Raw genomic sequence first — 72089 nt, 5'->3', positions numbered from 1 at the left:
TCAAAAGTATGCTAAATTGCAATTTTTTCACAAGAAGTATTTTTCCCTAAAAATAAGGTGTTTGGAACATGAGGATGATACATTTTAATTTTAATGTATAAATCAACACAAGATTTAAATGTACACACAAATTAATCTACATGTGGATTTTGTAAGCAAAGACATTAGGAAGTAACAAAACAGAGAATCGAAGCTGAGGTTTTTGTGATCTTATCAGTGATTGCATGAGCTCGTAGGTTGAAGAAAGCTGCAATCATGCTGGCTTACCACAATCCCTCAGGCTTTAGAGAAACTGCAAATATTTTCATGGTAAACAGAAATGACTAGCAGTTTGTTCTGCATCTGTTATGTGATTCAGTTCTTTCCAGCTAAATCTCACTTTGACAAAACCTAAGCTGCTTTGGGCCATATTTATTTGCTGTTTTGGTTTTAGGTTATTAGATCTGACTCCTATTTAGGAGCATTTGGCAAATCATGACCTCTGGTTTCTGTGCTTCATTCCAGGAAATGTCAACAAAGCATTGTGTTTTCTGCACTTGCTCGAGCTCTTGAAAATGGCGAACTGACAGATGAGAGCAAACCTCTCTACCAAATCCACCCTCCACTCAGCAACAGATGCTACGGCACGCTCGCTGATCCAGCCGTCCTGAAGTCTCGTAATTAATCTCCTATTACTCTCCTCGACTCTCCATCATGCAGGTAATCGTGCTTAAATGCCATCTTTGTGCAGGTATTTACACAAGCTACAATACGCCAACTAGAAATCTGCCTTAAAAGTCTAGTGCAAATAGTTTGTGTCCACACTGGATATGTTATGCATTCATGTAAAGACTGTGTAAAATGTATTTCCATTCATTTTCTTTCACTTGGTAAAACTTAGATTAGGGATCATCATTTAGTATAAACTAGTTGCTTATTACTTTAAGTTCCTTAAACTAACGTTTTACCCTTCACTCATGCAATGAAATGAAAGCCACAAATCTAACAAAGAAAAGCTTTTATTTAATTTGCAACAGATCGTATTGTTTATTGTTATTCCTGACAGGAGGGCTTCGCTGATAAAATCTTTATAATTTATTATCTATATATAAAAGTACTATATGCATTACTCATGTTAGTTGTGGGGGACGTCATGGGAAAAATACAATGCCAAAATTGTTGACTTGCATATATGTCATTTAAACTGAATCATTGATAAGACACGTGCATTTTTTAAAGATTAGATGATAATCTTGTTTTGAAAGCAAACAGGCACTTTCAATCTGGTATAGGTTTTTTTCTGTCCTTTTAAAAAATCTACACATGTGCTCACCAATTGCTTTATTTGTTGAGGCAATTGCTAAAGAATCAACAGCACAAACACGCTTTCGAATACTAATGCTTGACCTTTAAAGTCCAAATATTGTGTTTTTCACTGGCTACTGACTCCAAATTGAATAAATGATCTGCATAATACATTACAGCAGTAGCAATTAAAGACAAAACGTGCTCACTTTGACGACCGGCGACAGGAGACCCTGCAGGCTCACAGATGTTTGTGCATTTGGAGATTTTTATTGAAAGGGTTTGCCTGTAGAGAGACAAGCTCATGTCATGTTGTACTTCAGCCATGACTGCATATTGGAGCGGTAGCCGATGTAAGGTATCATACTGTCTCCTGTCTGGTTTGTTTGTCAGACAAAATTGCAGATCGTGCGTTATGATTGGTCAGATCGCCTGTCAATCAAACTTGCTGTGAAGGCTGAGTTGCACACACACATTACACACCTGACAGAGGACAATGGGATAACATTAAACCTGAACATTTATCTCCAGGCCAGATTAAGGATAAACTATTAACAATGGCCTGGTAGTTTGAGGCACTAAATGATTTACTTAATGGTATTTTACATGCTCCACTGACTCTTCTGTTGACTCTCTTCCAGCACACAAGTTTTTCTTTCTAAATACAACTCTAGTTTGTCTTTCTAAACCCAATGTTGTGCGCAGCTCATCAGCAAACAACTGCCACTCACTCGTTCATCTCTCCCAGATAAGCCGAGAGCCCTTGAATTAAGTCAGTCATTTAGTCGTAACAAATTAATTAAACGAATAATTAAACCATTAACATATTAAATATAGCAATTAGAAATCATGTTTTACATGAGCGAATCTGAGTGATTTTGATGCTGAGAGTGCACTACCCCAGCACACTGTGTAGTTAGCCTGTAGGATTCTTTATCAGCAAAAAAAAAAAAAAAAGACTCTCAGTGTCTCTCTCTTTTGTACACATATTTTTTCATCTCTGAATGATCTTATATAAGGATTTAGTCAGATTTGTTGAAAAACAAACCCGGACCACATCAATTCTGTTATCTAAACTTGCTTTTCATCCTGAAGAGGAGAAAACGTTTGCATGCACGTCTTGAATAATTGGAGATGATGGATGAACATTTTCTTACCCACAGAGACAAGATAGCTCTGAAAAAACAAACAAATACAGTGGCTTGTTTCCATGTTGAACATGATTTACATACACCAGATATGTGTAAAATTTCAGTGTTTTGTGTTTTTCACAATTATTTGTGAAAAGTGTTCTCTACTATGTATTGATTGATTGATTGATTGGTTGATTGGTTGATGATGAAATGTTGTCTTGGCAAATAGCTGAAATCAAATTAGTTTAAGTTTTAATGTTAATGTTAATTGTATTCTTTCTTTCTTTCTTTCTTTCTTTCATTCTTTTTTTTTTTTTTTTTTTTTTGGTTAAGCAAAATAACCTTGCACCTTTCTCAAAAAGCCACGTGATTTAATACATTATTTATCTCATTTGAACACTCAGTTAGTACCACTAGGGGAAGTAATTTGCAATTACAAGCATTTTGAATATCCTTTATATATATATATATATATATATATATATATATATATATATATATATATATATATATATATATATATATATATATATATATATATGTGTGTGTGTGTGTGTGTGTATGTATGTATGTATGTATGTATATATACAGTAGATTCATGGTTCCAGATTACTGAGGCTATAAAGGGACACACAATGTGAAATATTCTCTAGAGGACTTCACATGTATGTTCTGTGTCATTGGACAGTGGTAACTTTCTGTAATACAGCCGATCTCATTAATTCCCAGGTCTAATCTTCCGCTCTCCTGTGAATGTGCATGAGGCAGAGCATCTTATCAGCTGCCGAAGCGGCATCTTCTCTACAGGCTCCCAGCAGAGCCGGTGTCATCCTGGACCCGTACCAGCGCTAGAGCTCTCAACCAACAGCTGATGACATGGATTCGTTCAGGTCAGGCGTGTGTGCAAATAACACGTTGTCTTGCACATTGAGCTTCTCTCAGTTTCGGCATGAAATGGAAATTGCAATAATCTCTTCTCATATTTATTGTGGCATTCACTGTATGTGAAATGGATTCTTGAATGTAGAAAAAAATGTAGGATGAGACTTGAGTCCACTATTAGAAGTACACTTATTTTGATATGTTGACTAACATACTAAAGCACATTACTTGATTATAATAGTAACTTTAGTGTATTATTCAGTAATATGGTAACACTTTATTTTAAGGTGTCCTTGTTACACATTACATTATAATACTATCATAAATACTATTATAATAACAAACCCTAAGCCAAACCTGAATCCTAACCATGTAGTAAGTACATGTAATAAATTAATATGACTGAGTACTTGAATATATAATTACACTGTAACAAGGTCACCTTAAAATAAAGTGTAACCTTACAAATATAAATACATTTATAACATGTTTTAGTAGAAATTACATTGAAGTATATTTTAATTTACCATAAATGCTTGATGGCATTACATTTAAACCATATTTAGAAGTAAAAATTACATAACCACATGTCAAAGATAATAGAAGCAATTATTAAATTACATATGCAAATGCACTTGATTCCTACTTAAGTGGATCAAAAACATTCTGAAGTTAAGCTAAAATGGCATTTAATATAAATTTTCATTTAATTGCCATTAACATGCATTCCAGTGAAACATTACATTCAGTTCACTGGATGGGAGAATGTGTTTTAATATTGAACTGTTTACACACGGCCATACTGTAAGCGTTCTAGTTGTCCTGTCTTTATCCTCCGCACGTCCTTGCCATTTAGTGTCATTGCTCGTGTTCACCTAAATGCAAGCATCAAAGGACGCTCGGTGCACTTGAACCCATCCAAGAATAGCAATAGAAAAACATGTGAGGGGCACCAAACAATCTATTTAAGCGTTCAAGCCCCCGTTCCTCTCCATCCGCACACACACAGACACACGCGTTTGTTCAAAGGGAGTCAAGCAGGTGTGGTGTGGCTCCTCACCTTTTCATGTAAGTGGACTGCCAATGAGCTGCCTCGTTTGAGCGCTTTCTAAATAATGGAGGGTGCCAAGAAGCAGTCGCGCCGTGACTATCGAATGGGCCCCTGGAGGTGGACGGCCGAGTGTGTGTGTGATGGGAACGACCGTCCTCGGGCAGGGCGTATGGCTCATTGGTCTCTGCCGCACACACACACACACACACACACACACACACACGGGTAGAATTGACCAGTTAATTGTCTGTTTATCATTTCAGGAGGATCAGTGGAGGCCAAGGCCTCCTGTTGCCCTCTGTCTGTTTCTCTCTATTTTCTTTCTCCTTTTCTTTTTTTTCTCCTCTGCTGCTGCTCTGCCCTGTCTGTTCCTTCACCGCTTATCTCACTCAGCTGCTGGGTTATCGGTGTTATCGTGCTGAAATTATTGCTGACACCAGAAGTCTTTAGAAGCAGGGAGTTTGAGTGTTAAAGGGCTCGGTCACTCAAAAATAAACGTTTTGGCATCACTTACTCGGCCTCATGCTATTCCAAACCTGTATAGCATTCTTGTTTTCTTTCTGTAAAGCAAACGCTACATTTACAGAGGCTGCACATTATGAGCTGCCAATATATGGAAAAGAGCAGCTTAAAAGTCCTCCCTTTCATGAAATCAGTGAATCAGTGGGCAATCATATTCTTTTCAGATTTTTCCTTGTTCAAAGTACACGGTAACTGTGTTGCTGTCTTGGTGTATTTTTTTTTTTTTTTTTAGTTTCGAATAGGGTAACACTTTAGAATAGGTAACACTTATTAGTTGTTTATTAGCATGCATATTACTGGAATATTAGCCATGTATTAGCGCTAATTAAGAACATATGAATGCCTTATTCTACTTGACCTTATTCTACATCCCTAATCTTACCCAATACCTAAACATAACAACTACCTTACTAACCATTAATAAGCAGCATATTAAGAATTTATTGAGAGAAATGTTGTCGTTAATAGTTAACAAGTGTTACCTATTCTAAAGTGTTACCATACTTATAAAGCACATTTTCTGCATGACCACATGTTACGTATCTAATCCTAGCCAGACCTAAACTCAGCTAATGCTTTATTAACAGTGAGAATTGATCGTTTTTTAAATATTGTTGCCAAATTTGACAAGCATTTATGAAAAACTAAAATTTAATGCTACCATATTTGTAATTTGTTTGATACAGTGATATAAATTAACTCTAAATCAACATTCATTGTTGGCATTAGGGTTAGTTGCATGGATTTATGCATTATTTAATCTGATTAATATAATAATTCAATTTCACATGTAACATGGATACTGTACAATAATGTGTTTCCAAATATGCTTTTAAGATTTGTAACACTTTATTTTACACTCTCATTGTTACACGATACTTGCACAGTAATAAATTATGCATAAATACATCAAATTAAACCAAAATTCATCCTAATTATAACCATGTAATAAGTACATGTAGTTATTTTACATTACTCAGTATTCAAATGTGTAATTACACTGTAACAAGAGCATGACAAAATAAACCCAAGTGCTTGTTCAAAACAAGTGCTCTTAATTATTTCTTTATTTTTAAGTGTGCTAAGTGTATCTTCAAGCAGGCACAAGCACTGCACAGGTCTATAACACATCGTGGCTGTCAGTACTGTAACTGTTAACTCTGGGTCCTCTAATCCCAAACACATTACCTCTTTTTTCCAATCCCCCTCCTCAGATATGTGGCCTTTGATGCCGAATTGCTGTGTTAAGCAGTAATAGACACCCGAGAGAGGTGAGGAGAGGTCAAAACATCAAGTGGCTCAACAGCCACCACTGTAAAACTCACTGGACTACGAGAAAGATTTAAAAAGCCACGGTACAAACATCTCAAATTTGGATTAGTGAACACCCATCGATTTCAGACTAAATCACAAGAAGTTGCTCTGTAAGCTGTGGTTTTCTGTTTCATACACTGCAACATTAATAAATGGATTAAAAGTCAGAGAGAATCAAAGATGCAGTCGGCTGCTGCATTTGGTTGGGCGGAAAATGGCCATTCAAAACATTTTATGACCATAGATGTCCAGCTGCACTGATTTCATGATTGATTTGAATTAATTTTTTTATTATTTTTTAATTGAGAATTTAATTAAACAACAATGCAGGCATATATTGTACCTAAAACATGATGTTGCTGAAAAAAAGTCAGAATTTGAGAAATAAAAAAGTAAGTTTGACCTTCACTTTCTGCTAAATAAGGGGCATATATGCATGCTAAATGTGTCCAAAATAAGAAACCCATCCTGATGCGCTTGTAAATTTGCTTATACGTCACGACCGAATCTTGTGTGTTCTTAAAGGCTCTTTAAGACTCTGCTTGCTACAATCCTCTTTGTGTCTATATTTAGCGGTTATGAAATGGAAACAGAAGGCTACATGTACATCAAAGTGTCTAAGGACACAGCCTCCTCTCCGCAGCAGCACTGTGCTGAAAACCGCTCCATACTCAATAAAATCAAAAGGCTATTTTTTTCTCCACAAGATACACGGATGCATGAGAATGATCTTTCTCATTGATCCAGAAGGCCTCAATATTTTTAGAGCCATTGATTTTATGGTTGTGTGTATTCCAGGAAGCTCTTAAACAGAAGTGAGTGTGTTTCTGTACATGCAGTGCCTATGCGTCTGTTTGTTTGTGAATATCTTTGTGTTTGTGTGTCCAGGTGAAACATATAATCTTCTACCTTTCATAAAAGACTTGAAATCTCCTTCTTCCTTCTTGTTGTGTTGAAAAACTGGGAATAACTTTAGTTGACCCCTTTAGTTTCAATGCATTTTTCAAATCAACACTATAAGATTCATATAAAAACAGAAAATCTTTATTGCAACTTTGTCAGAGATTAAAACATGTGAGAGATGTTATATTTCCCATCTACTTCTATTATTTATATTGTGTTGAGGGGAAATTTGACCCAAAGGTTTTAATGTTAATCAGATGCACAGAAATCACTGAAATTGTAAAAATGTCATCTTTCTCTTTCTTTCTTTCTTTCTTTCTTTCTTTTCATTTGTCATGACTACTTGTAATCAATTGCACACCTACAAATAATATCTAACAGTATTTGTCCTTATTGTAAGTGTCACATCCACACAAGGAGAGGAGAAGACGGGTAAGTACTTTCGTGAAGCTTTATTAACATGGGATTTCAACAGAGCTGGTAAGTGTGGTCACAGACGGTGAATCTTCAAGCACTGATCAATAGGTGAGTACAAGTACCAAGCTAGGCCTGACAACAAAGAGTCACTTCCCTTAATCGCTGTATCTGAATCTCCACAGAGTCACAATACGGTCCACAAGAAGCAGGCAGAAGATCCACAAAGAGCGTCCATGTAATCTTGATTCCAGCCGGTGAGTGAATGAGTGAGGTGAGTATTTAAAGGTGTGGTGATTGCTGGTGCAGGTGCAGGTAATCAGTATTCAGGTGACGGTTCACGTGAGCGGTGCATGGGAGATTGAGTGGATGGTGACTGGCAATGGTGACTGGGGCTAAGGGAACGAGCTGAGGGTGTGACACTACCCCCCGCCCCACGGGTGACTCCAGGCATCCTAGAGCGGCGACGGGGACGACCACGACCTCTGGGAGCCGGGCGGTCCGGGTGTTGTCGGTGGAAATCTTCGAGGAGAGCCGGATCCAGGATGTCATTGCGTGGTATCCACGACCTCTCCTCGGGACCGAACCCCTCCCAATCTATGAGGTATTCCAGGTGGCCGTTCCGCCGCCGGGAGTCGAGGATCTCTTGGACCTGGTAGATGTTGTCTCCGAGGATTTCGGGTTGGTCTGGAGGGGGAGGCGGTTCTGGTTCTGTGGAGGAAGGAGAAACTGGATCAGTGTGACGTTTTAGCAGTGAGACGTGAAACGTGGGTGAGATCCGGTAGTGTGGTGGTAGGTCCAGGCGGTAGGTGACGGGATTTATCTGAGAATGGATGGTGAACGGCCCTATGTAGCGGGGACTCAGCTTTCTGCAGGGCAGTCGGAGGCGGATATCCCGAGTGGAGAGCCAAACCTTGTCTCCAGGTAGATAGACGGGATTAGGCGATCTGCGTCGGTTAGCGGTCTCTGTATGCCTCCGAACTGCCCGCTGGAGATGGACGTGAGCTGAGTCCCACACCCTCTCGCTCTCCTGGAACCAGTGATCTACCGCGGGCACTTCAGAGACTTCTCCTGACCAGGGAAACAGCGGTGGTTGATAGCCTAAAACACATTGAAAAGGGGTTAAGCCTGTAGTGGTTTGGCGAAGGGAGTTTTGGGCATACTCAGCCCACGGCAGATACTGGCTCCAGGTATCCTGGTGTTGGGAGCAGTAAGTACGGAGGTACCGTGAGATCTCTTGAATCTTCCGCTCGGTCTGGCCGTTGGTCTGAGGGTGATATCCAGAAGATAAACTGACGGATGTTCCGAGGAGTTGGAAGAACGCTCGCCAGACCCTGGAGATAAACTGAGGTCCTCTGTCCGAGACAATGTCCTCTGGAGTGCCATAATTCCGGAACACGTTGGTGAAGAGGGCTTCGGCGGTCTCGAACGCTGTGGGAAGACCCTTTAATGGGATTAGTTTGCAGAATTTAGAAAAACGATCAACAACAACTAGAATGGTAGTGTACCCCCTTGAGGGGGGAAGGTCAGTGGCGAAATCCACCCCTAGATGGGTCCAGGGTCGGCGAGGAATGGGTAGTGGTTGTAATTTACCCACGGGAAGTTGACGAGGTGTGGTGGTAACGGCGCAGACCGAGCATCCGAGGATGTACCGGGTAACGTCACGAACCATGTTAGGCCACCAGTACTTCTGCTGGATGAGCGAGAGGGTTCGCCTGCTGCCAGGGTGTCCTGAGCCAGGTGACGTGTGCGTACTTTCCAGTAGGGGGAGTCGCTGGTTGGTGGGCACGTACATTAGACCCGTGGGTACCTCCGGAGGTGCAGGCTCCTCGAGGGTGGCGGCTCGAATTTCCTCGTCGATCTGCCAGAGGATAGGCGCGAGGAAAACGGAGGGTGGTAGAATTGAATCAGGCTTGTTGGTGTCTGGATCTGGTGAGTACATACGGGACAGAGCATCTGCTTTAGTGTTCTTGTGACCGGGTTGATACGTGATCTGGAAATTAAAGCGAGCAAAGAAGAGTGACCACCGAGCCTGACGAGCATTGAGTCTTTTGGCATTCTGCAGATATTGGAGATTTTTGTGGTCGGTGACAACAGTGAATGGGAACTGAGCTCCCTCTAGCCAGTGCCGCCACTCCTCAAGGGCAAGTTTAATGGCCAACAACTCACGGTCTCCGATTCCATAATTGCATTCGGCAGGAGAGAGTTTTTTAGAGAAGTACGCACACGGATGGAGTGAGCAAGGTTCACCAGACCTTTGAGACAACACGGCTCCAATGCCGTGATTGGCCGCATCAACCTCTACGACGAACGGCTTGGACGGGTCAGGATGTCGAAGAATGGGTGCCGAGGTGAAGAGGTGTTTTAGATGGCTGAAGGCCTCTCGAGCTTGGGGTGTCCAGCGCAGCCGGCGTTGACCTCCTTTTAGAAGGGATGTTAGAGGGGCCGAGTGCAGGCTGTAGTTCTTGATAAAGCGCCGATAGAAATTGGCAAAGCCAAGGAAACGCTGGAGTTCTTTCACCGTTGTGGGCTCCACCCAGTTGGCCACAGCATCTACCTTGGCTGACTCCATCTGAACTCCCTCCGCAGAGATCACGTATCCGAGGAAGGAGACGGTAGTGCAGTGGAACTCACACTTCTCAGCTTTTAGGTAGAGGTGGTGGTCTCGGAGTCGTTGTAAGACGTGGTGGACATGAGTTTGGTGTTCTTCTCTGTTCCGGGAGTAGATCAGGATATCGTCTATGTAGACAATGACGAATTGGTGGAGATAATCACGGAATATTTCGTTCATGAAACTCTGGAAGATGGATGGACTGTTAGCAAGCCCATAGGGCATGACCTGATATTCGTAGTGCCCGGCAGGGGTGATGAAAGCAGTCTTCCACTCGTCTCCCTCTCGGATACGGATCAGATTGTAGGCACTGCGGAGGTCGAGTTTGGTGAACACCTTGGCTTCACGCAGTTCCTCCAGAGCCGCCGGAACGAGTGGTAATGGGTAGGCGAACTTGACGGTGGCGTCATTTAGCACTCGATAGTCGATGCATGGTCGAAGTCCGCCATCTTTTTTGGGGACGAAGAAGAAACTGGACGCAGCTGGAGATGTGGACGGTCTGATGAACCCCTGATCGAGAGCCTCCTGGATGTATTCCTCCATCGCCACCTGCTCAGGACGGGAGAGTGGATATATTTTCCCATGTGGTAGCTTGGCACCTGGCAGCAGGTCGATACAACAGTCCCAGGGCCGATGTGGTGGTAAGCGGGTGGCTTGTTCCTTGCTGAACACATCGGAGTAGGAGGAGTAAAGGGCAGGTCTTCCTATGGAGGTGGAGTGCAATTGAAGGTGCGGTGGCTCGGACTGTGAACTCTGGATAGGTGAACGGTGAATGTGACTCTGGCATCTCGGATCCCATGCCTGGATCTCCCCTGTGCTCCAGTTGATTTGTGGGTTATGTTGGGCCAGCCACGGCCTACCCAGGACGACGTCAACGGTAGCGCGAGGAAGTACGAGGAGGGCCAGTTGTTCCCGGTGTCCGTGGGGCAGAACGAGTTCCAGCTCGTGTGTCCTTTTAGTTATTTTGCCTCCCCCTAACGGTGATCCTTGGATGGTAGTGATACGGTAGGTGGTCTCATTCTGGGTGATGGGTATACGGTGCTTGGTTACGAAGTGAGATGAGATGAAGTTGCTTGCGGCTCCGGAATCCACCAGGACATGGATGGAAAGATTACGTGAGTTAATTGTTATCTGGGCTTTGATATGAGGTATGTGAGATACAAATGGGGTAATGGAAACTGTACTCACCATTGGGCGAGGCGGACGGACTGGGCAGGCGTGGATCAGGTGAGTGGCCTCGCCACAGTATAAACACAGCCGCAGCTGGATGCGGCGTCTCCGTTCAGAGGCATCTAGGCGGTAGGAGTCGGTGATCATGGGCTCCTCCTGGTTTCGTTGAGGCGAGGGCGTTCTGGCTGATGGAGAGATGGTATATGAAGCCGGGGAGGCACAAGCCGAGAGGTGCTGAGCAACATTTATAGTTTTTCTGATGAATGTCTCGAGATTGACATTATCGTCGTAAATGACCATTTGCTTTCTGATCTGGGGCTTTAAACCTTTACGGTATGCAGCTAGCAGGGCAGTTTGGTTCCAACCACTGGTGGCGGCTAATGTCCGGAAACGGAGAGTGTAGTCGTGAACTTCCGTGGCTCCCTGGCAGAGATTTAAGAGTTCATCATGGGTTGAAAGAGGAGTTAGAGCCATCCCGAACACTTCCTGGAGGTGGGTGGCGAAGGCATCGAATGAAGATAGAACCGGACTCTGGGAGTTCCAAAGAGCCTCCGCCCATTGTAGCGCTCGTCCGGTGAGGAGAGAGATCACAAAGGCGACTTTGGTGGCCTCATTGGGGAATTTACTGGTATTTGCGTTGACGAACAGTGAGCACTGCAGTATAAACCCACTGCAGCCACTCGGTTCACCCGCATAGCACGCGGGACGTGCAAGGGGCGTGCTGTTGGTGGTGGTAGCACTAGTTTCGGTGGGTGGTGAAACTGACTGTAATACTTGGCGGAGAGCAGTCACCATTTCGGTGAACGGGTCCGAAGCCGCTCCCTGAGCAGCAGCGTTAACATCCATGGGAGATATGAAGTTCTGTTTTCCGGGGCTGGAATCCTGTCACATCCACACAAGGAGAGGAGAAGACGGGTAAGTACTTTCGTGAAGCTTTATTAACATGGGATTTCAACAGAGCTGGTAAGTGTGGTCACAGACGGTGAATCTTCAAGCACTGATCAATAGGTGAGTACAAGTACCAAGCTAGGCCTGACAACAAAGAGTCACTTCCCTTAATCGCTGTATCTGAATCTCCACAGAGTCACAATACGGTCCACAAGAAGCAGGCAGAAGATCCACAAAGAGCGTCCATGTAATCTTGATTCCAGCCGGTGAGTGAATGAGTGAGGTGAGTATTTAAAGGTGTGGTGATTGCTGGTGCAGGTGCAGGTAATCAGTATTCAGGTGACGGTTCACGTGAGCGGTGCATGGGAGATTGAGTGGATGGTGACTGGCAATGGTGACTGGGGCTAAGGGAACGAGCTGAGGGTGTGAGAGTAAGTGGTATTTGTACTCTGTGTAAATAGTCTCTGCCTTTTGAAATGTCTGGTTCTTAAACCATTGTAAAAAATAAAATAAAATGAAATAAACCACACTTAAGTAATTGAGATCCCCATAAATAAATAAATAAATAAATAACAGACTAACAGAATGTGAAGCTCAACTAAATGAAGAAACGTACTTTGCATCCATGACCCTAAATGAGAAATAGTGATAAGATTTCAAGAAGAAGTAAGTAGTTTAACAGTGTTTCAGTTGAAATATGAACAAGGGTCAAATTAAGCCCAACACACCAGGAAGCTTACAAGGAATTCAAGTATTTTATAATAAAGCCCAATTTCTTATTAAAATGTAGGCTATGCTTGCCATGTTGCATTTTCACAGTTAATGCACATCCATCTAGATCATACATTAAAACGTGCATTTTCTCCAGCCAAAAGAGTTTATTTTTAAGATGATAAGATGAATATTTGCCGTGTGAGAATGTTTTTTGAAACGCTTAATTGCATGACAACTTCTAACCAAACAAGCAAACTTTAAATCTCCCAAAACCCACAAGCACTGTGCATCTGTTAACCGTCAGACCCGGTTCTTTCAATGTCTGCATATGGGGAATTGAGAAAATGATTTCTGAATATGAGTTCATCTGTGGGTGCTCTTTAATTAGATATGGGGAATTAGTGCTCTCACATTAATATGCATTAAAATGAATACATTTCTCAAATTTGTCGTGACTGCGTGGAAAATAGTGAACACAAGTTTCCTGCAACCTCTGCCTGAATCACTGATGCTCAGACTGCTGATGATGTGCTTTTGTTGGTTTGCACCTGAACACATTTTAATGCTGTCAGCAGGAGACATGCTGTTTTGGATGGATATGATTGCAGAACTACTAGAGATGGAGAAAATGATAATCAATAAAATTTATAAATTATAGTTGCAGAGTATTTATGCAAAGATTTTGGGTTTCTTCAACTGTGGAAACTTTTGGCCTTGTGGACAGTTTAATTTAATGTACCCATTAATAATGTCATTTTATTTTCTTCATTTTCTCTGTAATTAATGAATATATATATATATATATATATATATATATATATATATATATATATATATATATATATATATATATATATATATATATATATATATATATATATCACTAGTGTCATTTCCACAACATTGCAAATGTATTGTGTTTAATAACATTCTGTGGTGAAATGAAATGATTTTTTTGTCTAAAATGGCTCACTCTTTTGTCTTGTTAGTTTTATAGCTAACACTGCATGACCTTAAAGACACATTTTATAACATGTTTTGTGTAATTTATATTTATTGTGATTTCTCATTATCATCTCTCATATCTCTTGAGAGACTAACTTTAGACAAAACTTTATTATTGGCAACATTTTTTAGCATGGCAGAAACAATGAGTGGGATAGCCATACTTTTTATGTTTATGTTTTTTTATGTACTAATTGTAAAAGTTTAAATATGATAACATATAATAATATTTTCATATTTTAAGAATAGAAGTGTGGTTTTAGGAGAAGGGAAAAACTAAATATTTTCACTAGCCAAAAAAAAAAAAAAAAGTAAAATAAATAGTACTTCTAGAAAACTATATGGCATACTTTGGTTAAAAAATGTATCAGTGGTAATGTAAAACAACACCCTTTTTACCCTGTCAAAATCAGCTCTGCAGAAATCAATGTTGTTTTTTTGTTGTTTTTTTTGCATGTTGCTTTAAATGCTAATGAGCCCCTGTTGACTCCGCCCCTCTCTTCTGTGCGGTGACTAGCAGTGCTGTTAGAGACGTTTGTAGCAGGCTGTACTTAGCATGAAATAAATGCATTTCGAAAACATTTTAGAATATCTATCTTTCACTAGGGCATGGTCATATTTAGTAAAATCAATGAAATGACATTAGGAAATTAGGATTATCTTGGATCAATGAAAGGAGCCAAAAACTCACTCATCCTGTTGGAAGAAAGCAGCAAGACTAACAGCGTATGAAGCCGCTTCCTCCCACAGCATCAAACAACATGCCTCTTATCAGCTTAAAGGGCAGCTTCAGCCACAACAATGAGCATCAAATCAATGGTTACACTTGACTGGATCTGTTCAGAAACACGGCCCTGATCTCTCCCAACATGCATTTAGCTGAACCTTTGACATCACACACTGTGAGCAGAAACACAAATAGAAAGTTAAGACACTGCGAGTTCACTCGGGTTCACCTGGACCAAAGGATCGCTCCGGGTCACAGGCGGCTCGGGAGGAGGCCGTATCAAAGTTTGCTGTCAGGTGAGACAGAGAAATTGCATTTGCAGAGAGGTTGAACTCTTCATTTGTACAAATATAACCACTACAAAACCACAGCGAAAGTTTGTGACCTCACCTGACAAAGGTCACCGTGGGCTCTGAATGGGCCAAAAACTCTCTTGCAGATTTTGATACACTAAAAAGAAAATCAGGAGAACCTGTTACTTATCTGAATGAATGAATGAAACATTTTAAGATGCAAACATTACTTTGATGAGTTATGTATACTTGTTTTGTTTTTGTTTTGTTTAACATGTTTATTGATATTTGCAAAACATATTTTTTTATGTTATTTTAAAATATATTCAGATGCCAGATATGTTCAGATTGTCACATTTGAAGAAATAAGTAATCTGCACATATGAATGAATGAATGAAACTTTTGAATAAAAAGCAGCATTTTAAGTTATTTGTGTTTGTTATAAATTACTAAAGGAATAGTTCACCCAAAAAATGACAATTTGCTGAAAACTGACTCTCCCTCAGGTCATCCAAGATGTAGATGAGTTTGTTTCTTCATCAGATCAGATTTGGAGAAATTTAGCATTACATCACTTGCTCACAAGTGGATCCTCTGCAGTGAATGGGTGCCGTCAGAATAGGTCCAAACAGCCGATAAAAACATCACAATGATCCACAAGTAATCCACACCACTCCAGTCCATCAGTTAATGTGTCGTGAAGAGAAAAGTTTTGTATTTGTAAGAAACAAATCCATCATTAAAAGCTATGTTTTAACTTTAAACCATTGCTTCCAGCTAAATTATGAGTCTTCTGTCCACAATAACACTTCCTCCAGTGTAAAAATCATCTTGTCTGAATCAGGAGAGAAATATGCACAGATCAAGTACTGTTTACTCTATTGAAAACAGCCCAAACTAGATCTAAACAAATTTGTTAATATGTTCATTTTGTTGTGGGGACGACAACAGGAGATACACTTTTTCACTGGAGGAAGTGTTATTATGGATTATGGACTCATATTTTGGCCAGAAGCAAGAGTTTAAAACTAAAACTCCTTTAAATGATGAATTTATCTCTTACAAAGGCACAGCTTTTGTCTTCTCAAGATGTTAATTGATGGACTGGGTTACTTGTGGATTATTGTGATGTTTTCATCAGCTCTTATTCTGACGGCACCCATTCACTGCAGAGGATCTACTTGTGAGCAAGTGATGCAACGCTACATTTCTCCAAATCTGTTCTGATGAAGAAACAAACTCATCTTCATCTTGGCGGGCATGAGGGAGAGTCAATATTCAGCCATTTTTGTTTTTGAATGAACATTAACTCAGTGTTATGCCGGTTGAAATCAATTTTATTAGAAATTCAAAAACACTGATGCAAACTGTTGTTTTTGTTGAGCCAAAACATTTGTTTTTCGAGTGTGGAAGCTGACCTTTGCTGGTGGAATGGCTTCAATAACACAGTTTCCTCAGATTAGGCCGTGATGAAGATGATACTGTGGATTTGAGGCCGATGTTGATGCACAGGGAGTCCTTCCTTCCCAGCGTGAGGAGAACATGACTCTGACATGATGTGATTTAGACATCAGCGTGGAGGATGTACACTGTCAGCGTCTCCAGCCCCTCATCAGGATGCCAGTCAGATATGACTCTCTCCGTGAGAGGAATGTTTTCTCATTTTATCATGCAAATGATCAGAGGAAAGAATTTGGAAGAACAACTCGGCATCAAATTTACAGGCAAATATTAACGTGACAGGAAATATTCTGGGGCTCAAATCCCCTCCAGAGCCTTTGTGTTCGGTTGTAAAGCGGAAGGTTGTAATGTTGTAGCGCCTTGAGGGGCTTATTAGGATCTATAAAAGCTGCAAACTACCTGTATTTCTGTTCTTTGTCACCGCTGTGTGCTTCTCCGGCTCTCTTTTGCTCTCTCCCGCCCCGACCTTATTTCTTGTCTAACACCAGCTTTGAGAAAAATGAGGATGGTTTAGTAGTCATAACTCATGTTTTATTTGCAAATAGGCTTTCAAGCTGAACAGATTCTGCTTTGATTCTGTCATGTGCTGGAGCTCGCGTGATGTCAAAGTGCAGCGAAATGAGAATTTGACAACCGTATGCAAATTTGGTGCTATTGTTCTTGTAAATCTTAGTCAGGCGCGCACGTGTGCAATGCACACTCACTCAAAAACCTCTAAAGCTAATGTCTAAGACTGCTCTGTTATCGTAAAAGCCTCTCCCCATTCTAACATTTCATAGCCTCGGAGAAGAAAAGTATTGCTGAGAATTATTCATTTTCCGCTGTGTGAAAAGTTCAGCACTTGAATCTCTCCGCAGCTCATGCGGGCGCAAGGGGAAACTATTACAGGATTTGGGCTCTCTGCTGAAGATGATTGCTGAAAGACCATTATTTAAGGCAGAAGACGAATGTGGCATCCAGATATCCACAGCTCTAATTCTCCGTCATGTAAGAATAGAGAACAGCGGGCTGATAAATAAGACCTGAAGATGCAGAAAGGTTTGATGGGATACATGTATTTACAGCTGTAAATGTCCCGTTGACTGAGAGCTCAGGAGCAGTCATTTTAGCTCAATTACAAACATCTACAGCTACACACACCTTTTGAGTGTTGATTACTACATCGATTAGTATGACAGAACCTGGTTTACCATAAAAACTCAAAGAATATACCCCAGCGACTTGTTTTTGTTTGATCCAGACACACACACACACACACACACACACACACCCGCACACACACACCCGCACACACACACACACACACACACACACGTACATATATTCATACATACATCACCATTTCCTTACCAATATACCATTCGTACATAATATTAACTAAACCTAAATATTGTTTGACTGAAATAAAATATAAATATTTTACAATTAATAACTTAGTAGTAATTAATATTACCAAAGGCAAAATTAAAATACATTAAAGAAAATTTAAAACAAACAAAACAACATAATTACATTTCTTAAACGTAAACTGTAAATATAAAACTAAAAGTTAATTATACATTTAAATAATAATATAATAAATATAATAGTAAAATACAAAATTATAAAAAACATTTTTTTATTGATTAAAAATAAAATAATCAATTTTAACGATTAAAACTGATATTATATGAAAAATAAATATGGAAGAGGAAGTACTAAAATTGGAAGTAATAAAAATGACAACATAAAAAAAGTCAAATCAATACAATAATAAAAGTAAACAAATAATACTAATAATGCATGATATGGGTGATAACTGATGTGAGAGTCATTCTGGTTTAGAGAGAAACATGAGGCTAACTGATGCTTGATTTTTGTCCGAACTCTTTTAATCGTCTCACTTCACTTCATCGAGATCTTCATCTGCATTCCTGTGTTTAGATTTGAGTCTTCATAACTTTCAAACAGAAAGGTCTGGAATGTGTCAGTGAGAGCAGAGCAGCGACACGCCAGCTATCAATCAGGAAACATTTGATTATTATACACTTGCCATCAGCGTTAAAGCAGAGAAACACCTTTAAAACCTTTAACTGTCTTCATCATGCTTCATGAATACAAATGATTACTTTCCATGTCCTCAAGAACTGTAATGCTAATTCAGATTGTAGTCACTGTGGTATGTTGGCTCATCAGCGCGGCTGATTTGTAATGCTCAGAAAGTGACAGTACTCGATGCATGCGTGCACACAGAGACTCCTTCAAGTAGGTCATGGAGAATCAGCCAGTCTTGAAATAATACCAGAGACTGACCCAGCGGTGAACAGGTGAAGACTGACCAGCAGAACAATAACGGAGCAGGCTGTTAATGTCATGAACGCACGCAGCTTCTAGGATTTATCCGTCTTACTGCTAAAATCCATGTTAGAAAATACATGATACAAAAGATCTGAAGGTTATTTAAGGATTATTTATTTCTTTGAAAATTATTTTTTTATAATAATAATTGATAAAAAATAAAATACAAACTAATTTAGAAGACGTGTTAACATATTTACTTACTGTATTATATTATATTAATGACATGAGATGTTTTGAGATGGTTAAAAAAATTGTATTGATACCTAATATTACAAAATAATACAAAATAAAAATCTCAAAACATCTCATGTCATAATAATAGTAATCTACAATAATAAATAATAATAAATAATATCTATCTATCTATCTATCTATCTAGCTAGCTAGCTAGCTAGCTTTAGCTGTTTTGAATACAGACAGAAAATAAAAGTACAAAATAATATAGTGCATGGCTGTTGTGTTTGATTCAATATTGATAATAGTTTATTTTTATGAAAGAGAAGATATCTATTCATCTTCAGAACGCAGAAGTGGAAGCTTTTATGTGACTTTCACTTTTAATACAATATGACTTTTTATTTATTTTTCAAAGCACAAAGGCGAAAGTGGCCAAGAAAGCTGCACTCAGTGTAACAGCAGCGGTGTGTGAATCCCAGAGTTGTTGGTCTGCTCTCTCTCGTACGGTGAGTGTGTTCTCTGGTGTGATGTCCAGAGACTCCACTTCATGCACACTTAATGTCTCTGCTGTCTGGATGATTAACGTGGGCCGTTTCACTCTCCCGTATGGGCCCCAAAAACGTGGTCCCACCTCACCTCACCTGCTCTGCCGCTGCACTCGTGGCCTCGGTAAAAATAGACCCGTCCGATATGAGCTGCCTTTTATTCTGCCCTGAACATTCGGCCTGTTCTTATAGACTGCTGGATATACAGTCATGATGGACCTGACCATATGTGACCCTGGACCATAAAACCAGTCAGAAGTAGCACAGCTATGTTTGTAGCAATAGCTAAAAATACATTGTATGGGTGAAAATTATAAAATTTTCTTTTATGCCAAAAATCAAAAGGATATTAAGTAAAGATCATGTTCCATGAAGATATTTTGTAAATGTCCTACTCTAAATATATTTAAACGTAACTTTTGATCAGTAATGTGCATTGTTATGAACTTAATCCTTGTGCATTGTTCAGATTCACTACCCTTTCGTTATTTTCGGGAAGAAAACATCCACTCAATTAAACTGCTTTAAAAATGTATCAGACTCATACGTGTGTGTGTATATATATATATATATATATATATATATATATATATATATATATATATATATATATTTTTTTTTTTTTTTTTTTTTTTTTTTTTTTTCAACTTCAACTTCAGTCCTGATCAAAACTACCAAATGTTAAATGTTGTCACACACACACACACACACACACGCACACATACACACACACACACACACACACACACACACACTACAATTTGCTGTTATACTCCATATAACTCCATATACAAGCCAGAAACTAAGCCTTTTTTTGCACAGGCCTATCTAAAGGGTTAATGGTCCCACCTAGTGATCAAATGTAAAAAAAAAAAAAAAAATTACCTCTTCCCTAAAGGTAAAACCACAAACAATCAAGAATGCATGATTATATGGTGTCATGGCTTTGCAATAAAAAAAAAATGTCGTTATAATGGAAGTCAATGGGGCAAAAACTGCCACCAACAACAAATGAGGGAGAAAAATGTAAAATTTAATTCTGCAGAAAAACTAAAAATGCATCAAAGCCAATGTTGCTACTAATCTTTGACATGCCCAAGCCTGTGATAAAAGGTAAACAAAAAAAATGTCAAGTATGTAATTTTCTATCTATCTATCTATCTATCTATCTATCTATCTATCTATCTATCTATCTATCTATCTATCTATCTATCTATCTATCTATCTATCTATCTATCTATCATGTGACACTGAATCACTGAACTGAACTGGAACTGAACTGGAATAAATTTCATACAGAAAACTGTTTGTTTAAATAATAATAATAATAATATGACACAATTTTTACTGTATTTTTGCAGTAAAATAAATGCAGCCTTGGTGAGCATAAGAGACTTAAAAACATCACAAATTCTTAATAATCCAGGATTTTTGACAGGCATCGTGTGATAAACAATTTTGGCTCTTTTTAGTCACAACACTGATGCCCAATATAATGGTTTTATAATATCCTGTCATATAATCATATCTACAGACGAACTGCTCAGAAAAGTCTCAAAAAGACACTCCTGTATTCTTGTCTATCAATACTGATTAGTAACACACTCACTTTTGCAGTCCACGCTATCGATCTGACATGTCAATAGCAAGTCCCAAGCTGTAGCATTAATAAAACTCTTTACTGAATCGAGCCACAGACCTGAGGGTGTGATAAAAGTGGTTTGAGGACAATTAATTTCCCTGATAGCGCAGAAACAGCGAGGCCTGCGCCTGCTGCGGCTCCGTCCTTCACACTGTCTGATCTGCTCGCCAACCGCATTCAAGTCTGATGCTAATTTGAATGACACCGATGGAAATCTTGGCTTGCTTTCAGGGGACTAGATTTGGGCTGGTCCAACGACCTTCTCCACAAGAACATGGAAAACGTCTTTGCTCAATATGTCACAGCGGCGGTAATAGAGGAAGACAAGAACGACGCCGGGATCATTTTAAAACTGCAGCAGGACAGTTTGGAAAAGCTACAGAAAGTGTGAGATGATACAGCGTACACGTGACAGATGTAAGATGAGATATAAAAGTATGGGTTACACGTCAGTGTACGGTGTCTTTGTACATTTGTGTATTTGTCCACTTGAATACTGAGAAATATTAATTAACTGCATGTACTTATAGGGTTAGTTTTTGGTTTAGGGTTACTCTAATAATAATTAAGCCATATTTGTTTTATAAGCAAAAAATTTTGGCCAAATTTTTCATCCCTACAAACAAGCAATGCAAGCCTAAAAAAAAAATAAAAAAAAAATCAAAAAAATCAAATCACAATTTCTTTTAGGAAAAAAAAAACTGTAAATTTAACACAATGTCATCACATTGAAGCATTAGCATAAAGCATAAAGCATTTTCCTTTGTTTATGTATAGTTTTGATTAATTCACGATCCATTATGATAATTTGGAGGTTTTAATTTTGGTTTTAATTAAGGTTTTAATTTTGTATATAATACAAAGTCATCCTGTAATATACACATTTTACCATCCGGTATATAAGAAAACAAAGCAAATCAGTCTGCTAAAGACATAAACATCCTATGCTTGTGTACTTAGAGACCAAATTATTTTCAAATCTTAATTACATTTAGCATGAGTTAAATCTGAAGCAAATTAGCTTTCTAAACACAGTTGAAACAAAAGTCTTAAAACGGGGTTAATTGAATTTCAAACCTTGTCACAGAAGATTACGAAGTCCATGAAACACCACTTTAATTATGCCATTAGCATGTGGATTAAGGTCAACAATATTTTAAACAAGGAATTATTATGCATTCACAGCAGTTTATCTATGGCTTTCTGGCTGCTGTTTTTCCATGCTAAACATTTAGCATAATGTAAAAAAAAAAAGATCTGATATCTTTCCAAAACTAATATGAAATAACACCTCATTGATAAGATGCATTTACAAGTGTCCAGTGAAGCGGCTGAAACCTCATGTGCAGGCAGCGAGGGTCATATTTTCTCTCGTCTTTGCATGTCAAATCATATTGACAGAAAGCTAAGGACATTACCATGTCAAAGAATTATTCATGTCAAACTGTACAAGTTATGACAGCCTGGAAATATTCACAGTTTTTGAAAGATCTGCAGCATGTTGTTGTGTTTGTGGATGGATGGATCCTCTCGGTCTGAAGCCAACTTTGAAGTCATTTGGCCTGTCATTGCAAGCAGCGCGACACTCAGCTATTACATTAATGAGTATTGATGATGCTTGATAATTACAAAATTAAACCAAATTACTGATGATATGGAAAATAATTGTACATCATTACATTTGCATGTTTTATTCAACAGGAGTGGATCTGGCACAAGCATAAAGTGTTACGTTCTCCTGCTGCACGATTAATCAAAATAAAACAATAATAATCATATGGTTTATTGCAATTATAAAATTGCAAAGGTTATGATTTCATCAAATAAATATGTGCATTGTGTGTTTCAGAGGGAAGTGCAGCACTGTGTTCTTTTTACACATGAGCAGCTCATAATCTGACTGTTTTTAGCAGCACGATTCACAGCTAATAATAGCAAGTGATGATGATGATGATAATAATAATAATGAGTTTTTTTTTTTTTGTTGTTGTTTTCAGATTTACAGAGAATGTTTCCTAGTATTGCTGATGGTTTAATGTTTGAAAATGAAGAAATAAATATTTGTTTTGTAAATTCACTGTTGTAATGTCAAACAAAAATATTTTTTTTTCTTAAATTATATATATATATATATATATATATATATATATATATATATATATATATATATATATATATATATATATATATATGACAATACAACAGCCATACATATTAGAATTGTTATTTAGAGTTGTAAAGTATTGTTGTTGTTATTGATGGTTTACTTGGTGTTGTTGATGGTTAAATGTTTGAAAATAAAGAAATAACAAAAGACAATGTTTAAGGGCTCCCTGCAGTTTTCCATCAAAATAAAAGTTTAAAAATCAAGGAATTGAGACAGTTATCAATATATATATATATATATATATATATATATATATATATATATATATATATATATATATATATATATATATATATATATATATATAATATTAAATGTCAATAATTATAACATTTTATTATATCATTATTATTTTTTTATTTATTTTATGTTTTTTTGTTTTGTTTTTTGTAGAACAAAGCCAGCATACGTATATGGCGTTACAATAACTATATACAAGGTTTGCATTAAAGGAGAGAGAGGGAGAAAAAAAAAAAAAAACTCTAGGGTTGACAAGCCACATTTACACAGCTGGAATACATACTACTTATCTTTCACTATGTTTAATCTTTTATTATATTATGTCATCTTGATTTCCATGGTTATTCTTTGTTGTACGTGATGCCATTTTTGTCGTGATGTTCTTAACTAAAGCAATAAGCCCCAATATATTACAAAATGGTCTTTCCATAAACATAGTAAGGTTTCACAGAATAAAACAGAGCAAATAAAGTGTAATGTTATAAATAAAAAGCGTATTCTTCCACCAAACAATGTAGTTCCTCAGAAACAGTTGTGGTTCCATTGCGTTGTGTTTTTTAAAGTGATTTATCTGTATTTGTTCAGTTTAAAGCTGAGAAACTGCCAAATGCTTTAGGAGCATGAATAGACATGTCCCATTAACACGCCGCCATGTTGGATCCCTCTTATTTCATAGCCATAATGATATATAATCATGCATTTCGAGTCAAAATATGCATTTTGAAGTAAAAAGGTCCCAACAAACAAACACGGCAAACCTGGATTGTTTTAATTCACAACCACAATGCAATTCGATTTTTTCCCCAAATCTTGCAGCACTAGACAGCTCTGTTCTGAGTTCCTTGTCTTTCTCCTCCACCATTGTGTCAATCTCTCCTTCCCGTCCCATGCGTCCCCCATCGCCCCCCAAGGTACAGCACTGACAGGAGAACAGCCCATCCACCTCTCGCTGTGCTAACCCGCTCTGTCAGCGCCGCTCCCCTCGGTCCGTGACTTTCTGCTGATGTCCCGGAGAATCTGAAAGGCCTACGTTTGCCTCAGGGCATGATGGGACCTCCCTCAGAAGAGCCCTCAAACCCCACCAGAGTCCCGCATGCCAACGCATTGCTAAAACCCTTTTATTTTCACTTTTAATTAATAAAGGCATCTTAAGCGCACTCGAGGTAATTAGGGATGTGTTGTGTCTGCGCTGCAGACCAGATGCTGATTGACAAAAAAAGGCAAGTTGCTCAATCAGCCGGCATTTGTCTGCTGTCATTAATTATCAAGCCAAGTTTACGTTTGGTCCCCAAAGTTGATAGTTGGGAGAAGAGGAATACGTCCCTTCTGTCGCTCATTACTCTTTAAAGCGTGCGGTGGCAGCGTGTGGATGGAGATGGAGGACGGCTGGTGTTGAGCAGCTGGCAGAAAGAGCCAGAAATCTCACACTCAGCTTTTTGCTCATTACTTGCCTAATTGTTTGGTTTTGCATATCACTTTATCAGCTTATTTAACACACTTAGTAAAATATTTGATGGAGATTTAAACTAAACACGGCAGTTTTTATTTTCATTTTAGTTAGTTTTAGTCAAGCGTTGTCATTTTCTTATTTTTTTTTTATTTCAGTTTAATAAATTTAACTACCATTATAGTATATACTATTGTATACTATATTGTTTTTGGTAATACTTTAGAATAGGGAACATTTATTCACTATTAACTACGACTTTTCCCTCATTAAATTCCTAATTTGCAGTTAATTAATAGTTAGTAAGGTAGTTGTTAAAATTAGGTATTAGGTAGGATTAGGGATGTAGAATAAGGTCACGTAGAATAAGGCATTAATATATGCAAAAATTACTACTAAAAAATAAATAATAATAATAATATTCTAGTAATAGCATGCTAATAAGCAACTAGTAAAGAGACCCTAAAATAACATTTTATTATATTTTTTTATGTTTTAGTAAAGGTTTTCGCATTTTCACAATTAAAATAATAATAATAATAATAATAATAATAATAATAATATTTCTATTAAGCTTTTTTTATTTCAGTTTTAGTAATTTCGATACGTTTGTCATGTACTGCTATATTTTTCCATATGTTGAACTTTATGGTATTTATATCTAATTTACATTTACATTCTAGTCAAGCTTTTATATTTCTATGTAGTTTAAATGCATTTTATTTTATTTTAGACATTTTAGTACTTTTATGGTATTTATTGTATGTTTGTCATTTCTTATAAAAAAAATAGCTGTAATATATTTCAGTGTTCATTTTAGTAATTTTAGTACTTCAACTTACCTTCTTTACTTATTTCCTATTTTAATTTAATTTCTAATTTCAGTGTAAGTTTTCAACAAATTTTTGTGTTTTTAGCTTCATTTAGCTTTATTTAGCTTACATTTATTTTTAGTTTGAATAATTTTAGTACTTCAACTTACCAATTTAATGTATTTGTTTTTTCATTATTATTTTACATAATTTTTATTTTACTTTTTATGTTTTTTTTATCCAGTTTTTATTTCATTTATTTCAATTTCATTTACGTCAATGAAAATAATTTTTAAGAAATATATATTTTTTTGTTGTAATTTTTAGTTAACAACTCTATGTCAAAGAACATTTCTTTACAAATTAATTGTACTGTCTGTGTTGAGCACCTAGTTTACTAAATGAATTATGCAAATCAGGTGGAAGTTCTAGAACACTGACCTTTAATCTCACAAGTTTGCCGTCTACAGACACAACAACTTTTTATTACTTTAAAACTTTGCAAGCTTTAGCTTCAAACATAGTAAACAACTATTTTACTGTTTTTCCGCTCCATATCAAACCCTTATAAAAACACTGACCTTAATCTGGTCCTTTTACTGTGGCGTATACGGTATCCTATGCATTAGACCAAATAACATCATATTTGCTGCCCTCGGTGACATTTCAAAGTTTTCAAAGTTAATATTGAGTAAACATCTGACATGTTCCTCATATACTCATTTCTACAGGTAGTGATTGGCTGAATGTCTGGGGACTTTGGCAGCTGTTGTCCTACATGAGAAAGTAAATCTGATAGACCTCCAGACAATGGAATTGTGTGGCGCTCATAAAGCTCTCTAAAAATAACCGGAGAGAAGAAGATGGAGCATGAGGTGTGACGCCTCACATACCACACCGGTGAGCTCAGTGATCCTCAGTATCAGCTCACTGCTCCTTTGATGTTATTTCATCATCACCAATAACAGCTTCTGAACTCCATTCTAATAAATCTCACGGTGAGTTCAGCTTCACTCCTGCTGCCGTCATCTGTTTTCAGTGCAGCTGAAACTAGAATATGTATTTTCAAGAGAACAATTAAATAAATAAAATAGCTGGAAAACATGAAATAAACTTGAACTAAAACAACCTGAAGTACTAAAATGACTAAATCATATATATGTATATGTGTGTGTGTGTGTGTGTGTGTGTGTGTGTGTGTGTGTGTGTGTGTGTGTGTGTGTGCGCATGCGTGTGTGTGTGTGCGTGTGTGTGTGTGTTTTGTCAAACCATTGAGATTAATCGCATCCAAAATAAACGTTTTTAGTTTACATAATATATGTGTGTGTTCTGTATATTCTGTATATAAATATAACTGAGATTCTAAACATCGAAGAATCTACAAAACAGCATTGATCATAGTAAGAAATATTTTTTTAAACAGCAAATAAAAAAATGACAAAAGTATATATAAAATTAGTAAAACTAAAAGAATAAGAAAACCAAATATTCATAAAAAATAGCTATAAAATAAATAATAAAATAAATAATACTAAAATAAACTGACTTTTTAGTTATCAAAGAATCTATATAAATAATAAATGTTTAGTGAATATAGTTGTATATATAGTTGTGAAAACACTATCATTACTGATTTTTTTTCATACTGCAATACAAGACTGGTGCAATTTCAGTTTCGACTGAATTTGAATTGGTCAGTGACTACGATTCAGATATTTGACTGTTACTGTATAAATACACCATATTTCAAGTAGAGTCACATATTTAAGGATAGCAGGCAGAAATAGACGCTGAAAAACTGCAGACACGGGCATTTTCAGCTCTGGCTGTGTGAAATGAAAGATAAGGACGGATTGCAGGAGTAAGTACCTGCATCACACAAAACAACAGAGGTGAAGTGAAGCTCTTGAGCTCCCAGCTTCATTGTGTGGAGAAGGGCAGACACCGAGAGACCTCCTGCCTGCGCGATTGTGACCGCAAAATGAAAGCTCTGAGGCTAAACCCAAGCATTCATGAAAAACATAAATAAATAAATAAAATCCACAATTGGATCCTCGTTTTTAAAAATTTAATGTCCACTCCTGCCACATCTCTCACAGATGAGAAGAGGTTATTCACCTCCTCTTCCACTTCACAAGCTGAATAACAATGATACAGTATTACATTTCAGCTGGACAGATGTGTCATCAAACCCTCTCGGCCACTTTACAGGCACGGATGCGCTTGCAAAAGCCGTCAGAAGAGTTTATGGGAATTAAGAAACAAGCTCCAGTGGATTATCATCACTCATTTTCCAGGTTCGTGCGGAGCAGGCGAAAACACAAAAATAACTGAGTCTGCAAGTGAGTCATCCAAAACAATGTGCTGTGATGATCCTCACAAAACAGCAGGGCTCGCGTGATGTTCACATGCAAGCTTTAACCTCACAACGCAGTGCTGCTCAAAAACATTATCATTTTTTAAATGTTTAATGCAGTTTCTTCTGCTCACCAAGGCTGCATTTATTTGATCACAAATACGGTAAAAACTAGCTGTTTTCTATTTGAATATATTTTAAAATATGATTTCTGAAGAATCATGTGGCACTGAAGACTGGAGTAATGATGCCGAAAATTCAGCTTGGAATCATAGGAATAAATTATATTTTAAAATATATTACAACAAAACCCAGTTATCTTAAATTACAATAATATTGTGCAATTTTACTGATTTTACTGAATTTTTAAATGCATAAATGCAGCCTGGTTGAGCATAATCACACAGTAAAATCATACTGTAGCTGCACCACTCATTTGAGTGACTACTGCTAATTGTATTCGATTTTTAGATGCGCAAGAAAATAGAGGGAAATAATAAATTAGACACAAATTCCTTTATTGGCATGGTGAGGCTGATGAAAACTACACATAAAAAAAAGAAAATTCACAACAAAGATTGTACAATACGTACAACTACAAAGGCATTGGTTAGGACTCAGCAGAAGGCAACATGGATAGGAGACAAATAGCAGATAACAGCCAAACACAGTCCCCTTGACCCCCAGAACACACACACTCTATCAAATCCACACACAAAACCACACACAGCCTCATTTAGATAGATCTGCTTCTTCATGGAAACACACAAAAAAATGAAATAAAATAAAAATAAAATACTTCCAAAGCGGTGGCAAATCCTTCGGTAGTTTTTACTATGGTAAAAAGTCCGCCACTCCAAAAGATACACCCCATCAGGTGTTGTAACATATTGCTACAGCAATTTACAAAGCAGATTTGCAACAGACATGTTGCAATGATTAAAGCCACACATATCGAACGAGACATGACGTCATACCCAAGCTCTGTGCAGAAAATAATGCTCTTTCAATGCCTCTTTCAGTGCAGTAACACTGTCATTCTTTCAATGTGGGCTTCTCATTCAAACAACAAAACCTGTCCTTAATTGACAAAGAAAGGTTACTTTGAGTGTCAGTGACAAGGGACTGATGTGTTTGGGCCATTTTCAATTATTTACAGTTCCTCTGAGGTACCTTCAAACCACAGCATCGACAAAAATAGCTCTCACTTTGGAAAGAGACTCGATTTCACAGATGCAATTTTGGGCTTTTTAACCCTTTAAGTCATTGCTTGTATTAAATTCTTCTCTCACTCTCACACACACATGAGCCGCATTCACAATCTATTTCTCTTTCCAGCGGCGGCGATCTTACCATCTGTATCGAGGCACTGGGATGAACAGAGTCTGGGTAATTTGTCATGTCTAAAACCATACAACAACACGAGCTAAAATACAGCTTTGAAAAATAATTTATTGCTTTTTTATTTTATTTTATTTTTTAATTCACATTTTCATATGCATTATTACTTTTCATTATTTAGAGTTATTGTGAGTAATGACAAGATTAGCATCATATATATATATATATATATATATATATATATATATATATATATATATATATATATATATATTATTTTTTACATCAAATACATCTTTTTTTTTCTTCTTTTTAAAAAATTAAGGAAAGAAAAAAATGTAAACTTTAGTTTGTCATTTACATAATCAAAAGTGTGGAGTAAAGATATTTTTCTGTGGTACAACAAAATTCCTGCAAAATCATTTTATTGCTTCATGTAATAAAAAAAGAGATGAAAAAGAGGGATGAAAGTGTTTCAGAGTTAGAAAAACGAATGAGTTTGGAGCAGCAAAGTTCATCATGAGCCTAAAATGTGATTATACAATATGTTTTTGTTCTTTCGCTGAAGGCATATATAAAAACAGTATTTCTGAGAACTTTTAAATTTACATCCTTTCCAGTGATTGCTGAATAACAAATAATATAAATAGCAAAATTTGTAAGGCGCATCATGTGAGATGGCTGCCATAAATATTTTGATTAAAATACTGAGATAAATACATAAATAAGCATGATAATTCTGTGTTAGAAGAGTAATCATCTCTGTGAAAGTTTATAATCAAACAGGAACAATAACAATGATTTGTGTGCACAGGGAAATCAAATAAAAGCTTTCGATTCTTTCAAGACATAAAGGATAAAAAAATATCTCAGGGCTTTTCTTTCAATTTTTTTTTTTTACAATAGTGAACATAGACGCTATCTTACACACTGCATGTATATACGGAAAACACCGAGTTGTTAAACTTCAAAATTGGATGAAACTGGAGTTTTAAAATAAAATGAACCAAAAGAAGAAAAACCAAAAGAAAACTGAAAAATAAACTGTTGCATGCTCCCCCAAAACAAGAGCGATAAATCTCCCTCCATATTTTTACAATCAAATCACGTCATCTAAACGCCATGTAGGTTATACATCACCGTAATGACTACAGATAAACATTCTCGATTAAGAAAATTTCATCTTAAAAAGGCTGCATTTTACAGTGCATAGCTGTAACAAACAAAGAAATCTGATATGCACATCAAATAAAAATATTCGTTTTGTAAATAGGCGATTACAACCCCCCCCCACCTCTCGATAAATGTAGACAATGTTACCTTAAACATCCGAGAGATTTTCCCCAAACCCTTCTCAACAGTGTAACACCACGTCCAAACACCAGATTAAATAAAAAAGGAACAGAAAAAGCCCACAAAAATAAACTCCAAACGATAAAAACAGACTGAACGAGCTGCACTCTTCACCTCTCGAAAGTGCCGAGGTTGATGCGGCGTGTGGAGCGAACTCTGATGAAGATTCGTGTCTCTTCCAAAGTCTCTCGCAGCACACGGATCTGTGTAGTCCACTAAAGTAGTGTCCGCTACTTCACTGGCTATTCCCACAGGTAAAGTCTCTCCCCAGCGTTGCAGCAGCTAGGTTCGTGTAAACTTTGCTTGCAGATATACATATATATCCCTTCATATACGTAGAGCTTTTTCATCCACATATACTCTTTCCACTTTGATAAAGTGTAAAACGTCTTGTAGTCTTGTATTCAAAGAACAGAAACAACAGTGAGGTATTGCGAATCCCTCTCTTTGCAGCGGTGCAGCTCATTACCTTCTCAGGCTATACTGGGCCTCCTGCAACAAGCTGTCGAAATCCATGGAGTCGTACTTGCTTTTAGTGGAGGCTGGATCAAAGTCCTCAGAATGGGAATCTGGAGGAAGAGAATGGCAAATTTGAACATCTGTGGAAATCAGAGACGCTGGCCTCATTTTAAAAGGTGCTTCTGTGTGTTACTCGCTTTGCAAGAGCTGCTTCATCTGGAACCCTTGTTTCTGCCATGTGCGTGAAAAACATGCTTTGGTAAATCAATTATGTAACAAAATGTCAGAATTATGAGATAATGTCTTAATGTCACAGTTACGCATTATCTCATAATTTAGCTTTTTATAAATCTTGACTTTTTATCTCATTTAATTAATGTCAATCAACAATATTTGTCATAATTGTCATCTCAGAATTTTGACTTTTAATTGCAATTTATCTTTCGGTATGTCACAATCTTGATTTATAGCATAACTGACATTTTGTCAATTTAGACTTTTTGTCTCATAATTTACTTGTCAGATTCAATTTATTTTTATCTCATAATTTACACTTTTTTTATGCCAGAATTAAAATTATTATTATTTACTTTGTCATGTTTATTATTTTTTTATCTTAATATTTTGATATTATTATAATATAAACTTTTTATCTCATGATTATTATTTTGTATTTCCTAATCTCAGATCATCTCATAATTATGAGATTTTGTCAATTTAGACATTACATTTTGAATTTATCAATTTAGACTGTTATAACTTTTTATCTCATATTTATGATGTAGTATCTCATAATCTTGATTTATCTCATAATTATGAAATTTTGTAAATATTGACTTTCTATCTCATAATTTGTCAGAATCTTGACTTTTTTTATCTCATGATTGACTTAAGGTCAGTTTCAACATTTTATTTAAGAATTTTTTTTATCATGATTTACCAAAGCAGATTTTATTTTATATAAAAAAGTGAATTTAATGATGATGTGTACACTCACATGAATCACAAGACTTAAACATTTCTAGAAAATGGTATAAAACTTGTTCAAAACCAACAAGAACACAAAGAGCACATCTCTAAAAAACTGGCACGTGTTTCAAACCAGATTTTCATCACTGTGGGTCAGTATTATACAATATTATATTTTATACACTGAAATGCAGAGGTTGTTTAAAACTCAACAAATCAGTCTTCTAGGCCTCCGTCTCAACCTCAGGAGCAAGTTCCCGATGATGAGAACCCAACGACCATTACACATACAGTTTGATTCACATCCAGGATAACAAATACGTCTGTCTTATCTCTAGTGGCAGACAGCTTCACAAATGGTGGCCCACATGCACAGTGGCACAGTTGGAGCACGTGAGAAATGGGGATGACTGTGGCGTGCAGGAGATGCCAGTCGTGATCTAATACTATGGCTAAGGGGAGAGCGGTGTCATGCTGTGCACCTTGAAAGATGACAAATGCCCCTGCGCTCTACTCAGAACTAATGGACAGTATCCCGGAAAACAAGGAGGAAGAGGAAGAGAAAGGCAGAAGATTGAGAGGAAGGTTCTGAGGCCGCATTATTCTAGTCACTTGCCTCTTTTCCCTGCCATCCCATCTTCATCTGAACCTGTCGCTGCGCTTCAGTCTACACTCACCGCAAAACCCAGCGTCTAGTTAAAAGCCTCAAGAAAATGAAGGTCAAGCCATCCATCTGCCTCGAGGCGGGGATAGATTCCCAAAGACAATGACTCTGTTATATGGCCCTTAACCAAAGCTTCCGTGCTCACCTTTGGAGAGCGTATTATGTCCACAACCTGAATACCTTTGGCCTTAGTCTGAGCCTTTGAAATAAATGCTAATGTCCTCATTATTTGAGTGAAAGTGCTCTTGTTCCTTTCCATTGGTCTGCAGCACCATCAATGCCACTGAGACGGATCATCCCGGCGTTCCGAGCATTACACGTCCCTGACCTCACATTTTGCAGAAGCAGAGCACTGACTAAATATTGAAGTGCACGCCATTCCCCAGCATCTGTTATAACAGGGAAATGGGATCCCCGTTTTTCTGCATCTCCCCCTTCACCAACATGTAAAGGCGCCGCCCTCAGGCTTCAATTCCCTCGCCTCTTATCTCGTCCCTTCCCCCAAAACACACTTTTACCCTTTAGGTTGGGAAGATGATTGCCTATTACTGCCACAATGCTATCACAGGCATCTTGGGCAGAAAAAAGTCCCATAACATTTTACAGAGGAATTTGTCACTCAAAGATACATCAATCTGATCCAGATTTTCACCTTGTTAATCCTGGACAGAGGGCTTGGTGCATATGAAATGAAAGCATCTATCTATCTATATCTTCTCCAAGAATATATATGTTGGTCCAAAACTGCTGATCAAGTGGCATGGCTTAGAACTGGACTGAATATGGACTTGACCAGGGACGGATGAAGATGAATCTGTTTATGAATCAGTCAATTGATGCTCTTCAGCATCCCAGAGCAAGCAAAAGGAAGCCCGTTTTAGAAGAGGAACGTGCTCTCCTACCTATCCTAATTGTTTTTTACAACTCATATAAACCATCCAGAGCACCAATGCATGTACATGGATTAAGCAGAAGTACTATATAGAGAATTCCCACAATGCATCAACAATGCAACTTGATCTACGATACGAGCAGTTTTTCATTCTGTATTGAGGTGTTGGTTTTTATCTGTTGTGTCTCTAGTCAGTGTAGAAATGCAGCCCGGACTGTGTACTTACCTAAGTCTGTATAATTCGATTTACTGTACTGCTTTTGTCCACCAAGGCAGAGCTCAAAGTGAGGCTCGTTTGACCTGCACAAGGTGTGTCCATTCTCAAGGGCAGCGAGCGCATCACAAGTGTAGCGATAGGTGATGAAGCCAAAGTTATCCCTGGGTTGACAAATAGAAAATGAAGAGAGTATAGGAACAATGTGTGATTCTATCAGCTGCCATTTCAATATATAAATGCAAAATTGGAATCAATCAGGGCCAGATTTACTAAACAGGACAAATTAGTGTTATATTGTAGTCACATAAAAGCATTGATGGGATTGGAAAGTCTTCCAGGTGATCTACTCATCTACTGACAATCTGCATATTATCTTACGCTTCTCATGTGGTCGTCAAAAAGTCTTTTTTTTTTTCAAATGAAATGAATGTACTATATTTGAGATTATTTCTTTCTTTTTTCATTTTGTATATTTAAACATGTATTTTGTAAATGTAATTATATTTATAGAATAGTTATACATTTTTCATCTTCCAGCTTCCAGGAGTTTGGTCTCTTTTCAATAAAGAAGACACTTGTCGGCAGATTACTGCTGAAGTGAAAAAAAATTAAGAAAAGAAAAGTATAGTTTATTACTGAAGTTTATTATTATGAAAAATGGATAAAAAATGCACACATTTAAAGTTATGTTCCAAATTTGAGATTGAAAGAAGATATTTCATAAAATAAAAATGTCATCATTTTCGACCACAAAGAGTACAAGGACAATTTAATCCTTTCTAATCATGTCCATGATTATTATTAATAGTTTTATACATAGAATGTGCCAAAACCCTTACCAAGTTTCATAACATTCTGATCAAAGGGTTTTGCACTGGCGCAGACTGTTAGTAAATTTGGCCCTAAATATGTGACTTCTCGCTTTCTCTTATAACATAATTCTATTTGTATTCCAACACGCACTTGCACGTCCAATGAGAAGCAGTGAAGTCTGCTTTACTAATCACCATCCAATAGCCACAAGTACATCATTAACTAGATTTAGACGATTCCTTTTATGCTGAAGGAAAATACTGACTCCCTTTAACCATTTGACACATGCACACACACACACACACACACACACACACAATACACTCAGATTCAGGCCCACGGTCTTACCCGTCATGTCTCAAGTCGACTGTGCACTCCTCAATCTCGCCGAAGACTTCAAAGCGGCGTTTGAGCTCTGTGCGTGTGCTGTCGGTACGAAGACGTCCCACATACACCACTCGCATCTCCTCCTGGTCATAAAGAGAACGAGAGAGAAGAGATTAGTCTTACACAGTGCTTCTGCTTTCTTTTTTCCCACTTCCCCCTCTCCTTGACTTCTCTCAACCTCACCCCATGACTGTAATTAACATCCAGCACTGTGGGAAAGCCAAGAACAGTCAGGCAGGAGGACTCTCCTTTATCTTTTGCACTCTGTTTTGAATGTGTGTGTGTGTGGGGGGGCCTGTTTTTGTGACATATCAGGACACAATTCACAACATAACCCATGTCCCCATTTTTCAAAATGCTTATAAATCATACAGAATGAGTTTTTGAGAAAGTAAAAATGCACAAAGTTTCCTGTGAGGGTTAGGGGTAGGGTTGGTGTAGGGCCATAGAATATACAGTTTGTACAGAATAAAAACCATTACACATATGGGATGTACCCACTTTTCACAAAAACAAACATGGGAACAACATTTCATCTAATTATTTCATTTTAAATATAAATACATATTTTTTTATTATTTAAAATATCTAAAACTAATTAATAGTGACCATTTGTCCTTACAATAAATAAATAAAAAATATATAGTAAAAATAATAATCAGTTTTTTTTTTTTTTTACCAAATAATATTGTTCATACTTCTAAATGGAGAGCGTTTACACAAAGCATTAAAACAGAAATTAATTGACATGCAGTCACAGGTGTGCGTTGATCATCCATTTTAGCCACAGGCTATCATCACTTTGTTCCATTATTCAACGAAACACAAGACAGAACACATAGATTGAGAAAACGTAAAGACCCCACCAGGCTGAATACATAAAATGGAGGTATTTAATTTAGTTTGCTAATCTTGAGACAAAACACAAGCCTCAGGCCTTATAACATGGCATTATTTATTCATATGCTCATGTACCTGCCATTATGTGTGACAAAATATACTTATGATCCTCAACAATAACCAGAGGTCTCTTGTAAGTCATACATTAAATTATGATACAAATCTGTTGGCCCTCAACAGAGTCATAATTCACCCGTGTACATGTCACCGTGTCACAACAACAACAAAAACAAAAACCTACAAATTAGCCAAAACACCTGGGAGGGCTGTTTCTTTTTTGCATTTCCTCTGAAGCTCCCCTCGCGCTTCCATCATGTACAATAGGAGACAAAAGTGTTTGCTGAATTGGTGGTTTTGTTGCTGACAGCTGATAAATGCGGTGAGGTTTTAAAGATGACACCCTGAGACTAGCGCTTCATATGAAGCTCTCACATCCTTTGCCCCCCCGAAACCTCTTCTGACAGCTCAGCCGCCGCTGCTGGTAATTGTCTCGCTGCCGCAGAACACGGAGAAAAGAGAAAAAAATGGAGGAAAAAATGTACGCTGGGGCCGAGTCATGCGTGCATTATTTGACGTGTGCATTTATCAGTGAACTGAGTTGGAAAGCCGTCTCATTTCACAGTCTGGTCAGGCACAGCGAGAGAGAACAAAACTGATATTCCATCTCAGAGAACTGCATCTCAAATATGTAAGTGTTTGAAATGAAACTGCTCATTTTGAGTCCAAGTATTAACATACCTTTGAATTTGGGGGGGTTCTTATTTCAACTTTTCCCTTGTCTGTTCAAAAGTATTTAGCCCATGGTGTGATTAATGTTATCCGGAAAATTCCACGGAGATGTTAAAAATACACAATTGGGAGATAAAGAGGAAACACGTGTAGCCTGAAAGATTCAGAGCGCTGTCTTTGCATGAGTTCACTTTTTGAGCGAGAGAGAGAGAGAGAGAAAGAGAGAGAGAGAGAAAGAGAGCACTGGGATGGCTGTGTGCTTCAAGCTTTCTGTAGGCAAACACAGTGATGGAGGCAGAGAAAGCCTGAGAGAAGGATAACGTCTGTGCTAATCTACGATTCCTGCCAGCAGGAGAGAGACCACAACTGAAAAACACCTCCAAGCGTAATAGGGCTTTCTTTAAGCATGGGCATGTTTGGTCCTGTGGACTTTTAGAAAATCAACAGCTTTAAAACACACTCTCATTAGTTTGCTAAATTTTCTACTAATAATGTTCAAAAGTGGGCAGACTTCTGTAAAAATGTAAAATAAATAATAATAATAAATATTTTAAAAAATGCATTCTTTTAATATGAAACATTTTAAACCCAGTGTCATTTCCTTTCGTGATTATCATTCTGGGACAGAAATAACAATTTGTTCTTTTTTTTTTTTTTTTGGTATAATTTGCCAAAATTACATCTTGAAAATGCACAAAATAATTATTTTTTATTAGTTATTTAACTGCTGTTCAGATTACCTTGTTTTAATTAAAAAAATAAATACATATTATCAATGTTTTTGAATATATATTTGACAATACTTTAGATTAGGGAGCACTTTTCTTGATTAATTAGTTGCTTATTAGCATGTATTTTTACTAGCATATTTATTAGTACTTAATCTTTATTAGTACTTAATGCCTTATTCTGCAAAACAATATTCGGGAGCACTTTATTTTACAGTCCTGTTCCCCATGTACATACTATGTACTACTTATAGTAATTACAATAACTATGTAATAACTAGGTAATAACCCTGAACCTACCCCTAAACCTACCCCTAACCCTACACTGAAAGTAAACTATAAGTACATGTAAGTACACGTACTGTAAAATAAAGTGCAACCCAATATTCTAAGGGACAGTTTTACTAACTGCTTGCGCCCACATAAACTGTCTTTTTGTGTTAAAATTGTATTGTCAGGATTTACTAAAGACGGAGTGTAAAATTAGCACTGATAAGATGTGGACACAGTTATTTTTGCACCTGACCTTACTGAATATAAATTTCTAGGCGTTTCCCTTTCAGACTAAAATGTTTTAGAATGAGAATATTCAAATGAATCATGCAATGTGTTTTATTAATGTTTGCGCTCATCAGATTACTTGCATTTGCACCATTATTTAATGCCCAAAAAGGCTGAAATTATTGTTGCTAGGAAGAGGCACTACAGACAACAGTGAACTAGTGGTAGAAGGGAGAGGAATTTTTCCACATGCATTAATTTATTTGGAATGACAGAAGAACACATTATCTGAACATATAATTTGCTAAGTTATTTTTAATTTGCTTCAGGAAATAAAAGATGATTTGGAACCTTCAACTAGGAGTCATGCAATACCAGGTATATCAAAACTTCTAGCAAACCTTAATTTTTTTGGCTGCCAGTATTGATTTGGTTGGTCGATATGCAAATGAGATGTTGCGTCTGTGTTCTTTAATTTGTGCATTGTTATTAAATCACCTGCAGAAATTTCCCCTCCCATCTGCGCTGTTCTAGAATTGCGATCTTGCGCTAATTTGACCTGTTTAGAAAACTGGCCTATTAGCCCTAAAGGGATAGTTCACCCAAAATGAACATTCTGTCATCATTGACTTTCCCTCAACTTGTTCCAAATCTGTATAAATGTTCTACTGAACACAAATAAAGATATTTCAAAGAATGCTGTCAATGTAACAAATTAGGACTATTTGTTACCACCATTCTTTTAAATAGAAACTCAAAATGTCAATTTATGCATGAACTATTCATTTGTCCCTACCCTATACCTAAATGTAACAACTATTTTATTATCAATACACAGCCAATTCAGAGTTTATTGAGGGACAACTCTGATAGTAAATATGTGTTCCCTTATCTAAAGTGTTACCAAACATTTTTTTTAGATAGAAAATCTGAGTTTTATATGCCCTTTATATAACAAACCAGTGGCTCTTTTCATAGTTTAAGCCTGCAAGCTTTAATAAAAAAAAAAGAAAAAACAGCCCCAGGGATAAAAATGTGTCCGTTGTTGAAGAAACGTTCGATAACTAAACCAAGTATAGGTGAGTGAACTTACTATTGCTTTTTGGCGTTGTCTCTCCCTCTGTTCAGCCCTCTCACATTCCCGTTTCTCATAGTCACGTCGGTACTCTTCCCGTTTCAGACGCTCGTGCTGGTATTCCTCATAGCTGTCATACCTGCAGTTGAAAAGAAAAAAAAATCATGTCAAGTAATTTCTAAACACAGAACTACTAGAAAAAAGAAAAGAAAAAAAAAAACACTGATTATCTGTAGTATCTAAATTGTTTCTCCAAGATGAGATTAGAGAGCAGATGGAGATACTTGTTTAGGTCTCCTGCTTCTCAGATATTTTTTTTTCTGAGGAAAAAGTCCCAATTAATATTAAGTGTCTCCTATAGAGTTTCTGAAAATATCTTAAAAATGTCACAGACAGCAATTCTACTAATAAAAGTGATTCAGTGGGAAATCTTTCACAAACGAAATAATCTCAGCTACGAGTTCCAAAAAGGTCTTCGGTTTTTATTTTTTCCAAAGGAACTGTAAAAGAAACGTAATTGAAACATAACTGAGAACTCCATTAAGTCTTCTGAGCTGTGAAAGAGCAACCACTGAGCAATAAAACTTTTCACACATAGATGTATTGTTTGCTGTTTTGCTCAATTGGCCTTGGGAATCAGCTCGCTCAGAGCAGACTGCTTTCCATTCTTCTTAGCGTGGAAGACAAACAAACACATTAATAAGATGTCTCATTACATCGCAAAAGGTTACAGCTCCCAATGGCGGGACTCTTAAGGGAATATGGCAGAAATTTGGCAGCTGTGTCTGTCAGCACAACTTCACATGCCATTACTTTTTGCTTAGTTTGAACTTAACATCCAAAAAGTGCAACTTTTTCTAAAGCCATTTGCAAAAGAGGCAACATGGTGTAAAAGCACAATATGAGCGGACTAAAGCACAATCAGGGAAAAGGTGTAGGTGGGAGGTAGCGGGTCCCTAATGCAAGCTGCTCTTGCCAACGAAAGCTTCATTATAAAAGTTTGAAAACTTAAAGCGTTGAAATGATGTATCATCATAACTCATCATATCAATTAGACAGAGTCAGCAAGTGACTTGCCTCCTATGCATAAGGACAGAAGTATTGCAGACACAGTATATAATCTTGCAGCACTTCTTTAAGTCTGTCTCATTGACAGGTCTATAATATCAACATATATGAATTTTTCTAGCGCAAGTGTCACATAATACATGCACAGTATATTAAAGAAGAGTAACAAATGGAAAACTATTTGCTATGTGCAAACACTCACCTGGGTCTCCGGGCAAAAATACAATGAGCCTGGGACTGAGGGCTTCTATAAATCCTGGGAATAAAAGTGCTATCGCCCAAATTGTGAGGAGACCTACGTACAAGCAGAAAGACAACAACATTCTTAGAAAAATGCAAAGCCAAGCCTGAACACTGAACATAGTCTTTAATTCTAAAGAATCAAAGGCAATTAAAATGCATGTAATATTTAAAAATACAGACATAAGCTAAAAAATGGAAATGAAGAATAAAACATGGAATAAAAAGGGGGAAAATTATGCTGATGTGGATATCAAACAGGGGTATAAAATTTGAGAAATAATCTATATTTTGGTTTTAGAGTCTCCTTCATCAGTACAATCGTTATGTATCTCAAAAGGAGGCACAGTAAAGGTTGTCTTTCTGGCATGCTGTCTGGATGTAACCCACTTTAAATTGTCCACGACTTTACTCACTGGGCATTTCTTTCATCTCGCGGGGATGGAGCGGGCAATGCTGTCGAGCAAAACAACAGCTGCTACTAAAAACAACAGAGCCCCATCAAAGAGCACTGGTGAGATATTAATCTAAAATTCAAGCTAAAAGAATGAAGGTCCGTTGAGGAAACAATGTGAGACTTCCATAAGTCTCTCAAGTTTCTCAAGTGGCAAAAGCTTGTTTGCCCAAGAAATTACTCTGCTGGCCTCTATTTGTCATCCGCGCTGTTTGCAAATGATGGGAGATGAAAAACTTCAAAATTAAACTAAAAATTTCTCTGAATATGTTTCTGCGTTTTATAAAAAGTACCACTATAATAGAGGGTGAATGTCTGAAGTTTGGAATGGCTCATTTGGTGTAACAGCAAGTATGTAGATGAGCAATTTTACACCTAAGATATTGTTTATCTTTCAAGCTCATTTTATCTTATGTCTCTCAAAACCAATGCTTACTGTCTGTTGAATGTAATTTTTCTCTGGTTGTGCAAAATAAGCCATAACAACTTCAGTGGACATGCTGTGAGACCCAGACTTGTGTTTCATCGCAATAGCAGCCACAGAAAGATGTTTACCTTTTTTACAGCCCCTCCTGCTGAGGCACGTGGATTCATGTCCAAAAAGATAGCTGGATAAATGTGTTTCTGAGACAGTTGGAAGGCTCATGCCAGAACTTACCAAGAGGGAGAACGGGTGTCGGGAGACTCGGAGCGGGAGTATGGAGACCTGGAGCGGGATCTGCGTCTGTGGTGAGATGAGGAATGGGAGCGGGAGATGGAGCGTGGCCAGCGGTGGTGCTGTGGGGAGAGTTGAGTGGAAGGAGGTGAGACGGAGCTCCATGAGAATGAACTGCTGGAAGGGGAGCTGGAGGGTGACCCTTCGAGGAGCAGCTCGAGTGGAGAACCTTCTCCCAAGTAGAGCAGGCGCTCCCGGCCTACCTCCAGGTCATCAAAGTCAGGCAGACCCGGGTGTATGTAGTCATCGAGAAGACCAGGGTACTCGTCCCCAGAGTCACTTTCCTCGAGAGGCTGGATGCCCCTCTGCTCTCCCACTACCCCGCTATAGAAGGCTTGTTGAGGCTTTCCAAAGTGCTTGTTGAGTTCTTTGCGGATTTCCTGGTCCCTAAGTAGTTTCCTGCCAGCAGAACTGTCATCTGTTGATGTTTTGGAGCCCAAAGAGGAGTCGCGGTCCTGTCTGTGAGCATCCGTGTCCGGACAAGCCTCCTGAGATTTGGAGGAAAGGCCCTGAAGCTGCCTGGCCAGGGAGAAAGAAGAAGGGGAGGCGGAAGACAATGAAGATGTAGAAATAGAGGAGGTCGGCATGTTTGAGTCTTTACATTCCACATGCCGGCCGTCCATTGGCCCAGTTACCGCTGCAGCTATGGTGGTACTGTCTCGTTTTGTGCTTGTAGACTGGCAATAGTCGTGATCGCCAAAGACGCGGGGCATGGGCCGCTTGCCCCGACGCTCCTCCAAAACCCCTGGGCGCATTGTAGAGGAGGCCTTGCTCAACTGGGCATACAGCTCAGTCTGCTCTGGGCCCTTCCGAATAGAGCCACTGGTTGGCTGAGGGCAAGAGCCCCCATTGCTCAGCCTGGGCCTTTTGCTTGTCAGGGCCGAGGGAGAGCATGAAGACAGCTTGTTTTTGAGTGATACTTTGAAAGGGATCTCTTGACTGGCTTTGTGAGGAGGCGTGGTAGGTGGTGTCAGACCTGGAGGGAAGAAGAGACAACAGATTTACCAAACAAGATCGCTCTCGTTCCTTAACAGTGATCGGTCTGTCTCTAAGTGATTGAACGAGCACACTCTTGAGTCTGATTAACATATTCCCTTTCACTTAGACCTAATCCTTATCTGCATTTTATTGCAACCCTGACAGATTTATGCAAACTCAGATTGCACCATGATACAGACAGAGCTACTCAATTAAACTTCCTCCAGTCCTAATTCATTAGAAAGTTACCAGTCAGATCTTATAATAGTACTGGTGCTTCAGACAGATGCAGGAATGCTGTACTCTTTGGACTATGATGAAAGCACAGTGATGTGGGAGCTGTTATCATTCTCTTCATCTTTGCCACCTTTTCTCCTCATGTACCCCCAGCCATCTTGACAGATTTATGTGCCCACAGATGGCATTTATATGGGAAGTCTTGAGATGTGCTGCTTTATGGCATGGTTAATGCACTTGCACAAACAACCGGAGGTAGTTCCTCTTCATTTTCCTCTACTTCTCCCTCTCTCTTTCTATTTCGACATCTCTCAGATTTCTGCTTTCCTGATCCAGTCACACATTACGACACATTACCTGTCGATAATTATTTTTATTTTAAAATTACAGTCATTTTTGGAATATCTTTGAGGACCACTTCCTTTTACAACCATACCCTGAAACTGATATATATCCTGATATATGTATGTATGTCCACACTTTTTGATAGAATGCTCCCCTTAAAAAGTATCTCTCTTTTTCTTTATTAATCTGCCTCAATCACTAAATTAAATGGATACAGTACTGCAGCGGGCACACGCCTGATACGGCATACAAAACAACTGTGGCCATGACTAAATTTATCATTATGCCAGTGCAATGAGCTATGAAAAGAAAGCATGCACTGCCAAAGGAACTTCTGCTGCACCAATCAAACACCATCTGGGCATACAATGCACACAGGGTCATAAACCAAGGACCATTATTGCCTTTACATTACATTACATAAATTACATTACATAGCATTACATAAATATGCTCTGTTTAGTCAAAGGCAGGCATGATGAATACACATGGATACAAACACAAATCATACTGTATACCGGTGGGTTCTCTCATCTGTTTCTGGCAGGGTGTGAATTACACAGGTACCTCTGAACGAATTATTATTTAAAGCTTACAGAACTGATCCCCATGGTAATCTTAAAACGCCATGCAAGGAGTGTAACACAGACTGACCTAGGTGTCATATGATACCATAATTAAAGGAACCCCCGCTCAAGTTAATCTATTAGAGGGATGGGGATTAGGGAATGGTATTAAATCTGGCACTTTCATAGTGCTGGCTATTCCGAAGGTGTCAAGGTGTTTTGCTCTGCAGTGAAATGTCTGGGCATTTTCTAATTCAACAGCACGATAAAAATGGCTTCTCGCACTACTGTCATGATGGCACAAACCCCAATGGAAATATATTTTATGACTTCAGAGTTCCATCTGGCTTTACAGTTACCTGCAATTAGTTAATCTAGTATGATCGTCGGTAAAGACTGACGAAGAAAGGGAATCAAGAAATTGAATAGCTTGTAGAAGTCATAAAATTCCTTCAAACGTGTAGCTTCACTAAACTGCTATAATATATTCAACATTTGAGTAAAAACACCAAACATGGAGTTCCACTGTACCCTCGGGCTAGGTCAAATCTGTATACTGAGGGCCATTACCTTGTAGTAAATTAATACCAAATGGCCCATTCACCAAGACACATTGTGAGAGGGAAAGGGCAGCCATTTTGTTTTTATTGACCTGGAATGATTAATCTCTGCAAGGGGGATTCAGAAATAATTACCTGCATGATTTATGCTGAGAGAAAGAAAGCGAGAAAGGGGAGAACTGCTGAAGAGCTGTGTTTCAGCCCCAGCTGACATCTACTTCGTCTGGATTTAATTACTTTAGGTCAACACCAATGTGTTAAAATCTATCTATCTATCTATCTATCTATCTATCTATCTATCTATCTATCTATCTATCTATCTATCTATCTATCTATCTATCTATCTATCTATCTATCTATCTATCTATCTATCTATCTATCTTAGTGAAAAATAAATAAACTTAATTGACTATATATATATATATATATATATATATATATATATATATATATATATATATATATATATATATATATATATATATATATATTTAATGATAAGTGTACTAAAAATAGATTGACACTCTAAACTAAAACTAAATATACACTCTAAATGTAGTTGTTTCATGCTTTCATCTAGCAGATAATTCTATACATTTTACATTGTGTTTAAATGTTTACATTTGGGGAAGAATGATATATATATATTAACATATATATATATATATATATATATATATATATATATATATATATATATATATATATATATATATATACATACATAAAATGCTTTGGCTCAATTTCACAAATGAGCCCTTGTCATAAATAGCAGAATAAACATAGGAAATTACCTTAATGTCTCTAATCAAATTGCCAGACAGTCTGAAAAACAAGGATCCAGATAATATCGGCAAAACCAAATTGCATGGCGAAGCCAATTAAAACAATAATAATGCCACAACAATTTATCTCTGATGTATTGAAGCAGCGAGCTGCCCAGTCAAAAAGCGTTAGAGTCTAAATTAGAAAGTGAGAATATCAACTCTTCAAAGGGGAAGAGAGAAACTTTGCAATAAATCAGCCAAAGAATGAAAAAAAGTAATCAATGAATGATCCATGTTCCATCAGTTTACTTTGAACATTTCACTTTAATTAAACTATCAAAGTAGGCTTGTAGGAGACTTTTACCTTTGCTAAAGAACTGTTATCTCTACTAGTGAAGCATAAAAAAAAAAAAAAACACCCAGCAAGATATTTCAGGCTAACAACCAGACTAATGGAGGAAAGGGGGGGGGCTTTTTGTATTTATTTGTATTTTTTATTCCCTATTGTGTTTTTTGTTCTGTTGATGTCATTATGCTTCTGTCACGAAAACAAATTCCTCGTATGTGTGAACATACCTGGCAATAAAGCTCATTCTGATTCTGATTCTGAATCTTTTGCACTATTCATCTGTCTGTTTTAGGTAAAAAAATATTTTATTTTCTTGGTTATGAGCAAAAACTCCGTGTTTGTTTACCTGGGGTTCCACAGATCTCCACACTCAATGTGCGTTCAATGGTTTTGTTCTCAAACGAAGATCCCTTGTGGTCACTGTAACACAAGAGAAAAAAAAAATTATAATAATAAAAAAATGTATATATATATTTATATAAATGAGAACATGGATGGAGTGCTAGAAGTGTTTGTGTGAGCTTTCAAATGGAAATGAAATTAACAAAATGCCTCATCACTGTTGTTGTTGTTTTTTTAGTTCAGGTTTTTTTCTGCTCTACAAAAGTTGTGTAAAAACTCTCTCACTTACTTTGGAGACTCTGGGGTCAAAGGAAGTGGCAAGATGGTTGGTTTGGCTGCAGAACACAAAGGAGCATGGGTAATTAATTTACCAGTTCACACTGTACCCAAGATATTTCAGGTCCACATCTACATCTAATATCTTAGACTTAATCAGTGACAGCAATGATGTTGCAAATCCAACCCTGCGCTGAAAGGCCAGATGAGTCTCCAGCCAGCCAGAAATTTTGGGTAAAACCAATATTTGGACTAACTTGACCCCATAGTTTTTGTCTTTATCTGTCTGTACTTTGTGAGGCAGGATGGAGTGATGGCATGTGTTCAGTTTCGCAGCCCATCATACAAGGTCCACCACATTCCAACAGTCAGAATGAGTAGAAAACGTAAAAAATACAGACTATGACATGAAAAAAGAATGGCACATGTTGCATACTGCTACTAAAATTAACAAGAAGATGTTTTGCATGCAATTGAAAGCAAAGCAGAGGAAGAAAGAAGAGTCAAGGAAGCATGTGCAGTTGCCTGAGGCTGCGACCATCTCCAACTGTAGCTAGGGAGTATCTCTCAGTTAGATAGCTATATTACGGCAGCCTGAGAAATAAGCTTTTCAGCACAGATCTAAGTTTCAAATTGGCCGACGTGATAGTTTAAAGTGTTGAAGGCGTTCCCCGTTTTACATTTATAATTAATCTACAGACAAAGGTTTCAGAGGTTTACGCTTTGGAGCCGCATCAGTTTTTGCTTCATAGTGAATGTTAGGTTTGTGTTAGCATTGTGGTTAGTGTGTGGTCAAACTGGGAAGCGGTTAAAGGAGGAGAGGCAAAGGAGAGAGGGCAGGGATGCAGCAATGATTACCTAACATTGGTGGGACTTGGTCATCGAGGTGCCTGCGGAGTGCCTGTTTTTGTGAGTCGGAGGGCGTGAGCTCTGGAACTAAAGAGTCGGGGAACAATGGGCTTGGTAAGCCCTGTGAGAATGACATGGGGCTGCCTATGACATCATCAAAAACATCCTCCCCGGCTTGGCCCACCGGATCATGCAAGCTGTCTCCTATCACCTGTTCTGGCATGTTTAACCAGCTCTCTAGGTCTAATTTAATCTCTGCCGAACACTTAAGATTGCGCTGGTCTCTAAGGTGCTCACGACTAGCTCGCTCTAAGTTTTTGTGGCTCTTTTGGACTCTAGAAGCCATGTCTGGTAGGTCTCGCCTTTTATTCTGGGGCAACTGCAGGTGAGCCCGGTAACGGGCCGGCCTGGGCCTGGAGGTGAGCAGCTGACTGAGCATGGGGTGCTCTAGCTCTTGCCTCCTTTTCCTAATGGTCACCGTAACGTGCCTATTAGGACGGCCAGCCTCAGCCAAGCCGCCCGCCTCAAGGCAATGACCACAGCTGCCTGCATGACCCGTCTCTCTAGGCGGGAGAGAGTAAGAGTGCATGTACCTAATAAAGCGGGCAGCGGCCAAGCTGCCTGGGTCAACAACTGGCTGCAGGCCTGGCGGCCTTCCCTCTTCGCCGGAGCAGGCATGGCCACAGCCGCTTCCATGGGACAGCGCAACGGGAGCGGAGTGCCCCCCTTGAGTACACCGCCGCCACTTCCCCGCCCCCTCACCAGCCACACTACACGTGCCGGCTGCCTGGCTCTCACCTCGCTGGGCCTGCACTGCCAGCTGCTGCTGCTGCTGCTGTTGTGATGAAGGGGAGGCAGAGGATGTCTTCTTTTTGGAGGCGGTGGAAGAGGAGCAGGAAGACAAGGAGGAGAAAGAGGAGGTGGACGAGGACGATGGAGAGGAAGAAGATGAGCAGGAGGACGTGCAAGCCCCTCCCCTGTCCTTGCCGCAACCTGTCCAGGCGCTCTTGGCTTCCCTGGCTTTGGTCTGGAAGGCCTCGTCGCTAGAGGTGAGGTACTTGAGCAGCTCAGTGCAAGGACGTCTCATGGACCGGTTGGGACAGGACCCTCGTGGTTTGCTGTTCCAGGGGTTTTCTGTCTAAAGAACAGAAATCAGAGAGAGAGAGAGAGAGAGAGAGCAGAATGAACATGGATTGTAACAGGGTAACGTAGGGGGATCGAGAACGGAGGGTTAGCGCAGAGGTGGTTTAACCTCCCAAAAGACAACGTAAGTGTACTTTGCCCATCATCTTAATTACAAGGTCTTGGGATGGCTCCAGGAAGATCTGAACGGAGGCAGCAGGAGGAGACAGCAGTGTCCTCTGGGACCCTGCCATGTGCAGAGATCCAGAAACAGACTAGTCAAAGTTATTATGGAAAATTAGCTTGTGCATGTGCGCGTGTTTGTGTGGAGGGGAGAGAATTATGTGTGATGTTCACGTCAAATAATTACTAATTTTTCTTCTAGTTTGCAAACATGAATGGGCCTGGGGTAATAAATCATTGTTTTTGTGACAAGACCGACAGTGTTAATTCTACGAAGACATCTCAGCGTTTTCTTTTTCATGGAAATTAGATGGTGCCATTCAGAAGTCCTGAACGTCATCAAGGGTAATGTAACTTCAGATGAGACACCTCCATCACACACACAACTCAATCAAGCTTTAGCTCCCTGGACGGAGCAGACTATTTGTATAATTTATCAGAAAGGAAAAATTACATGGAACTAGCAAATGAGCTCACACACCAGGCCTTTGATGCAAGAAGTGCAGTGAGCAGCTACCTTGGCAACAGCAGGTGTTGGTCTGATCCGTTGGTTGCTGGCTGCATGGTTCTGTGCCTTGCCACCTGGGTATTGATTATAGCTGAGCTGGGAGTTAGCAGGCGCCAGGAGGAGCTTCTTCAGCTACAAACAGAGCAGAGAAAAAGATCACAATATACTGCAATACTTTTGCATTTACATTGCACTTATGCATTTGGCAGATGCTTTATTCAGAGCAACTTACTTTGTAACCAAGGTATACAGCTTATCAGTGTATGCATTTCCTGGGAATCAAACCCATGACCTTGCCGTTATTAGCATACTCTGTTGTTTCTGTACACGGTCTCTTGCAAGCTCAATTTTGCATGCATTGTTTTCAAAAAATTCTCTCTCTAAGCATCTTCAACGTTGACAAACTCATTTATTGATGACAGCAGAATCATGTGCATGTTTTGAAAAACATTTATGCAATATATGACTGAATATGTGAGCTGCAACATTAAACTTTAATTATTTAATTTTGCAGGCTATGAATCAGATAAATCAGAGTAATGCTGTGGCAGCATGTCAAACAGAACAGGTGCAATGATTTTTCTGAGCTGCTAAGACTGTAATTGATGATGGAAATTAAATTTTCGCTGTTTATACTATTGAGAAAATGCAGATTGAAATAGTCACTTTCAAATTCAGTTCTTTTGGCATATCTGTCGTTGCTTCGGCTTGACAGTGTTGTGCATTTGCCTTTTTGCAGTAATGAACAATGCAATTAGCAGCTCAGGAACACTTTGTCTACTTTGTTTTGCTGTTTCAACAGCACCGTGGATATGTTCTCTGTGCAGACATCAATAGGAGACTGCTGTCTGGTGAGTCTGTACCCATTTTTGGTGACAGGCCTGTAGCATCTCCTTATCTGGTGCTAGTGAAGACCAGACAGAGGGAGCACAGTGAAACACATTGGGACCGAAAAAAAGAGCGAGGGAAGGAAACAAAATGAGAGGGCCATGCTTCATGGCAAAATAGGATTTGCCACAGGGGAAGCACGGGTGGGGCGGTTCTCTTACCAAGGAAGGCTCCTCTGGCTCTGGGGTGCGTGGTGAGCCGTCTGGGGTGGAAGGACAGCTCTGATCACTGGCATTGGTCACGTCCCCATCTGCCAGGGCCTCGAACGAAGGCAACCCGTCTTCGTCCACTGGGATACTGTCCAGTGTTTCTGTGAGCACTGCCAGCAAGTTGGCCTCATTTTCCTCATCTATCTTCTTAAGGGGACAAAAAGAAAAAGGGAAAGGGAAAGAACAGTGAAAGAAAATAAGACATTTTAGTTTAGGGTAGTTGCAGATTTTGTCTGTTTTCAAGCTGGGTGGAGCCACACTCAATAATCGCTAATAGAGGATGGTATTTTTTTTTTTTTTTTGCTGCATCCATTTTTATTTATTTCTTTACTACAAAATCTCTTTCAACTGCAAATTGCCTAAGCCACGTGAGACAGCACTGTCAGTCATACATTAAACATGCAGCTTACTGGACCAAAATAATATCTCCTCTAAGAAAGCCATTAACTGAGCTGACACACATCAACTTCTCAGGGAAGTAGAGAGAAAGAGGTGAGAAACAATTCGAGGGAAGTTAAGTTCCTCCAATCCCCAACTCAGACATCTCAACTTGGCTTATCAACCAAATTCAAGCTGGCAATCCATAGATATGAAGCCTTGTTGTGACTTGAAATAGATGCAATTTTTTTTGAGCATATGAAGTGTGATTATAGAATCAAATGCTAAATGCTAAACTCTTTGAAGTTCCCGTCTCTGTCTCTTACGCAGATGGTAACACAGGAGGGGCAGTATCCATGGAGCGGAGGCTGTGGAAAAGTCACAGGCACTGGAAGTTCCATCACCAAAACCCACGGGACTTAGCAATTGCAGAAGATAAACACCAAAATTGCTGGGGGACGTGGCGTATGCAGGCCAACAAGAACAAATCCTTTTATGCACACCACAGGATTAGTATCGCTTGCTGATAGCATTCGGGCATGATGGTGGTGGCTGCAGGGGGACTGTCCTCTTTAGATAGAAGTTTTGCGTTGCTTAGCCTCCAGTCCCATGTGCAACGATCACCCAGTTTGATCCCTTTTCTATTAATAGTTTCCCACGATTACACACCAACATGTTCATATGCTCATGGGAGCTGCTTTTGAGACATCAAAACAAGGCCATTTTACTTATCTCACTCCATTTAAGAGATTTCGGTACTGATAGCGCTAACGTTTGATTAGCCACTGACAGGGAGGAAAATGAGTTCACAACGCTCTCCTTGGGACATATTTTCTAAATCTGAGTTTGAATTGATAACAGATAAAAGATTTGCAGGGGCACCTGAGTGAAGAAATCACAGGCTGTGACTTAGCCTGCTGTTTAATGGTTGGCTAACAATGTCCTTTCAATGAGCTTTGCCTTTGCTGTCTCCCCGCAATTTGTCTTCTGCAACTTCATAAAAAACCAGGCAGCCACTAAAACAGAGGGCAATAACAATAAGCATTTCCTTCAAGCTAATAATAATCCTGGTTATTTAGAATGACTTCCCATAGATGCTCATCGTTTGATTTACAGAAGAAAGCTTTTATTCATTTGGGGATTCTACTTTCTGAAACAACTTCCATACAATCCGCATGCACCCAAATAAGGACTTGAAGCTAGTGAAACTAAAGTGGGAATTGGTAAGACTTTATCTAGCATGACAGAAGGTACTCAAAAACCGTTCTCATCTTACAGCATTGGTTATCTCTCATTATGCTATGTAACAGGCCAATAACCTTTGTCCTCCATTCAGGCACATAATTCAAAGTGTAACCAACACTAGCAAAGTACATTCAACCTTGTGCCAGAGTGGCCAGATTTTCCAGGCAACCTCGGGAGCCGTTTCAGCAGCCATCGATTGCCTCTAAAGAGAAACAGTCTGAGTAAGAAGGGAAGAAAAATAGATAGGACCTTTCCCATTCCGCTTAATGGACCCCACTGAATTAAACAGATCTTAACAATCGTGGGCTAATTGTGGGATCACAATATATTAACCTGCTCTAATTCTAAAGGGTGCCATTCATGGCTGTTTTACCACAAATGCTTCAATTAGCCATAAAACACTCTGGCAAGCGCTCGGCAGTCACACTCCATCTAGCTCCCTTCCCTCCCCCAGTACTTTAGAGGCGCGCCAGTGCTCAACAGTCATTCATTATCAGGTACGTTCTTTTGTTATCAGACAGGCTGTCTTTGAAATTGTCCTTGCTTTAACTCTTTTATTGAGTTCCACCTAAGCCATTGTATTCCTGAGATATAACTTATGCCACTGATAACATGTAGCATGGTCCTTTTCTTTTGCTCCAACTTCACGGCTGGAATCAAATTGATCCGATATCATTTGAGCATCTGAGCGAATACCCAAAGGTAAAAAAAATGTATATAAAAAAAAAAAAAAATGTGAGGTTCATATTTTGATCGCGTCTGCGGCCTTGCATCTCCACCGTAACAGAGGGGGAAAACTCTGCAGGTAATAAAACCTAGAAAGTCAATTACTCACAGTGCATTTTACAACCAAAGGTGTGCACCATCACAAGGAAGACATTACTTGACCTAGAATGTGTGGAAAAAGGTTAAAGTGAAAATAGATGTAATTTTCTTTCTCTTTTTGTTCTCTCTGAAACCAAAATAGAGTTTGTTTCCATTTGAAAGAATATCGTTCAAAGCTCTAAGATAGATTTGCATTATTCAATATTTGTCTATAATTTTACCTTTTCTAGCTGTGGCCCAAACACAGTTTGTACACCGTTCTGAACTGAACAGAGAATGTCTTTGAAATTTCAATACATCTTCTGAATTTGAAATGATTTTGGATAGCAGTATTGGAATTATATGGAATTGGAATTACTACACTTGGAATTAAGAAAATACATACAGAGAATACATGTCAACAAAGATAGTTTCCAGAACTCCAATAAAAAACAATAAAACACCTCAAACTTATTATAAGTCACACATAATATTGTCCCTCACATTATCAAAAACATTCCAATTTAAGCCTCTCTCAATAAGCCTAACCAGATCATGTCACAGTATATGTACATGGCACATCAGTCATGTCATACTCAAAAATAGGATTCTGCCAGTGGAATCACCAGCACTATTTCAAACCTCATTTCCCCCGCAAATGATCCTGCACACTGGGCACTGAGGCATGCCTGCTCCAGAGGCAATGATCACAGAGAGACAGAGTATGGCAAAGATTAACTTTTCATTACCCAAACCAACATTACCACCCCCCTAGTCTCAGCCTCAGACGTCATTCCCACGCACCGTTGGCTATACATCTGATGCATACGGCACACAAAAGTGGAAAACCTTCAGGAGTTTCGAAGTCATGGTCGGATTGGTTGAATTATACAGTATTTCTGGTATACGTGTGTGTCACGTTCTTTCAACTTCAGCCTGAAAACAAAGATGCCGTGACGCCAAACCCCCTCACGAAAGAACAAAGCGTCATGTTTACAGCTGTGACGACGAGCGCTTATCAGCATCCACTAAACACTGGATTTTCATAAGTATGTGAAATATTTAAAGTTCGCGACATATAATCTTTCAAATACGTCCGAAAGTTTTACACACCAGTCTGTTATTGTGGCGACATTTCCATGCCCTGAAACGTGAAGAAGAATGAAACAAACTGTTATTGTTTGTTTGGCATGTCGGTCAAATGGCCTCATGGGTGGGCCTTGGCCAATGAAAGCTGCCATGCATTTCAGACCTTCAGCCGTCAGTCTGAAGGTCTGGCTACGCGAGACTAACACCCCCTGACTCTGTCTGGACCAGGAGCTCGAACATTTAGCAATCAAACTCATCAGCAACAAGTTATTTTAGCGTGCACACAATCAGAATAATGCATAAGTGAAGAGGGAAATCAAAATATAATATTGCTAAATTAAAATGTGCTTGCAAGTGCCCACAAACAGAGCCGCAAACAAACAATTTTACCTACAAATAATTGCTCTCTTGCACAAAGTGAAAGAGTTGAAAGTAAAAAATAAAAGGCTTGCAACAAACTGACATGATCGAAATGGATGCACTGATGATAAAGAAAGGAAGAGTAGTTTGCATGCTGTTTTTTTTTTTTTTTTTAGCTGTGGTGCAACAGATGGCACACAGTTCTGTTTCTAATGCAATTAGAATAAACATAGTTTTCGGTGCTCAGACATATTGATGCACTGCTTATTTTAGAAACTCACCCGATAATGCTGACACTAGGGTGCTCGGATTCCTAAAGAGCTGGAGTCTAAATATGTTAATGCAGCGGTGAAAAGAAAAACACACATCTTTCCTTTCTGAAATGTGCATGCAAAGAGAACTTTGCTTAAGTCTGAGGTGGCAAATCTGCAGAGGTAGGCAATCTTTTGTGAGAATAAACATATACAGGATGGTGATCATGCTAAGATATGCTAGAAAAGTAAGCAGGAAGGGTAGGATGAAAGGAAACTGAGTTCTGTTTCGTTCCAATGCAGCAGGTACTCCTATACGTGTCAAAACAAGAAAATGTGGACATATAAAGCCAGTATTTAAGCGTGTAAAGTCACCCTTTTCTCTTGTTAAAAGTGCTTTGTTATCCTCCAGATCCCCCTCTGACCTTTCTGCTGCTGGCAGACTTATGAGCAGCACACCGGTGGAGCGGCCCGTCATTTGTCACCCTGATATCAGCCACGGGGCACATCATCACCGGCATTGCACCAAACATGCAGAGGAGCGAAAACAATGGAGAAAGATGAAACTACAGAACTCGTTCTATAATAAAGCATGTTTTAACTCCACAAGGGTCAATTGGTGGTTTACATTTGTACTGTATGAAAGCAGAGGGCAAAAAATATAAATAAAAAATGCTTACAGACTGCATGTCTGTGTGTTTCCTCACTAACACCTGCTCTCAGACGAGTATCGGTGAGGAACGAGTGAGGTTACAGACTCCAGTATCAAAAAATGTATGGTAATTGAAACCATCAAATGTGTGTGGAAATGCAGTCAATTTAATTCGGCTGCAAAAGGTCATGCTATTCAATTTACACTCAATTCTGAGTACAGTTGCCAGCAAAACACCTGAAAGCAAATGATCCTATCAGACCCCACTGCAATGCTGTCACCCCACTGGATAAAAGCTATTTGCTGATTACTAAGTAAATGCATTATCTTTTACCTTGACTTCCATCTCCAGTAGGTGAGGGAAGATCTACCAGACCTTGACTTTCTGAAGCGATTATTCCCATTATGTTTCAAATGCACATTAAGCTTTTTTCTTCTCCTTTTTCAGTCTTTTTTTATCTATGCATGTTAAGTCTGGAAACATGCAGACATTGTTTTTTTAAAAATAGCAAGATGGTTTATGACTGCAACACATACTTTATTTATTTATAAATAATTTCAAAACCTCTCTGCTGGCTCTGTTAGTTATAAATTAAATTATATCACTGAACTATGTTTTGCAAGAAAGCTCTGATTTAGTATTGCTACTTTAAGCTTTTAGCTAATTTCAGTTTTTATTCAAAGTGTTACTTGTGAAATTCAATAGCTATTAGTCTCTATACACAGACAGACACACACACACACACACTCAGTATGAGATTAATTAATCAGTAAAGATATAAGGAGTGATGACCCAATAATCAAAAAAAAAAAAAAAAAAAAAAAAAAAACTCACTGTTGCCAAAGGGGCTTGCCTGATAGTTATGTGTATATTGCCATAATTATGTAATCAAAAAACACAAAAGTAAATATTAATAATAATAAAATATATTGATGGTTTTGTAAAGTAATTGCAAATTACTGTGATGCATATACACCAAAGAAATGATAATGATTTATGCACACACTGGAGGCACTGTGTTTATGCACGCATGTAGGCCTAAATCTTTACAAGGTCTGGCTTGGCCTGGGCCACAAATTAAAACACCAACCAAAACTAAAACTAAATTTGCTTTTGCAACAAACCGGCGCTCTTGAAGTAGATTTTTTACAGCACTTAACTACATCTTTTTCCCACTGAAACACAAAGAGTGACAAGGATATATCACACTCAACATATGTTCACACTTTTTTATTCATGATAAATACCATTGAAATATTGTGGGATGAACTACAGATGGAAGGAGAAATGAGACTGTCTGCAACTGAAAAACTGATCCTCAATCAAAACTTTGGGAATATATGTGTTACATCCTTTCATTTCACCTGGCAGACAGAACTATTAAAAGTGCTCATGCAAGTCTGGGCATGTATCAAATGTATCTTCTGCAATGAAACCAATCGACTCATTCCCCATTGCAAAAATGTAGCATTTTGTTTGTTAATTTACCCCCCTCTGTAAAATCGTGCAGTGTGACGCCACTAAGCTACGTCCGAAACACTCTGTACCCTGCAGTGCATAAGCCCTAAAACAACCAGCGTTCCTGGAATTCAGAGATCCAAACTCCCCCTCCCTGCCATGATGAAGTATTAAATAATCCAGGAATCGCCTGTACCGGGACTCACTTTCTCTCTCGGCCTAGAGTTGAGCCAGACGCCTGGGGCTTATTGGCTTAGCATTTCCGGCCAGGTTAGAAAGAGACAGGTCCTGAATGGCTCTTAGAAGAGATTACGTCCCAAACTAAAAATAGCCCACAATTGTTATCCCACACTTGGTGGTGACACGTTACAAAACGGGAATATTACTGAACTAACTGCGTGCATGTGTGTGTGTTTGGATGCTCGAACACATCCATGCAGTCAATAATGCAAAGCTCATGAACACTGTTATGAAATTATTATCAAAGCTCATTAAATCCTCGAGAAGTACTGGTTGTACTGTCCATGCAGGATATTTATCACGACCCAGATGAAATTTGGCACCAGATCAGTGCGACTTCCAGCACAAGCCGTCTGAGCCAGACTCATAAAACATGATTTAAGAGGATGTCCACTATGTCCAAGGAAAACCCCATGTGTAACTTGCCCTCAGACATGGAAAAACGGTCACATGTGTGACCACCTTTGGTGCTTCAGTTCTGGGTAGTGGCTGTCAGCTGACACTGAACTGGCAGAACACACTGTGTCCCAGAGCAAAGGAAGCTAAACCTTGCTGCAGCCATTTGAACAGTACCAGCATGCCACACAACCATAAACACACATACACACACACGGGAGATATGTGTTAAGATCCAAGCTTAAGGTAATTCACACCGGTGGCTTGAAGGAATTAGATAAGATCTGTAAGCAGATATAAAGTCTTGGTAGAGAATTATCTACAACATAAAGATGACAGCCAGAATTATTGTGGCTGCAGTACAGCATCAGATAATACCAAGATATTTACATGGTACTTCAGAGAATATCATGGCATCGAGAAATGCATGTGACCACGATGTGTTTGTAGTGTAAATGCTAATTTGTCCTCATGTGCTGCAGGCAACAGTAAAAGGCCGCCTACTCAGCTGTCAATCAAGCATTGTGCTAAAACAAGGTTCATTTCATACTCGACTAAAATAACTGAGCAAGTCTGTGGCGAGATATTTTCCGAGAGGGAGTGATTGCTGAATTGTCTGTGCTTTTTGCACGTTATCAACATACATTTGCAACATATAGGAGATGCAGAAAGTGATATATGCAGAGAAATTTCCGGAACCAAAAGTATAGACAAAACTGCCAAACATTTGATTTTAGGTTTTGCACTAGATTTTAAGACTGTGACTGTCAGCATCTATTTTGTGGAAAACACAGACAAGCTACAAGACGTGAACATGTTAGTAGTATGTACACACTTGTCCATGAAAGTGAATTTTTTTTTTTAAAAAGGTCCAGCCTTAACCGAAAATTTCATTTTTGCTCAATCATTTTGGGTTGTTGAAATTTCAGTGCATGCAATGCTAATATTAAGGAACCATGTATTTAATGTCAATAAATATCAATAACAAGCACACAGTGTAATTACAAAAAAAAAAACTCTTTCCTTCTCTTTCACTTGCACGAACAGACTTCGAATACCCTTGGTAACAGATTCCCCCCATTCTCTCTCCCCTGCAGGGGTGTGTGGGGTGTTGAATTGGTTCTGTGATGAGCATCAGGTGGCTAAGAATCAAGATCAGCTGAAGCTACGGGCCCCCGAAGAAAGATCTCACATCCAACTACCACTTTAGACAGTAAGGGATAGGAAAGCAAGCATGAAAGAATAAAACACTGCCTTTTTGGACAGAGGAAGATGACAGAAGCATGGAAATGAATACAGGACAGGAAACCAGAGCCTGAGAAACAAGCAGAATGCAAGAGTACGCAAGCAAGCCGAGCAACAGCTTTATGTTAACTTGTGCCTCTCCAAACATGCCTCGCGGGGACTATTTTCCAGCTGCAAGTGATGTTACCCTCACTCTTCTTTCCCTCCTTCTCGCGCTCCTTTGCTTTTTTTCCCCTCCCTTCATTGCAAAGTGAATATATTTGCTCATGCCCGCTGGATTTCAGACTCTCTCTACAGTTGTTTGACAAGCTTCACTGCCAAAACTTCAGAGGCTCCTTATTGATGAGAGGGCTCTGTCACATTTCCAGACTATTGCAGCTCAGAATTCACCCTGGTATGGCTACGAAATTGCCCAACTCTTTTTGATGCACTTTATATGAGAAACATACTTCAAATGTGTGACGAAACAACCCTAACCCATTACCTGCACTGACCAATGGTGGCATCAGTGCCACTACTGAAAATACCACCTAATTTCAGCCTAGGTGTCCAGTCCTGTTCCTGGAGGGCCTCCATCCTGCGGCGCTCAGCTCCAACCCTAACTAACACACCGTAACTAGCTAATCAAGGTCGTCAGGATTACTGTAACCCTCCAGGCAGATGTGTTGGAGGAGGTTGGAGCTAAACTCTGCAGGAAAGAGGTCCTCTGGGACCAGGATGGAGTCGTGACATACAGCTAAATATACCTGCAGCTCATGCAACATGAGAGATACAACCAAGGAAATTCACTTAAGCATTCAGATTCAATCTGAAGTAACAGGATAGCTAATTAATTTAGAAAAAAAAAACAAAAAAAAAAAACAAACAGTGTTGTTAACTACAAAAAAGCTGCAATGAAATAAATATATGAATGATGAAAACACCTGCACCTAAAGCTAAATGAGAGATATAACCACGGGAATCCGTTAAACCGTTCAGGTTCACTCAGAATAGCTAAATAATTTAGTTGTCAGGTGAGTAAACATAATACAACAACAATTAATAATAAAAACAGGTAATACTTTACTTAGAGCCTTTATGTATAATGCATTATAAGAGTAGTTGTAATGCATTAATTATGACTTGTAATGTACCTTATAATGCATTGTACAATCTCATGAATAACTTTAACCACATTTAATACATTATAACACTCATCAATTCATTGGTACACTATGCATTTTAAATTATTTACAGCAAGATATAATGTATTACAATGCACATTATGAATAATTATAATGCGTTATACCCTCTAATAACCCATTATAATGCATTATACATAAAAGCGAAACTGAAAAACATTAATGGATGTTGTTATTCTTAACTAATTCTAAAACTATTACATCATTTTTGATAACTGAAGTAGAGCTGAAAATAAAATACAGTATTTACAGAGAAAGAACCTGCAGTTTTTAGTATTTTTTTTTTTAATAAAGTAAAATGTTATATTTATAATGATTGTACCTTCAGATAATGCAAAATGAGAGATATAACAAATTAAATGCATAAATCCATTTAGATTCACTGCAAAACAACTAAATATATAAATCATTTAGATTTTAGGTGACTTAACACCATTAAAACCATAAACAAATGGCAAAACCAGTGTTGTGTGTGTGTAAATGTGTAAATATATATATATATAACAAAAAATAAAAGGGGTTAAACTACGTTTTTTTTTTTTTTTTTTTGTACTTGAAAGTTAAATTAAAATAAAATAAAACTATTAAAATATAATAATGTTTAATGCACTTTGTTATTGTTCTAGTTATTCACCTATCAGGTAATGATACAAAAATAAATTAAATAAAATGTTGCCTTGACAGCTAATGGAAATAAATAGATCTTAGTTTTAAAACTACTAAAACAGAAAAAAAAAAAAAAAAAGTTAAAAAGAATAATAAAAAATGAATAATGCACATGACAAAATTACAAAAATTAAAACTAAAAATATCTAAATAAAGGGTTATTCAAAGAAATTAATGAATACTATAATAGTGATAAATAACACTTGTCAAAAAAATGACAGCAGCAGCTTTAGTGATGCTTTTGACGCCTGACAACATTCAAACCGTCTGTGCTTCGAGAGGCACGACCAGAGGATAAGTCAAAGTGTCGAGTGTGTGTGTGTGTGTGTGTGTGTGTGTGTGTGTGTGCGAGTGCGTGAGGAAATCACATTATACAGCACAAAATGATAATATGCTTGGCCCAGCTGAACTTGTGCAGCTAAACTGATGGTGTGTTTTCAAATGTCAGCATATATTTGCAAATTAAAAATGCGAAGCCATCAGCAGTCACCGTTAACACCATGTGCGCGTGTCTCAGTGTAGATGTGCTCGAGAGCATTTTTCTGTCTTCTGAGAGACGTAGGCCTACAGTAGATTTGGACGATTTGATCTGGGTTTCTGTTTGTAGATTTGGAAATTACTAGACGAGCAAGAAGCAAACAGAGCCTGTTTACATGGATGTGTTTATGAATGTGTGCGCTTGGGTGTGTGTCTGATTTATTTGAGCAATTAATCTCGCTTTCACACTCCGACATCCGAGCCTCCAAACACACACACCTACAAATACACACTCTGGCTCATCTCCAATAGCTAGGTCAGAGTCTGGTCAAAGTTTTAACCGGTCATCGGTAACTGCACTCACCTTGCAAAGCACAGCCAGTGCTTTCACTCCACGAACAAGTTATAATTCCAAACACTCGCTGGCAGCATAGTTTTGTGTTTGGATATAAACATCACACGAACCGACCGAACAGCCTTGGATGACCTAATACAGTGCAGTCTTCAACAGGGAGTTATTTTGACTAGGTGTCAAGTGCTCTTAAAATAAAAGGCTGCGGCAATCTCTTGGAGTCAGGGAGTGTTCCATTCCACACATTGTCCATGCAGCGATGAGAACAGCAAGAACTCTAGCCTGGATTCAGAGCTAAATGCCATCCAAAAAGACAGCATGTTACATTCCAGTCACCTGTTCATCAAATGAGAGAGCTATCGGGACTACATCTAGGACTAGACCTCTGCTTAAAACATACCCTTTAACAGGTTTCAGTTACAGGATTGCTGGAGTTTTGGGCAGAATTAAAGTGAACAAATTGCTAAGAATTGATCAGTTCTTATGTAAACAACTACACATTTTTTACAGGCTGTCTTTATTTACCAACACCATTCTGCTTGCTAATCAAGCCAACTTATGCCTATTTGCAAATTATTGGTTTTCTCTTTTAATATAGCTACTTTTGCTTATTTACTATTCTGCACTTACAAAAAACTACAATGCTTTATTACCATTTTTTTGTTCTATTTGTTTATTTGTTCTATTATCAGTAATGGAAACAGCATAGGCTTGTTCAATCAACACTAGTTAGCAGTAAAACACCAACAACTTCCTTTTTTACACAATTGATGATTACTGTTCATGTCAGATCATTGATTAAAAATATTTATTTTCCTGCAATTTCTTGCACAATATAATGATATGACCTCAAAACAATTTCAGCATGTTTGCATGAACGTGAATGCATGATATGTCAACTAATGCATTTTGAGTTTTGCATTTGTGACGTAGTAAACTTGCTCGGTTGCTCACCTGGTACAGCCTTGCACTGCATTGCACCTGTGAAACACAAGCTTAATTCAAGTCAAAGACGAGTCGCGAGTGTCACAAAACAAGCAACCTAATATCACTTTGCAGAAAAGGTGCAACAGGCACATTTTTCCAATGAGCCAGAGTTAAATAAATATAATGCATAGGAACGTTTATTTGTACATCTGTCAATCATCATTGAAATACATTTTAGTCTGTATGTTTTAAAACTGCAGATCATTGATCACAAAGCTAAGCATTTAAATATCATCTCACCAAGACATATTATCAGGAGAGACAGAGTGACAACTGAGATTTATATGCATTTTATGTAAGTAGACTGCTATGCTGTTATAAAAATCTTACAGATTCACAACCGAACCGAATCAGAATTTCAGCACTTTTCAGCCATATAAATGTCAACATCTTCACTAAATTGCATATTTTTTCACTCAGTTTGGGCCTCTGAATAAAATTTTGTTCTTTTTTTCTCCTCATGTGTGAACTCTGTATTCTCTCTCTCTCTAACATAACGATCTGCTACCATCACTGTTCCACCACAGTACTTTTTTTGCAAGCACAACAGCTACAATATTTGTCACAGCAGCCTGATACCAAAGCATCTCCCAGGGATTGTCTTTTTAATAGTCTGTAAATATCCTATAAAGTGCTACCTAACTTGATATTGCTTTTAAATTTCTTGAAGAAGAAAAAAAAAAAGACAAAACTTGTGTGCAGCACTTATCACTATGCATGAGAAGTAAATGTTCCATTTACGGAATACAAGCAGCTCAATACAAATGTAGCAGCCCTACACTTTCATCCAGTGCCTGAAAGAGCAAATCTATTTGACTCAAAGCATGGTTTTACATGTCTGAGTGCTTCTAGCCTCCCCACGGCCCTGTTCCCCAGAGAGGGGCTGCCGGTGACAGGCTGACCGTGCTGTCAGGCCCTCTCCCTGGGGCAGAGCGAGCTGCCTGTCGGCCCCCACCTCAAGAGATCCATTTTAGCCCCTGAGATGGGCTTGATAACTAGGGCTGAACTGCCACTGAAAGGCATAAGCCATCACATCACACAAAATGCGTTTCCCTGCACCGCTATCACTCTCTCATCTGCCTGCCGGCTTGCTCCACACGGCCCTAAAATAATGGAACATCATGTACAAAATGTCAGGAAAGCGTAAGACATGAAATAATGATTCATAATCAGGAAAATATATGTAAGCCTATTTGATGATGCTTTTGTATAGCTGTAATTTTCTGTTTTCTTTTTTTGCATGTTATGCCTGTTTCGTATTTGATATGCAAATTTCATAAGGCATAACACTCTAAATTTTGCTGAAACCCTTTTGTATGCAATCTGTTAAATGCCTTCTGTCATCTGATTGATCGTTCATACAGTTTTTAGCAACTTTGTAAAGTATAATTCTTAAGTGTCTATATTCAGGTTGGGGCTCACAAGAGTTTGTGCTGTGAAATTTTTAATGAGTAAACAGTAATAATTTTTATAATGTTATTAATATTGTCAGATGAACACTCACTGGACTAAAGCAACTTTGATTTACTTGATTATTCACACACACATTTCTACAAAAAAACATGCTCAGATGTGAGTATCAAATATGATTATCGGGCTTTCGAGGAATATTTGTTTGTTTATACATCTCTCAGTCATCATTGCATTGCATTGCATTATATGTTTTGGAACTTAAGACCTTTGAATATAAAACTAAGCATTAAATATCTCACTAATACATATTAAGAGTGACAAATTACATTTACATGCATTTTATGTAAATATACACAGTATGCACACAATTTATATATATATATATATGTATGTATGTATGTATGTATGTATATATATATATATATATATATATATATATATATATATATATATATATATATATATATATTGAATGTGATTAATCATTTGACCACTAATTTTGTCTAATGGGTCAATAAAATTTTCATTCATATACGTATATACTATATATAAACATGGGCTTTTACTGCTTTAATGATGTATAAATATAAATCAAAGAATGGCCAGATCCTAAACAGCACAGATGGGTTGAGTCTCTGTGTCCTTGTGTGTGGCCTGCTTGTTGTGTGACATCACAGGGCTCGCCAGGCCACCCATTAACTATACTGCAGTCAGACAGGTTAAGAAAACATTGCCAGGGGTTTGAAACAGTGCATCGGGAAGAAGAAAAAGTCCTGCCAACTAGCGTTACACAAGAGCTGGCCATTCATTAACCTGTCTTCACTCACTCTTGGGCACTGTACTGACCCACATAGGCCAGTATTGGAAATACATATACAATACACACATTCATCACTATTGACACCTCATGTCCTATTTCACTGAACTAGGATCAGCTGTTTTAGCACAATATGCTTACACTGAAATTTTAAATCAGGGTCAACAAAAACATTCTGAAACCTTCTATATCTCGAAGAGTTTCCAAGACACTTCTGCCACATGAGCAGTAATGCATGTAAATTACTTCCATGTTAATTAACATGCACCTACACACAGGATTATTTTTGCCACTCGTAATTACGGGCCCTATAAAATCATTCTCCCACCACATGGTCTAGGTAAGTGTTTCACACAGTCCTTCAAGAATCCCCTATAACAACATGACACAGCCCCCTAAATTGAGCGACACTATATTTGCCAGCACTCAGAGCAATGCGGCATTATCATTTCTCTTCTCTATCTGCACAGATAAGACATAATGAACTAGCCAGAGCCAGGGCTGCTTTGTTTCAGCCGCCTCATTTCTTTTCCTCTGGACTTTGCATTCTCTGTCAGTGACGAAGAAGCGCAAGTGCAACAGGTTTAAAGTTTTACCTCTTCCTTTTTTCAACATGACAACCCCAGGCAGGAACAAGCCGGTTAAAAGTGGACCCACTAGATCAAGGTGAGGATGCAGACTAGTTGTACAATAAACTAGAACTGCACTGGTGAGTTCAATAGAGTTCAGTAGAACTGAGTTGTCGACTGGGAAACGGTACCATTACCACCACAGAGTGTAGAAGTAAACATGTCATTCCTTTTCTCTATAGTGAAATAGATTATAATGATAATTAAAAGCCATTAAAGAAAGACCTACTGTGAGTTATGAGGCTTTTAATCAATGACATGTGTTTTTTTGTTGAAGCCTCAGTCAGTATTATTTTAATATATTTTCAAACTGATAATGTTTAGCAAAAAATACCCATGCTTTATACAGAGAAATCTCCACCAATCAGAAAATTGTGCCAGTGAATGACATAGAGTCAGCTTATGCTCTCAAACTACTTTAATAGTTTTATGCAAAATATGTAGAATTTACAATAAATGTAAAATATTGTTCAATAGTTTCATATATATTTTTTTTTTTTTTCTAATTGTCATTCACAATAATTGATGGGATTGTGTTTTTTTTTTTTTTTTTTTTCTGGTTAAAGCCATAGAGTTAACAGTCTTGTCTTTTTGTCTGATTTTCTTCAAATCAAAAATTGTGAAGTTGTAATTCACTTCAGAGCTGGTTGGTTTGGTTTAATGCTGATAAATCTTAAATTAGTATTTTTTTTTTAATCCCTACGGAAAAAAATAAAGGGGAAAAATAGTTCCGGAACTAAGGCCGCTGAAAAAGTGAACGGACACTGTTGCTCTGTGTCATTACTGACCATTACTCCCGAACATCAGGAGGAAAGTGCATACAAACAGCCATAAATTCCAGCCCAAGATTGTAGAAAAAGGTACAAACACTGATCTTCAGTATTGGACAAAGGTTGGGTGCTTATCATAATACCTCACCCCAGTTATCAGACAGCATGGATAAATGCTCATTCCCAAAGAGTAAAGCTCTGTTATTAACTAATAAACTGCACCGACTGACCATCCCAGCTTGTGAAGAATTCCACACTCGCGCAATAAACCTCGTGAGGCCAGAATCATATCTAATTTTACAATATACAAACATGCACATTCAGATAAGAAAACATCGCATGACCCTCTTTACCTCAAACAGGTTCGATGCTTCATTGCCGTACTGACTGGAAATGATTTCTGATTGGTCGCTGTACCACTTGAGTCCTCCCAGAAAACTATCTGCATCGAGGTCACTGACATCCAGCTCAGAGAGGTCAAGCTCAGGCAGGTCAGGGCAAAGGGGCTGGTCTTCACCAACCAAGGCAGCACACTGAAAGAGGGAGGAGATGGTTGAGCACATATTTGCCAAGATGTTAGACATCTACATTCAGGTTACCATTTGTTAACATTAACTTTGCATCATCTACAGTATGCATCTTAAACACAAATGGTATCAACTGTTAATGGTGGGATCAACAGATATTAAATCATATAATATTGCTCAGGCTTCACAACACCTTGTATATGGACAGCAGACTCCATATAAACATGTAACTGGAATAAGCTTGCAAACCCATTTATTTAATGCAAACAAAGCCCTGCACATTCTAATAATGACAAAGAAAATCAAATGTGATATAAAAAATCACTGCTTTACTGGAAATGGTAAATAAGGCAAACATCTCAAATCTATTTATTTTCCACTGCTTTTATTGACTTTCTTTTAAACCAAAGTCCATATATTTTCCATTGTTTTTTTTTTTTATTTGTTTTTTTTAATCTAATCTTAAGTAAAACTTGGCAAATGATGCTTTGTCGGGTTTTACATCACTCATTATACCTAACAAAATGCTTAGTTTCTTAAAGCAATGTAGATGTTTTGATTATCTCTAATAAATCTGACATAACATAAAAAATGAAACCTTTGCACTATTGCATTTGGGCCAGTTTGGTATTCAAGATGGGGTCATGTTTAAAAATGGATATGAAGTTACTCCCAAATTCTTCCTTGGGCAGAACTATTTGAAGGCTGAAATGAACTATGAGAAATACTGAAAGCAAAACATATTTCCATCAAACAACTATGGAAATAAAACACTTTGCACTTCAAATCTCTACACCTGTCCATTAGTAAACTGTGGGTCTGATGAAACCAATAACTCTTCCACTATTTGATTCATAGGCAGTGTAACTTTGCTACATGAGACCTGTATGACAAATTAAACAGACTAATAACCAAACAAAGTGAACTGAATTCTAACCAAATTACATACTCTTCATCTGTGTACATGGCATTTGCAGAATTTAGGAAACCACAACAGCATAACCAACCAGAAAACAAACAATTCTGTGATTGGCCGAGGCAGGGGAGGGGCGGGCCGTCGTGGGGAAGAGCGCCACAGCCACGCCCTCTGGTTGGTCAGATACTGTACTTCATATCACGGAGTATGTTGTGAGTAAGCGAAGGCTAAACCAACAGCAGCTCGCGGAGAGACTGTGCGCACAGGTGGATAGAGTTTTGACAAACGGCGGAGGGTGCTGTAGAGTGACGCGTTTTGTGAAAAAGCGATACAGAGAACCGTAAAATGTTTATCATCCAACGTTACCCACTGATTCCGCTTCCCAAATCCTATTACTCTGCTCTTTCCTCGGTAGGCTGCTACTGACAGAAATGTCACAACAAGTAATCAAAATAAAAAAGCGAGACTTTGCTGGAACGCAGCATGATTACAGTTTGTGCCGAAGAATCTCGCGCGTCAAACTTGATCACCGGTGTCTGATTTATTTGAGATCTATTTATGACACAAATCCCGTCGTCCCGCTGTCACAGAATTATACACACCGGCAACGCGGTTACAGCCAAATGATAAAATCACATGCATCTCACAGGCATCTTGTTGAAAGCCTTCTCTCTTTTCCTTTCGAAAGACGGACACGCTTAATCACGAGCACATACAGAGAGAGAGAGAGAGAGAGAGAGAGAGAGAGAGAGCGCACATGGAAATGATATGATTAGAATTTCTAACCGAGCAGCAATTTGCTGATGGTGTTTAGATGGATTTATGCTCCGACTGAGACGCTCAACTAACGCTTGAAAATTAATATTATAACAATAACGCAACGTGCATACCTTGCAACACAGACAGGTGCCTATAGTATATTTCTACAGCTAGTGAGTAAAAGTTTCAGCTAAGCATGCCGGAAACAATGCTTTATGAATATCTGAAATGATTAAACCTGCAATAAACCACGACGCGACTAGATAGATAGATAGATAGATAGATAGATAGATAGATAGATAGATAGATAGATAGATAGATAGATAGATAGACTGCTGTGATAATAATAAAAGTGCGACGTTCGTGCCGGCGTCCATATCTTACATTTCGCCGAGTGAACATGATGTTTAAACAAACCTAAAATGTCCCGAACTGCAATGATTCGCACTAAAAACGTCAAACGTCATGCACAGATATGAAATCGTTATTGATGTATTGCAGCGGAGCAACGCTTAACCTTGCAATGAGGTTTTGATAAATATAAAGCAGCTTTTCTTTGCCTTTCAGCACGCATATTGTCCAATAATAAATCCAGCACGCGCTCCGCGGTCCGCATGCATGCAAATAGCCTTCTTCGAGACTGTATCTGTGTTCTAGTTGGAAAGTTTCAATGTACAATACCTGACCCGAGAACATATTAGTAATTCCAGCACATCGGCAGTGGCACTGGGCTCTCGCTGAAGCAGATACCTGTCTCATCATCACCTGCGTTACAGCGAGCGAGCGCACTCCATCCACGGGCACGTCAACACTATTTCCCACGACAAGACATCCTAAGTAGACTGGCACTGTTCAACTCCGACACAGCTTGAGAAAAGCCGCATGCTATCACCAGATAAACCACTGCACATAAAATTTCTGCCAACAAATTAGACTTTATCACAACCCGGTGTATCCCCGTGCATTCAGAGCCTCAGTGTCTTCCGCGCATCTTACAGGATCGGTCGTATTTCACATTTACGAGCCAAGCCAGTCTTGGACGTTTCCTGCGATCCGTCTAAAAAAAAAGTGTTCCAGCCCTGGAAAATAAGTTGCACATCAGTTCTCACCTCTAGTTCTCTCCACACCGAATCTTGATTACACCTGTCCCACGCCATCCAGCCCCTGAATGACGGCACGAAAAAATAAAAAAGAAATCACGGGCAAAAGAGAAAATCCACTCGTTCCCGGACGCCCCTCACTGACAATGAACCGAGGGCACCTGTCTTACAACTGCTTTCCATCACATGACAAAGCTATTAAAAGTAGGCAGGGGAGTGACTCCCCTTCGCTGTTACTCGCCAGTGACGCGCTGCAAGGAAAGGCGGAGTTTGGCACGCGCATAGTAAATCTTCCCCAACTATGAAACCACTCGCTCCTCTCAACATGCCTCTAGTAGTGGCTAGGATTTGGAACCAAGAAACCGTGCTGTTTTGTATAAATATGGGTCTCGTGACTTTTAGTTGCACTGAACGTGCATTTTTTTCCACCGATAGGGACGGGAGTCCGTGTTAAAATTATCTGGCTGTTCAGCTGCGCCGCAACATACTGTGACCAATGTAGTTCGATTCTCGGATATCATCGGCTGCTTTAGTATAGTATAAAAACATTGTGAATGTCGTTGAGAGGCTACTGACAACGGGAATTATTTATTTCCTTTGGCTATATTATATATCAGACAATAAATAAACCAAGAACTGTTCTAAAAACGTGAAAGCTTCAGCCGGGATTGCTTATTCCAAACGTGTAAAATAAATAGCATGCCATTAAAAATCGATTAATTGGCAAATGAAGGTCTAAAAATTTTGAATTTTAGTAGGATATTTTATTTAGGAAATGTAAATTTTTACTCGGAATGAACTGTAGTAAAAAAATAAATAAATACAAATAAATAAATAAATAAAACATAAATGATGTATGTTTAAAATATAACGGGGGTCAGTGCAGTCCGAGGGATAAATTACGACTCTGGCGGGACTTTTGCCCATCAGTGCATTCATCAGATATGCTATTATTATTATTTTTTTTATTATTGCGAACAGCTATCTCATTCGCCATATCAAATGTAATTATAATGGTGCGCTTAAGAAAAGCTTTTAATCCTAATTACTTTCGTTCACCGAAGTAAACAGTTGCTCCGGGCCTCTTTATTAAGCAAATCTTCGGCGGTATCATTCATCTCCGACCAGTGCTGACGGAAAATAATGTAAATCAAGACAGGATAAATGTGTTGGTTATACGAGAACACGGTCAATAAGTTGTGAGGACTGTGGTGGTTCACAGAATGCTTTGAATCTATAAAGCCTGGGGCGTTTTCTTTGCTAGAATGCTCCCAGTCCGGAGCGTGCATGCGAGGGGGTTGCTGTGAGCTCAAATATATGTTTCATGGCGTGTCTACGGCGGCTGAGTCTGACTGAGAGGGGACTGGCTTCTTCATCTCGAGCTCATTGGATGTCGTGTCACATTTAGCACCCCCACCCCTATCCCTTGCGCTCGATTTATACTCTCAAGCACTGTTTCCATACATCGAGGCATCGCAAACGAAGCAACAGCATCGGCTTGACTGCTCTGGAGAGCTACAGCGACTTAAAGAGAGTGTGTAATGCGCTCACGACGGATTTCTTCCTCTCTCAGACGCCGGGGAGAAGCAGGTGACGAGGTGTACAGTGTCAACAGTTCATGTATACGCAACATAGACACAGAGAAAACCAAAACACGAGGTTTGTAGACAGTCAAAACAAAACGCAGCTCGACCACTGATGACTGCCCACTTCTGCGAGCTGCAAGCCCACTGTTTATCAAGCGCTTCTTCAATTTTCATGACCAAAACATTGAGGAAAAGAGTTACAGTGGTGGCCAAAATTGTTAGAAAACATGATTTAATTTCAAAATGTTCGTGAAACATGCAGACGGTTGCTCTGAGCACAACAAATAACAGGTGAAGTGAGTCATACTCTTTTTTTTTATTAGCTTTTAAATTTAACATTTGATATGTCCACCTTTTACCACAGTTACTCATCTCTCTGGCATGGTGTCAGTATATTTCCTGATAACTTCAACACTAATGTTACCCTATGCCTTCTGTAACTCAAGACAAAGGCTTTCTTTTGAATGTAGCCTGCAGTACATCTGTCCAGTTTATTTTCCACCTCTCCTCACATTTGCTTGATCTGGACTTTGAGGGGGCCAGTCCATCATTTTCAGTGTTCCAGCAGATTCCTTCCGTCTCAGGTAGTTCTGGCCACAGTTCGTTTTTGGGTATTGTAATGGTCAATTCAACAATTCAACTGAAACCTCTTAAATATGCCAAGTGTTCTAACAATTTTTGCCACCCCTTGTATGTGGTTGGTGAGGTATGGACAAGTGGTTTGCAATATACCTACTTGTTTGTAATGATCAGAACCCTAGTGCAAAAATGTGACTGTATTTTGTATTTTGTGTGTGTGTTTATTTCAGGAAGCTGATCCCATGTCAGTGTAATGAAGGCATTTGCTCTATCCACAGGCGACCACTCTTATCTCAGATGGTTCTTACATGGTAGCGTAAACACAATACTAATGCAACACACAGATGACACACTGATGCCATATTGTAATCAAGGCTGGAGCTGGAGGGATGAAAATAGTTGGTTGCTCATTGTATGGTTGTAAAGGCACGTGACTCCCTCTCGGTCCCTTTGCTTTCTGCTCTCTCTCTCTCTCTCTCTCTCTTACTCACACAGACAAGCTGCAAGCCTTATCTGATTGTTCTCTTTATGGCAATTAAGAAATTGCGAGCTAAAAATATGGCTCTGTTGTGATTTCCTTTTAAATGGATTTTGATTTGTTTTCATTTTTCTTCCTCGTTCTGGCAGCTGAATGTTTCCGAGAGGAGAAGATGTTCAGTTCCAGAAAGAGCTAGTGTACAGCCTGTCACGAGACTGTGGTTCATGGTGGCATGAAATATGTAAATGAACAACATGTTTTGAACATAAATGAACAGCCAAACTATCAATGAACAAATGCCAAACAGACACATTCAGTTAAACCGAATGTATTCTGGAGTCTTATACTTTCAATTTTAAAAGTATATTTTAAAAATATATACTGTATATACTCACAGGCCATTTAAGTGTACGGTACTTTAAAACTACACTTTCACCATGCTTTTAAAAAGTGCACTGTGTGATAACATCAAATTAAAAGTTTTACTTCAGAACACACTTTAAATCACTGTTTTATTATTCTTTTAATATACGGTATTGGAATGTGCGTTACAGCTATGTTGGATAGGGCTTAGACACACCAGCTCTGTAAAACATTTATTAACATGGACTCGGAGGCAGATTTGGGGCAAAGCCCTGGGAGCTTACCTTGCAGTTTGAAGGCATCTGTGCTTATATTTGCAAAGCTATTTTGTCTATATATACTTTCCCAGTGTTTCAAATTCAATTTAAACATGGAGAAACAAAACAAATGTGCGCATCCAACTATTTTCTTCATATATAATATTATTTTGTTTTATAATTATACTTTGGAATTATGATATACTGTAGTGTTCATATATGCTGGTATACACAAAGATAGAAACACAATGCATATCTAGTAGACAAGTATATCTTGAAGCAACAAATGAGTATATGACATGTTCACTCCAGCTTTTTATAGTTCTTATC

The 72089-nt window shown here is 38.4% G+C and overlaps 1 protein-coding gene across 4 annotated transcripts; it reads right to left on the bottom strand.

The window, feature by feature from the left end:
* Positions 1-29848: 29848 nt before the first annotated feature.
* Positions 29849-68700, bottom strand: ppargc1a (peroxisome proliferator-activated receptor gamma, coactivator 1 alpha). 4 transcript variants are annotated; one of them, XM_026268327.1, is made up of 13 exons: positions 68506-68700; positions 65548-65727; positions 49736-49927; positions 48696-48818; positions 46883-48011; positions 46038-46083; positions 45753-45826; positions 41548-42580; positions 40398-40490; positions 39146-39266; positions 35156-35277; positions 34004-34155; positions 29849-31362 (listed from the first exon to the last, which is right to left on the bottom strand). In XM_026268327.1, exons 1-13 carry the CDS (start codon positions 68551-68553, stop codon positions 31259-31261), a joined length of 3417 nt encoding a protein of 1138 aa, XP_026124112.1. In that variant the 5' UTR covers positions 68554-68700; the 3' UTR covers positions 29849-31258. The 4 variants fall into 4 exon arrangements, with proteins under 4 accessions (XP_026124112.1, XP_026124111.1, XP_026124114.1 ...); XM_026268326.1 differs by having other exon boundaries at positions 49736-49930; positions 68506-68697; XM_026268329.1 differs by having other exon boundaries at positions 47672-48011; positions 49736-49930; positions 68506-68696.
* Positions 68701-72089: the final 3389 nt, after the last annotated feature.

This window comes from Carassius auratus, chromosome 7 (genome assembly GCF_003368295.1).
Source record: "Carassius auratus strain Wakin chromosome 7, ASM336829v1, whole genome shotgun sequence".
Classification (NCBI taxonomy): Eukaryota; Metazoa; Chordata; class Actinopteri; order Cypriniformes; family Cyprinidae; genus Carassius; species Carassius auratus.
This window is presented reverse-complemented; position numbering and strand designations above follow the sequence as displayed.

Coding starts and splice junctions, on each gene's coding strand:
- ppargc1a (XM_026268326.1), bottom strand. CDS start 68,553: ATGGCGTGGGACAGGTGTAATCAAGATTCGGTGTGGAGAGAACTAGAG. Junction 65,728..68,505: donor CGGTGTGGAGAGAACTAGAG/GTGAGAACTGAT, acceptor TCCCTCTTTCAG/TGTGCTGCCTTGGTTGGTGA. Junction 31,363..34,003: donor ATCGAATTATACAGACTTAG/GTAAGTACACAG, acceptor CTCTTCCTCCAG/ATTCCCATTCTGAGGACTTT.